Source organism: Ranitomeya variabilis, chromosome 5 (assembly GCF_051348905.1).
Source record: "Ranitomeya variabilis isolate aRanVar5 chromosome 5, aRanVar5.hap1, whole genome shotgun sequence".
NCBI classification, from domain to species: Eukaryota; Metazoa; Chordata; class Amphibia; order Anura; family Dendrobatidae; genus Ranitomeya; species Ranitomeya variabilis.
This window is the reverse complement of record NC_135236.1, coordinates 32,593,145-32,665,233: the sequence shown is the minus strand read 5'-3', so window position 1 is coordinate 32,665,233 and position 72,089 is coordinate 32,593,145. Positions and strand designations below refer to the sequence as shown.

At 46.9% G+C, this 72,089-nt stretch overlaps 1 protein-coding gene across 1 annotated transcript; it reads left to right on the top strand.

Moving 5' to 3' along the window:
* The first annotated feature begins 56,466 nt into the window (after positions 1 to 56,466).
* Positions 56,467 to 65,019, top strand: LOC143774777 (vomeronasal type-2 receptor 26-like). Its single transcript, XM_077262542.1, has 5 exons — positions 56,467 to 56,493; positions 56,543 to 56,761; positions 59,277 to 59,400; positions 59,485 to 60,390; positions 64,958 to 65,019. The coding sequence occupies exons 1-5, from the start codon at positions 56,467 to 56,469 to the stop codon at positions 65,017 to 65,019; spliced, it is 1,338 nt and encodes a 445-aa protein (XP_077118657.1).
* The last annotated feature ends 7,070 nt before the right edge of the window (positions 65,020 to 72,089 follow it).

Below are 72,089 nucleotides of genomic sequence, written 5' to 3'. Positions count from 1 at the left end.
GTCTGCCGCTCCTGGGTTTTCTACTCCACTGAACAAAGCAATGCCACCTGGTTAGTCCTGTTACCAATTTTGAACTGCATTTAGCCCACTTTATTATTTGGACCTATATCTGTGTTTCCTCCTCATCCTGCCCATTGCCCAGCCAGTGCTAGATGAGTCTTGTGGTACATTGACCCAGACCACTACATTCTCCTTGCACGCTACACAGCCACAATCTGACCCTGCTGAAAGTCAGGTTCCCCTTCCCGCATACTATACCACCTTACACAGGGACAAAGAGGAAGGTGCAGATGAAAGTGCAGGTTCCTTCATCAGGTGGGGGGGTGCATACTCGTTGGCAACGTCACTGGCACAGGGCCCCTCAGAGTATGCAAAAGTGTCGCTGCCGGTGGGAGGCACCCCCGCCGTGCAGACACACCGCCGTACTTTGAGGGGCCCTGTGCCAGTGCCAATGCGAACGAGTGGGCCCCCCCTGCTTGCTCTGGATCACAGCACTTGCAAAGTTGAAATACTTACCTCTCACTGCTCCACCGCCGTGACGTAGTCCACGTTTCCTGGGCCCACTAAAAAATTTAACCAGCCCTACCCCCTACAACTTTAGCCAAATGACCCCCAATTTCCAATGCCTAACTATTATTATAAAGTAAATTAAGATTGACAAGCTTCAGTAACAAGAATGGATGTTTTTACCATTACAATGGGCACTGTAGGTGTTTTCCTAGCTTCCACTCACTGCCGACTATGCTTCCCCATTGACTTGCATTGGGTTTCGTGTTTCGATCGATCCCTGACTTTTGGCGATAATCGGACGATTACACTCGACTCGACTTTTGACAAAGTCGGGTTTCGCGATCCTAAAAACTGAAAGTCACTCAACCCTAATGACTAGGGTTGAGCGAAACGGGTCGTTCATTTTCAAAAGTCGCCGACTTTTGACTAAGTCGGCGTCTCATGAAACCGAGCCGATCCCAGCATTGCATCGGCCATGCGGTACGCGACTTTCGCGCCAAAGTCGCGTTTCAATGACGCGAAAAGCGCCATTTCTCAGCCAATGAAGGTGAACGCAGAGTGTGGGCAGCGTGATGACATAGATCTCAGTCCCCACCATCTTAGAGAAGGGCATTGCAGTGATTGGCTTGCTTTCTGCGGCGTCACAGGGGCTATAAAGGGGCGTTCCCGCCGACCGCCATCTTACTGCTGCTGATCTGAGCGTAGGGAGAGGTTGCTGCCGCTTCTTCAGAAGCAGGGACAGTGATAGGCAGGGTACATAAAGCTGCAAACCGCTTGTGCTGTAGCGATTTCCACTGTCCAACACCACCTTTTGTTTGCAGGGACAGTGGAAGCTAAATTTTTTTTTCCTCAGCGCTGTCGCTCATTGGGCTGCCCTAGAAGGCTCCCTGACCCTGATAGCTGCGTTGCTGTGCCTGTGTGTGTACGACGCTGTGCAAACCAACTGCTTTTTTCAAAGCACAAATCCTCTTGTTCCTTCCTTTCTGCACAGCTATCTTTTTTGTTTGTCCACACTTTTTATTTAATTTGTGCATCAGTCCACTCCTTATTGCTGCCTGCCATACCTGGCTGAGATTACTGCAGGGAGATAGTAATTGTAGGACAGTCCCTGTTTTTTTTTTTTTTGTGGGAGATTAAGATTGGCATTTCTGCTAGAGTGCCATCCTTGTGTGTGCCATCTCTCACTCAGTGGGCCATAGAAAGCCTATTTATTTTTTTGCTTGATTTGGGTTCTAAAATCTACCTGAAAAAAAATCACTACATCAATCAGTGGGAGAAAAATATTGGCCTCAGGGCTTGTGTGCCACTCCTGACTCCTGTGTGTGCCATCTCTCACTCAGTGGGCCATAGAAAGCCTATTTATTTTTATTATTTGGTTTCTAAAGTCTCCCTGAAAAAAAAAAAAAAATTCAAACAGTGGGAGATTAATATTGCCCTTTCTGCTTGTGTGCCACTCCTGACTCCTGTGTGTGCCGTCTCTCACTCAGTGGGCCACAGAAAGCCTATTTATTTTTTTGCTTGATTTGGGTTCTAAAATCTACCTGACAAAAAATCACTACATCAATCAGTGGGAGAAAAATATTGGCCTCAGGGCTTGTGTGCCACTCCTGACTCCTGTGTGTGCCGTCTCTCACTCAGTGGGCCATAGAAAGCCTATTTATTTTTATTATTTGGTTTCTAAAGTCTCCCTGAAAAAAAAAAAAATTCAAACAGTGGGAGATTAATATTGCCCTTTCTGCTTGTGTGCCACTCCTGACTCCTGTGTGTGCCGTCTCTCACTCAGTGGGCCATAGAAAGCCTATTTATTTTTTTGCTTGATTTGGGTTCTAAAATCTACCTGAAAAAAAATCACTACATCAATCAGTGGGAGAAAAATATTGGCCTCAGGGCTTGTGTGCCACTCCTGACTCCTGTATGTGCCATCTCTCACTCAGTGGGCCATAGAAAGCCTATTTATTTTTTTGCTTGATTTGGGTTCTAAAATCTACCTGACAAAAAATCACTACATCAATCAGTGGGAGAAAAATATTGGCCTCAGGGCTTGTGTGCCACTCCTGACTCCTGTGTGTGCCATCTCTCACTCAGTGGGCCATAGAAAGCCTATTTATTTTTTTGCTTGATTTGGGTTCTAAAATCTACCTGACAAAAAATCACTACATCAATCAGTGGGAGAAAAATATTGGCCTCAGGGCTTGTGTGCCACTCCTGACTCCTGTGTGTGCCGTCTCTCTCTCAGTGGGCCATAGAAAGCCTATTTATTTTTATTATTTGGTTTCTAAAGTCTCCCTGAAAAAAAAAAAAAATTCAAACAGTGGGAGATTAATATTGCCCTTTCTGCTTGTGTGCCACTCCTGACTCCTGTGTGTGCCGTCTCTCACTCAGTGGGCCATAGAAAGCCTATTTATTTTTTTGCTTGATTTGGGTTCTAAAATCTACCTGACAAAAAATCACTACATCAATCAGTGGGAGAAAAATATTGGCCTCAGGGCTTGTGTGCCACTCCTGACTCCTGTGTGTGCCGTCTCTCACTCAGTGGGCCATAGAAAGCCTATTTATTTTTATTATTTGGTTTCTAAAGTCTCCCTGAAAAAAAAAAAAATTCAAACAGTGGGAGATTAATATTGCCCTTTCTGCTTGTGTGCCACTCCTGACTCCTGTGTGTGCCGTCTCTCACTCAGTGGGCCATAGAAAGCCTATTTATTTTTTTGCTTGATTTGGGTTCTAAAATCTACCTGACAAAAAATCACTACATCAATCAGTGGGAGAAAAATATTGGCCTCAGGGCTTGTGTGCCACTCCTGACTCCTGTGTGTGCCGTCTCTCACTCAGTGGGCCATAGAAAGCCTATTTATTTTTTTGCTTGATTTGGGTTCTAAAATCTACCTGACAAAAAATCACTACATCAATCAGTGGGAGAAAAATATTGGCCTCAGGGCTTGTGTGCCACTCCTGACTCCTGTGTGTGCCATCTCTCACTCAGTGGGCCATAGAAAGCCTATTTATTTTTTTGCTTGATTTGGGTTCTAAAATCTACCTGAAAAAAAATCACTACATCAATCAGTGGGAGAAAAATATTGGCCTCAGGGCTTGTGTGCCACTCCTGACTCCTGTGTGTGCCGTCTCTCACTCAGTGGGCCATAGAAAGCCTATTTATTTTTATTATTTGGTTTCTAAAGTCTCCCTGAAAAAAAAAAAAAATTCAAACAGTGGGAGATTAATATTGCCCTTTCTGCTTGTGTGCCACTCCTGACTCCTGTGTGTGCCGTCTCTCACTCAGTGGGCCATAGAAAGCCTATTTATTTTTTTGCTTGATTTGGGTTCTAAAATCTACCTGACAAAAAATCACTACATCAATCAGTGGGAGAAAAATATTGGCCTCAGGGCTTGTGTGCCACTCCTGACTCCTGTGTGTGCCGTCTCTCACTCAGTGGGCCATAGAAAGCCTATTTATTTTTATTATTTGGTTTCTAAAGTCTCCCTGAAAAAAAAAAAAAATTCAAACAGTGGGATATTAATATTGCCCTTTCTGCTTGTGTGCCACTCCTGACTCCTGTGTGTGCCGTCTCTCACTCAGTGGGCCATAGAAAGCCTATTTATTTTTTTGCTTGATTTGGGTTCTAAAATCTACCTGACAAAAAATCACTACATCAATCAGTGGGAGAAAAATATTGGCCTCAGGGCTTGTGTGCCACTCCTGACTCCTGTGTGTGCCGTCTCTCACTCAGTGGGCCATAGAAAGCCTATTTATTTTTTTGCTTGATTTGGGTTCTAAAATCTACCTGACAAAAAATCACTACATCAATCAGTGGGAGAAAAATATTGGCCTCAGGGCTTGTGTGCCACTCCTGACTCCTGTGTGTGCCATCTCTCACTCAGTGGGCCATAGAAAGCCTATTTATTTTTTTGCTTGATTTGGGTTCTAAAATCTACCTGAAAAAAAATCACTACATCAATCAGTGGGAGAAAAATATTGGCCTCAGGGCTTGTGTGCCACTCCTGACTCCTGTGTGTGCTGTCTCTCACTCAGTGGGCCATAGAAAGCCTATTTATTTTTATTATTTGGTTTCTAAAGTCTCCCTGAAAAAAAAAAAAAAATTCAAACAGTGGGAGATTAATATTGCCCTTTCTGCTTGTGTGCCACTCCTGACTCCTGTGTGTGCCATCTCTCACTCAGTGGGCCATAGAAAGCCTATTTATTTTTTTGCTTGATTTGGGTTCTAAAATCTACCTGACAAAAAATCACTACATCAATCAGTGGGAGAAAAATATTGGCCTCAGGGCTTGTGTGCCACTCCTGACTCCTGTGTGTGCCGTCTCTCACTCAGTGGGCCATAGAAAGCCTATTTATTTTTATTATTTGGTTTCTAAAGTCTCCCTGAAAAAGAAAAAAAAAAAAAAACAGTGGGAGATTAATATTGACATTTGTGCTTGAGTGACAGTCCTGAGTGTGTGGCATCTCTGTGATTTGGTGCCACAGAAAACAGAGTGTGTAACATTGTGCCTGATTTTCCTTGTGGTCTCACCAACCTGTTAAGGGATATTGAAATCATACTGAAGTTATAGCTCACCGTGTAAGTTGTTTGACAGCAACAAATAAAGTTACTTTGGTTAAGTTTTTAAAACAATGAGGAAGTCTGGTGCAAGAGGTCGTCGTGGCCGCGGGCGTTCATTGTCAGCTGGTAATGATGGTAGTGGTAGTGGAGCATCAGGTGGTCGTGGGGATAAAAATATTCCACCTAAGTCTGGAGCTGTGGAGCCAGTTTCGTCATCTGGCTACACAAGGCCTCGAACGCTCTCTTTTCTGGGAGTAGGAAAACCGCTTTTAAAGGCGGAGCAGCAACAGCAAGTTTTGGCTTACATTGCAGACTCAGCCTCTAGCTCTTTTGCCTCCTCTTCTGAAACTGGTAAATGTAAAAGCAGCGCGTCGCTTGTGGATGTTCACGGTCAGGGACAAGTCGCTTCCTTGTCCTCTTCAGCAAAAACTACAACAAGAGAGAAGGATGCAGCAGGCGACACAACGGGTTACTCCATGGAGCTCTTTACACATACCGTCCCTGGCTTAGAAAGTGAAACACTTAACAGGCCATGCCCATTACAAGTAGATTCTGACATGGAGTGCACTGATGCACAGCCACAGCCAGAGTACTATGCTGCTCCTTTGACTCAGACCACCACATTGCCCTCTCAGGGTACTGATCCACAATCAGACCCTGATGAGACTATGTTGCCCCGCCACGAACGCTATACCACCGACCGACACAGTGACACAGATGAAGTTGCACACGAGCTCGAAGAGGAGGTAATAGATGACCCAGTTGTTGACCACGATTGGCAGCCATTGGGGGAACAGGGTGCAGGCGGCAGTAGTTCAGAAGCGGAGGTGGAGGGGGGGCCGCAGCAGGCATCAACATCGCAACAGGTTCCATCTGCCGGGCCCGTATCTGGCCCAAAACGCGTGTCAAAGCCAAAACCTGTTGGAGGACAGCGTGGCCATCCGGTTAAAGCTCAGTCTGCAATCCCTGAAAAGGGATCCGATGCTAGGAAGAGTGCAGTCTGGCATTTTTTTAAACAACATCCAATTGATCAGCGCAAAGTCATCTGTCAAAAATGTTCAACTAGCTTAAGCAGAGGTCAGAATCTGAAAAGTCTCAATACTAGTTGCATGCATAGACACTTAACCACCATGCATTTTCAAGCCTGGACTAACTACCAAACGTCCCTTAAGGTTGTAGCACCCTCGGCCAATGAAGCTAGTCAGCAACGCAACATCCCTTCCGTCACTGTAAGGCCACCATTTTCCGCACCACCGGCAGTATCTGTGCAGGTTTCTTTGCCAGCCAAAAGCAGTCAGGGTCAGGGAATCACCAGTTTTGTAGGAGGAAATATTGCATCTAGATCACCGGTGGAAACAATACCGTCTCCAACCGTCTCTCAGTCTGCCATGTACACCGGCACACCCGAAAGTTCCTTGATCTCCAGCTCTCCAGTCCAGCTCACCCTACATGAGACTCTGGTTAGAAAAAGGAAGTACTTATCCTCGCATCCGCGTACACAGGGTTTTAACGCCCACATAGCTAGACTAATCTCGTTAGAGATGATGCCCTACCGGTTAGTTGAAAGCGAAGCTTTCAAAGCCCTGATGGAGTACGCTGAACCACGATACCAGCTACCCAGTCGACACTTTTTTTCCAGAAAAGCCATCCCAGCCCTGCACCAGCACGTTAAACAGCGCATCGTCCATGCACTCAGGAAATCTGTGAGTACAAAGGTGCACCTGACTACAGATGCATGGACCAGTAGGCATGGCCAGGGACGTTATGTGTCCATCACGGCACACTGGGTGAATGTGGTGGATGCAGGGTCCACAGGGGACATAAATTTCGGGACAGTTGTGCCTAGCCCACGGTCTAGGAAACAGTTGGCTGTAGGCGTTCGCACCCCCTCCTCCTCCTCCTCGTCCTCCTGCAGAAGCTACAGCTCTTCCACAGACCGCAGTCGGCCAACCACTCCATCGGCAGATGACACTGTTGCACACAAGTCCCATTATGGGCCAGCTACTGGCAAGCGTCAGCAGGCTGTATTGGCTATGAAGTGTTTGGGCGACAACAGACACACCGCGGAAGTTCTGTCCGAGTTCTTGCAACAAGAAACGCAGTCGTGGTTGGGCACAGTAGATCTTGAGGCAGGCAAGGTAGTGAGTGATAACGGAAGGAATTTCATGGCTGCCATCTCCCTTTCCCAACTGAAACACATTCCTTGCCTGGCTCACACCTTAAACCTGGTGGTGCAGTGCTTATTGAAAACTTATCCTGGTTTCTCCGACCTGCTCCTCAAAGTGCGTGGACTTTGCTCACATATCCGACGTTCGCCTGTACACTCCAGCCGTATGCAGACCTATCAGCGGTCTTTGAACCTTCCCCAGCATCGCCTAATCATAGACGTTGCAACAAGGTGGAACTCAACACTGCACATGCTTCAGAGACTGTGCCAACAGAGGCGGGCTGTTATGTTTTTGTGGGAGGATACACATACACGGGCAGGCAGTAGGATGGCAGACATGGAGTTGTCAGGTGTGCAGTGGTCGAAGATACAAGACATGTGTCAAGTCCTTCAGTGTTTTGAGGAATGCACACGGCTGGTTAGTGCAGACAACGCCATAATAAGCATGAGCATCCCCCTAATGCGTCTGCTGATGCAAAGTTTGACGCACATAAAGGATCAGGCGTCTGCACCAGAGGAAGAGGAAAGCCTTGATGACAGTCAGCCATTGTCTGGTCAGGGCAGTGTACAGGACGAGGTAGCGGGCGAAGAGGAGGTGGAGGATGAGGAGGATGATGGGGATGAGTATATTTTTAATGCGGAAGCTTTCCCGGGGGCACTGGAAATTGGTTGCGTGGCAAGGCCGGGTTATGGTTTTTTGAGGGACACAAGTGACGTAGATTTGCCTGAAACTGCCCCTCAACGAATCACAACCGGAGATTTGACAACTGGAACTTTGGCCCACATGGCGGATTATGCCTTACGTATCCTAAAAAGGGACACACGCATTACGAAAATGATGAACGATGACGATTACTGGTTGGCCTGCCTCCTTGATCCACGCTATAAAGGCAAATTGCAAAATATTATGCCACATGAGAACTTGGAACTAATATTAGCAACCAAACAATCAACTCTTGTTGACCGTTTGCTTCAGGCATTCCCAGCACACAGCGCACGTGATCGTTCTCACACGAGCTCCAGGGGGCAGCAGACTAGGAGTGTTAGGGGTGCTCACATCAGAAGTGGCGTTGGACAGAGGGGTTTTCTGACCAGGTTGTGGAGTGATTTTGCTATGACCGCAGACAGGACAGGTACTGCTGCATCAATTGAAAGTGACAGGAGACAACATTTGTCCAGTATGGTTACTGTTATGATCTCAATGGCAAGGGATCACAGAGATTAAGCAAAGTCTGCAAACATAAATACCAGCTCATAGGGAAGTGGTAACTAGGCTGACCATGTAGCTGATCCTAGCACAAACACTAACAGTAGCCGGGGAACGTGCCTACGTTGATCCTAGACGTCTCACGCCAGCCGGAGAACTAACTAACCCTATCAGGGAAAATAAGACCTCTCTTGCCTCCAGAGAAAAGACCCCAAAGAAATACAAGCCCCCAACAAATAATAATGGTGAGGCAAGAAGAAATGACAAACGTAAGAATGTACAAGCTGGACAAAAATAAGAACAATGCAAATAAACAAAAGTAAGAAAGCAGGACTTAGCTTATCTTGCAAAGAACCAGGACCTGAAGACAGGAGCAAACAGAAATGAACTGATTACAACGATGCCAGGCACAGGACTGAGAATCCAGGAAGTTTAAATAGCAACACCCCAGGCCTAACGAAGCAGGTGAGTACAAACCTGGTAAAAGACAATCCAAGTGCCAAATCACTAGTGACCACAAGAGGGAGCCAAGAAGTATAGTTCACAACAGTACCCCCCCTTTAAGGAGGGTCACCGAACCCTCACCAAGACCACCAGGGCGACCAGGATGAGCAGCGTGGAAGGCACGAACCAAATCGGCCGCATGAACATCAGAGGCGGCCACCCAGGAATTATCCTCCTGACCATAGCCCTTCCATTTGACCAAATACTGAAGCCTCCGTCTAGAGAGACGAGAATCCAAGATCTTGTCTACCACGTACTCCAACTCGCCCTCAACCAACACCGGAGCAGGAGGCTCAACAGCAGGAACCACAGGCACAACGTACCGCCGCAACAAAGACCTATGGAACACGTTGTGAATGGCAAACGACACCGGAAGATCCAAACGAAAAGAAACCGGGTTAAGAACTTCCAAAATTTTATAAGGACCAATAAAGCGAGGCTTAAACTTAGGAGAGGAAACCTTCAGAGGGACATACCGAGAAGACAACCAAACCAAATCCCCAACACGAAGTCGGGGGTCCACACCGCGGCGGCGGTTGGCAAAACGCTGAGCCTTCTCCTGTGACAACTTCAAGTTGTCCACCACATGATTCCAAATCCGCTGCAACCTATCCACCACGGAATCCACCCCAGGACAGTCAGAAGACTCAACATAACCCGAGGAGAAACGAGGATGAAAACCAGAGTTGCAGAAGAATGGCGAAACCAAAGTAGCGGAACTAGCCCGATTATTAAGGGCAAACTCTGCCAATGGCAAGAAGGTCACCCAATCATCCTGGTCCGCAGAAACAAAACATCTCAAATAAGCTTCCAGTGTCTGATTAGTTAGCTCCGTTTGACCATTAGTCTGAGGATGGAAGGCAGATGAAAACGACAAATCAATGCCCATTTTAGCACAAAAAGATCGCCAGAATCTGGACACAAACTGGGATCCTCTGTCGGACACGATATTCTCCGGAATGCCGTGTAAACGAACCACATTCTGAAAAAACAAAGGAACCAGATCGGAAGAGGAAGGCAACTTAGGCAAGGGTACCAAATGGACCATCTTGGAAAAACGATCACACACCACCCAGATGACAGACATTCCTTGAGACACCGGAAGATCAGAAATGAAATCCATGGAAATGTGTGTCCAAGGCCTCTTCGGGACGGGCAAGGGCAGAAGCAACCTGCTAGCACGAGAACAACAAGGCTTAGCCCGAGCACAAGTCCCACAGGACTGCACAAATGACCGCACATCCCGTGACAAGGAAGGCCACCAAAAGGACCTAGCCACCAAATCTCGGGTACCAAAAATTCCCGGATGCCCTGCCAACACCGAGGAATGAACCTCGGAAATGACTTTGCTGGTCCATTTATCAGGAACAAACAGTCTGTCGGGTGGACAAGAGTCAGGTCTACCAGCCTGAAATCTCTGCAACACACGTCGCAAATCAGGAGATATGGCCGACACGATTACTCCCTCTTTAAGAATACCAGCTGGCTCCGAGACTCCAGGAGAGTCAGGCACAAAGCTCCTAGAAAGAGCATCAGCCTTAACATTCTTCGAACCAGGCAGGTACGAGACCACAAAGTCAAAACGAGAGAAAAACAATGACCAACGAGCCTGTCTAGGATTCAGGCGCTTAGCAGACTCGAGATACATCAGATTTTTGTGATCAGTCAAGACCACCACACGATGCTTAGCACCCTCGAGCCAATGACGCCACTCCTCAAATGCCCACTTCATGGCCAACAACTCCCGATTACCAACATCATAGTTCCGCTCAGCAGGCGAAAACTTCCTAGAGAAAAAGGCACATGGTCTCATCACAGAGCAACCAGAGCCTTTCTGCGACAAAACAGCCCCAGCACCGATCTCAGAAGCATCCACTTCAACCTGAAAGGGAAGTGCGACATCAGGCTGGCACAAAACAGGCGCCGAAGTAAACCGGCGCTTCAGCTCCTGGAAGGCCTCCACGGCTGCAGGGGCCCAATTAGCCACATCAGAACCTTTCTTGGTCATATCCGTCAAAGGTTTAACAACGCTAGAAAAATTAGCGATAAAGCGACGGTAGAAATTAGCAAACCCCAAGAACTTCTGAAGACTCTTAACAGACGTGGGCTGAGTCCAATCATGAATAGCGCGGAACTTGACTGGGTCCATCTCCACTGTAGAAGGGGAGAAAATGAAACCCAAAAAGGAAACCTTCTGCACTCCAAAGAGACACTTTGAGCCCTTCACAAACAAAGCATTATCACGCAAAACCTGAAACACCATCCTGACCTGCTTTACATGAGAATCCCAATCATCCGAGAAAACCAGAATATCATCCAGATAAACAATCATAAATTTATCCAGATACTTCCGGAAGATATCATGCATAAAGGACTGAAACACTGAAGGAGCATTAGAGAGCCCAAAGGGCATCACCAAGTATTCAAAATGACCTTCGGGCGTATTGAATGCAGTTTTCCATTCATCTCCCTGCCTAATGCGCACAAGGTTGTACGCACCACGAAGATCTATCTTGGTGAACCACTTGGCACCCTTAATCCGAGCAAACAAGTCTGACAATAGTGGCAAAGGATACTGAAACTTAACAGTGATTTTATTCAGAAGCCGATAGTCTATACAAGGTCTCAAAGACCCGTCTTTCTTGGCCACAAAAAAAAATCCCGCACCAAGAGGGGAAGAGGATGGGCGAATATGCCCCTTCTCCAAAGACTCCTTGACATAGGAACGCATCGCGGCATGCTCGGGTACAGACAAATTAAATAATCGTCCCTTAGGAAATTTACTGCCAGGAATCAAATCTATAGCGCAGTCACAGTCCCTATGAGGAGGAAGATCACTGGACCTGGACTCACTGAATACATCCTGATAGTCACACAAATCCTCAGGAACCTCTGAAGGAGTAGAAGTAGCAATAGACACCGGCGGAGAATCGTAATGAATTCCCTGACAACCCCAACTCGACACAGACATAGCCTTCCAATCCAAAACAGGATTATGGGTCTGTAACCATGGCAGACTTAACACGACCAAATCATTCATTTTATGCAGAACAAGAAAACGAATCACCTCCCGATGTTCAGGAGTCATGCACATGGTCACTTGTGTCCAAAACTGCGGTTTATTTTCCGCCAGTGGCGTAGCATCAATTCCTCTGAGAGGAATAGGAATTTTTAAAGGCTCCAGGACAAAACCGCAGCGCTTGGCAAACGACAAGTCCATAAGACTCAGGGCAGCACCTGAATCCACAAATGCCATAACAGGGTAGGAAGACAATGAACAAATTAAAGTCACAGACAAAATAAATTTAGGCTGCAAATTACCAATGGTGACAGGACTGATAACCTTGGTTAGGCGTTTAGAGCATGCTGATATAACATGTGTAGAATCACCACAGTAAAAACACAACCCATTCTGACGTCTATGATTTTGTCGTTCGGTTCTAGTCAGGATTCTGTCGCATTGCATTGAGACAGGTGTCCGTTCAGACAACACCGCGAGAGGATTAGCGGATTTGCGCTCCCGCAAACGCCGATCAATCTGAATAGCCAGCGCCATAGAATCATTCAGACTTGTAGGAATTGGAAAACCCACCATCACATTCTTAATGGCTTCAGAAAGGCCATTTCTGAAATTTGCGGCCAGAGCACATTCATTCCATTGAGTAAGCACGGACCATTTCCGAAATTTTTGGCAGTACACCTCAGCTTCATCCTGGCCCTGAGAGATAGCCAGTAGAGCTTTTTCTGCCTGAATTTCAAGATTAGGCTCCTCATAAAGCAATCCGAGCGCCAGAAAAAACGCATCAACATCCGCCAATGCCGGATCTCCTGGCGCCAACGAGAAAGCCCAATCCTGAGGGTCGCCACGCAAAAAGGAGATAACAATTTTAACTTGCTGAGCTGAATCTCCAGACGAACAAGGTTTCAAAGATAGAAACAATTTACAATTATTCCTAAAATTCCCAAATTTAAATCGATCTCCAGAGAACAGCTCAGGAATAGGTATCTTAGGCTCAGACATAGGACTGCTAACAACAAAATCCTGAATGCTCTGCACTCGTGCAGCAAGCTGATCCACACTAGTAATCAAGGTCTGAACATTCATGTCTGCAGCAAAGCTTACAGCCACTCTGAGAAAAAGGGGAAGGAAGAAAGAGGAGAAAAAAAAAACAACTCAGAACTCCTTTTCTTTTAATCCCACTTCTGCAATGCATTAACTATTTAGGCCTGGCATACTGTTGTGATCTCAATGGCAAGGGATCACAGAGATTAAGCAAAGTCTGCAAACATAAATACCAGCTCATAGGGAAGTGGTAACTAGGCTGACCATATAGCTGATCCTAGCACAAACACTAACAGTAGCCGGGGAACGTGCCTACGTTGATCCTAGACGTCTCGCGCCACCCGGAGAACTAACTAACCCTATCAGGGAAAATAAGACCTCTCTTGCCTCCAGAGAAAAGACCCCAAAGAAATACAAGCCCCCAACAAATAATAATGGTGAGGCAAGAAGAAATGACAAACGTAAGAATGAACTAGATTTTAGCAAAGAGAGGCCCACTGACTAAATAGCAGAAGATAGTAAGAAGACTTATATGGTCAGCAAAAAACCCTGCAAAATATCCACGCTGAATATCCAAGAACCCCCAAACCGACTAACGGTGAGGGGGGAGAATATCAGCCCCCTAGAGCTTCCAGCGAAAAACAGGAATCACATTTTGTACAAGCTGGACAAAAATAAGAACAATGCAAATAAACAAAAGTAAGAAAGCAGGACTTAGCTTATCTTGCAAAGAACCAGGACCTGAAGACAGGAGCAAACAGAAATGAACTGATTACAACGATGCCAGGCACAGGACTGAGAATCCAGGAAGTTTAAATAGCAACACCCCAGGCCTAACGAAGCAGGTGAGTACAAACCTGGTAAAAGACAATCCAAGTGCCAAATCACTAGTGACCACAAGAGGGAGCCAAGAAGTATAGTTCACAACAGGTTACTAACTATTTTTCATCCCTTATCGATGTTCTCCCTCAACCGTCATTCCCATTTGATTACTGGGCATCAAAATTAGACACCTGGCCAGAATTGGCAGAATATGCATTGCAGGAGCTTGCTTGCCCGGCAGCAAGTGTCCTATCAGAAAGAGTATTCAGTGCTGCAGGTTCAATATTAACCGAAAAAAGGACTCGTCTGGCTACCCAAAATGTTGATGATCTAACATTCATTAAAATGAACCACAACTGGATTTCGAAATCTTTTGCCCCACCTTGCCCGGCCGACACCTAGCTTTCCTATGAAAAGCTCTTGTCTGTGGACTACTGTGAATTACTTTTCTAATGTCTAATTTGCTGCAGCTGATTGTCCAGCATACGACATGTTTACACCTCCCTAAATGGCCAAACTCCCCACACGGGGCCGTGGTATCGCGACTTGGCGCAAGCACCCGTGAGACTGCTGTTTGTCTGAAGAGGTGGGTGTGCTCGCTTTTGGTTGACGGCATTGCTACTGGGTCCCTCATAGTACAATGTAGTGTCTCTGGCGGTGGTGGTGCGCACCCAACGTCAGACACACCGTTGTAACATGAGGGGCCCTGGGGCGGTCCCGCCGGCCTCAAGAGAGTTCCCCCCTACCCCAGCTCAAAATGTGCTCTACCACGTGCAAAATTATGTCGCACAGCTCCACCAATCTTTAGTCTATTCGCTGACATCATTCAATGTCTGGCACTGACAATACAAATTTGTAGACATCTATGATGCAACTTAAAGTAGTCTGTGTCTGTGTCCTATATTGGCACCATTAAATAGTTACTGCCAAATTACTATGTCAGAAACTCAGTAGATGAGCCCACCCCTGTACCTAAGTATGCCACCTTTTTTTTTGTTTTGGTTGTTTTGCGAGACATTAACATCTATTTATATTTTGGGAGTACTGGGACAGACACTCCTTGCACTACTCCTCCACTCACCACCAAGCTGCCCGTGTATCCATGTAACCGCTGTAAAACTGCCATGAGCCTATTGTTTGTTATTTTAGGCCTTTGAAGCCTGTCTGCGGTCCCTACTTTAAATACTCCTCCACTGACCACCAAGCTGCCTGTGTATCCATGTAACCGATGTAAAGCTGCCATGAGCCTATTGTTTGTTATTTTAGGCCTTTGATAGCCTGTCTGCGGTCCCTACTTTAAATACTCCTCCACTGACCACCAAGCTGCCTGCCCGTGTATCCATGTAACCGCTGTAAAACTGCCATAAGCCTATTGTTTGTTATTTTAGGCCTTTGATAGCCTGTCTGCGGTCCCTACTTTAAATACTCCTCCACTGACCACCAAGCTGCCTGCCCGTGTATCCATGTAACCGCTGTAAAACTGCCATGAGCCTATTGTTTGTTATTTTAGGCCTTTGATAGCCTGTCTGCGGTCCCTACTTTAAATACTCCTCCACTCACCACCAAGCTGCCTGCCCGTGTATCCATGTAACCGCTGTAAAGCTGCCATGAGCCTATTGTTTGTTATTTTAGGCCTTTGATAGCCTGTCTGCGGTCCCTACTTTAAATACTCCTCCACTGACCACCAAGCTGCCTGCCCGTGTATCCATGTAACCGCTGTAAAACTGCCATAAGCCTATTGCGACAACAGACACACCGCGGAAGTTCTATCCGAGTTCTTGCAACAAGAAACGCAGTCGTGGCTGGGCACAGTAGATCTTGAGGCAGGCAAGGTAGTGAGTGATAACGGAAGGAATTTCATGGCTGCCATCTCCCTTTCCCAACTGAAACACATTCCTTGCCTGGCTCACACCTTAAACCTGGTGGTGCAGTGCTTATTGAAAACTTATCCTGGGTTCTCCGACCTGCTCCTCAAAGTGCGTGCACTTTGCTCACATATCCGACGTTCGCCTGTACATGCCAGCCGTATGCAGACCTATCAGCGGTCTTTGAACCTTCCCCAGCATCGCCTAATCATAGACGTTGCAACAAGGTGGAACTCAACACTGCACATGCTTCAGAGACTGTGCGAACAGAGGCGTGCTGTTATTTATTTGTGGGAGGATACACGGGCAGGCAGTAGGATGGCAGACATGGAGTTGTCAGGTGTGCAGTGGTCTAAGATACAAGACATGTGTCAAGTCCTTCAGTGTTTTGAGGAATGCACACGGCTGGTTAGTGCAGACAACGCCGTAATAAGCATGAGCATCCCCCTAATGCGTCTGCTGATGCAAAGTTTGACGCACATAAAGGAGCAGGCGTCTGCACCAGAGGAAGAGGAAAGCCTTGATGACAGTCAGCCATTGTCTGGTCAGGGCAGTGTACAGGACGAGGTAGCGGGCAAAGAGGAGGTGGAGGACGAGGAGGATGATGGGGATGAGTATATTTTTAATGCCGAACCTTTCCCGGGGGCACAGGAAATTGGTTGCGTGTCACGGCCGGGTTCTGGTTTTTTGAGGGACACAAGTGACGTAGATTTGCCTGCAACTGCCCCTCAACCAATCACAACCGGAGATTTGACAACTGGAACTTTGGCCCACATGGCGGATTATGCCTTACGTATCCTAAAAAGGGACACACGCATTACGAAAATGATGAACGATGACGATTACTGGTTGGCCTGCCTCCTTGATCCACGCTATAAAGGCAAATTGCAAAATATTATGCCACATGAGAACTTGGAACTAATATTAGCAACCAAACAATCAACTCTTGTTGACCATTTGCTTCAGGCATTCCCAGCACACAGCGCACGTGATCGTTATCACACGAGCTCCAGGGGGCAGCAGATTAGTAGTGTTAGGGGTGCACACATCAGAAGTGGCGTTGGACAAAGGGGTTTTCTGACCAGGTTGTGGAGTGATTTTGCTATGACCGCAGACAGGACAGGTACTGCTGCATCAATTGAAAGTGACAGGAGACAACATTTGTCCAGTATGGTTACTAACTATTTTTCATCCCTTATCGATGTTCTCCCTCAACCGTCATTCCCATTTGATTACTGGGCCTCAAAATTAGACACCTGGCCAGAATTGGCAGAATATGCATTGCAGGAGCTTGCTTGCCCGGCAGCAAGTGTCCTATCAGAAAGAGTATTCAGTGCTGCAGGTTCAATATTAACCGAAAAAAGGACTCGTCTGGCTACCCAAAATGTTGACGATCTAACATTCATTAAAATGAACCACAACTGGATTTCAAAATCTTTTGCCCCACCTTGCCCGGCCGACACCTAGCTTTCCTATGAAAAGCTCTTGCCTGTGGACTACTGTGAATTACTTTTCTAATGTCTAATTTTCTGCAGCTGATTGTCCGGCATATGACATGTTTACACCTCCCTAAATGGCCAAACTCCCCACACGGGGCCGTGGTATCGCGACTTGGCGCAAGCACCCGTGAGACAGCTGTTTGCCTGAAGAGGTGGGTGTGCTCGCTTTTGGTCGACGGCATTGGTACTGGGTCCCTCATAGTACAATAAAGTGTCTCTGGCGGTGGTGGTGCGCACCCAACGTCAGACACACTGTTGTAACATGAGGGGCCCTGGGCCTGTACCGCCGGCCACAAGAGAGTTCACCCACCCCCAGGTCAAACATTGCTCTACCACTTCCACAGTTATCTCTCACACTTCCACTAATGTTTAGTCTATGCGCTGACATCCTTCCATACCTGCCACTGACAATACCATTGTGTTGACATGTATGATGGTACTTAACATAGTCAGGGGCAGTGTCCTCTATTTACCACAGTAAATACTTTGCGCTAAATTAGTAGGTCTGAAACAACGCAGAGGATCCCACCCCTGAACCTAACGATTGCACCCTTTAGTGTTTTTGTTTTGTTTTAATGCGAGACATTCACATTTATTTTTTGTTTTTGACTACTAACTGGCAGACACTCAATCCACTAGGCCTCCACTGACCTGACCACTGCTGCCCGTGTACCCCTGGAACCAATTATAAAGTGCCTACAGCCAGCCCATTTTATTGTGTTAGGCCTTCGAAGCCTGTCTGCGGTCCCTCCTTCCACTATGCCTCCACTGACCAGACCACTGCTGCCCGTGTACCCCTGGAACCTATTTTACAGTGCCTACAGCCAGCCCATTTTATTGTGTTAGGCCTTCGAAGCCTGTCTGCGCTCCCTCCTTCCACTAGGCCTCCACTGACCAGACCACTGCTGCCCGTGTACCCCTGGAACCTATTTTACAGTGCCTACAGCCAGCCCATTTTATTGTGTTAGGCCTTCGAAGCCTGTCTGCGGTCCCTCCTTCCACTATGCCTCCACTGACCAGACCACTGTTGCCCGTGTACCCCTGGAACCTATTTTACAGTGCCTACAGCCAGCCCATTTTATTGTGTTAGGCCTTCGAAGCCTGTCTGCGGTCCCTCCTTCCACTATGCCTCCACTGACCAGACCACTGCTGCCCGTGTACCCCTGGAACCTATTTTACAGTGCCTACAGCCAGCCCATTTTATTGTGTTAGGCCTTCGAAGCCTGTCTGCGATCCCTCCTTCCACTAGGCCTCCACTCACCAGACCACTGCTGCCCGTGTACCCCTGGAACCAATTATAAAGTGCCTACAGCCAGCCCATTTTATTGTGTTAGGCCTTCGAAGCCTGTCTGCCGTCCCTCCTTCCACTATGCCTCCACTGACCAGACCACTGCTGCCCGTGTACCCCTGGAACCTATTTTACAGTGCCTACAGCCAGCCCATTTTATTGTGTTAGGCCTTCGAAGCCTGTCTGCGGTCCCTCCTTCCACTATGCCTCCACTGACCAGACCACTGCTGCCCGTGTACCCCTGGAACCTATTTTACAGTGCCTACAGCCAGCCCATTTTATTGTGTTAGGCCTTCGAAGCCTGTCTGCGGTCCCTCCTTCCACTAGGCCTCCACTCACCAGACCACTGCTGCCCGTGTACCCCTGGAACCAATTATAAAGTGCCTACAGCCAGCCCATTTTATTGTGTTAGGCCTTCGAAGCCTGTCTGCGGTCCCTCCTTCCACTAGGCCTCCACTGACCAGACCACTGCTGCCCGTGTACCCCTGGAACCTATTTTACAGTGCCTACAGCCTGCCCATTTTATTGTGTTAGGCCTTCGAAGCCTGTCTGCGATCCCTCCTTCCACTAGGCCTCCACTCACCAGACCACTGCTGCCCGTGTACCCCTGGAACCAATTATAAAGTGCCTACAGCCAGCCCATTTTATTGTGTTAGGCCTTCGAAGCCTGTCTGCGGTCCCTCCTTCCACTATGCCTCCACTGACCAGACCACTGCTGCCCGTGTACCCCTGGAACCTATTTTACAGTGCCTACAGCCAGCCCATTTTATTGTGTTAGGCCTTCGAAGCCTGTCTGCGGTCCCTCCTTCCACTAGGCCTCCACTGACCAGACCACTGCTGCCCGTGTACCCCTGGAACCTATTTTACAGTGCCTACAGCCAGCCCATTTTATTGTGTTAGGCCTTCGAAGCCTGTCTGCGATCCCTCCTTCCACTAGGCCTCCACTCACCAGACCACTGCTGCCCGTGTACCCCTGGAACCAATTATAAAGTGCCTACAGCCAGCCCATTTTATTGTGTTAGGCCTTCGAAGCCTGTCTGCGGTCCCTCCTTCCACTAGGCCTCCACTGACCAGACCACTGCTGCCCGTGTACCCCTGGAACCTATTTTACAGTGCCTACAGCCAGCCCATTTTATTGTGTTAGGCCTTCGAAGCCTGTCTGCGATCCCTCCTTCCACTAGGCCTCCACTCACCAGACCACTGCTGCCCGTGTACCCCTGGAACCAATTATAAAGTGCCTACAGCCAGCCCATTTTATTGTGTTAGGCCTTCGAAGCCTGTCTGCGGTCCCTCCTTCCACTAGGCCTCCACTGACCAGACCACTGCTGCCCGTGTACCCCTGGAACCTATTTTACAGTGCCTACAGCCAGCCCATTTTATTGTGTTAGGCCTTCGAAGCCTGTCTGCGGTCCCTCCTTCCACTAGACCTCCACTGACCAGACCACTGCTGCCCGTGTACCCCTGGAACCTATTTTACAGTGCCTACAGCCAGCCCATTTTATTGTGTTAGGCCTTCGAAGCCTGTCTGCGGTCCCTCCTTCCACTAGACCTCCACTGACCAGACCACTGCTGCCCGTGTACCCCTGGAACCTATTTTACAGTGCCTACAGCCAGCCCATTTTATTGTGTTAGGCCTTCGAAGCCTGTCTGCGGTCCCTCCTTCCACTATGCCTCCACTGACCAGACCACTGCTGCCCGTGTACCCCTGGAACCTATTTTACAGTGCCTACAGCCAGCCCATTTTATTGTGTTAGGCCTTCGAAGCCTGTCTGCGGTCCCTCCTTCCACTATGCCTCCACTGACCAGACCACTGCTGCCCGTGTACCCCTGGAACCTATTTTACAGTGCCTACAGCCAGCCCATTTTATTGTGTTAGGCCTTCGAAGCCTGTCTGCGATCCCTCCTTCCACTAGGCCTCCACTCACCAGACCACTGCTGCCCGTGTACCCCTGGAACCAATTATAAAGTGCCTACAGCCAGCCCATTTTATTGTGTTAGGCCTTCGAAGCCTGTCTGCGGTCCCTCCTTCCACTATGCCTCCACTGACCAGACCACTGCTGCCCGTGTACCCCTGGAACCTATTTTACAGTGCCTACAGCCAGCCCATTTTATTGTGTTAGGCCTTCGAAGCCTGTCTGCGGTCCCTCCTTCCACTATGCCTCCACTGACCAGACCACTGCTGCCCGTGTACCCCTGGAACCTATTTTACAGTGCCTACAGCCAGCCCATTTTATTGTGTTAGGCCTTCGAAGCCTGTCTGCGGTCCCTCCTTCCACTATGCCTCCACTGACCAGACCACTGCTGCCCGTGTACCCCTGGAACCTATTTTACAGTGCCTACAGCCAGCCCATTTTATTGTGTTAGGCCTTCGAAGCCTGTCTGCGGTCCCTCCTTCCACTAGGCCTCCACTGACCAGACCACTGCTGCCCGTGTACCCCTGGAACCTATTTTACAGTGCCTACAGCCAGCCCATTTTATTGTGTTAGGCCTTCGAAGCCTGTCTGCGATCCCTCCTTCCACTAGGCCTCCACTCACCAGACCACTGCTGCCCGTGTACCCCTGGAACCAATTATAAAGTGCCTACAGCCAGCCCATTTTATTGTGTTAGGCCTTCGAAGCCTGTCTGCGGTCCCTCCTTCCACTAGGCCTCCACTGACCAGACCACTGCTGCCCGTGTACCCCTGGAACCAATTATAAAGTGCCTACAGCCAGCCCATTTTATTGTGTTAGGCCTTCGAAGCCTGTCTGCGGTCCCTCCTTCCACTAGGCCTCCACTGACCAGACCACTGCTGCCCGTGTACCCCTGGAACCAATTATAAAGTGCCTACAGCCAGCCCATTTTATTGTGTTAGGCCTTCGAAGCCTGTCTGCGGTCCCTCCTTCCACTATGCCTCCACTGACCAGACCACTGCTGCCCGTGTACCCCTGGAACCTATTTTACAGTGCCTACAGCCAGCCCATTTTATTGTGTTAGGCCTTCGAAGCCTGTCTGCGGTCCCTCCTTCCACTAGGCCTCCACTGACCAGACCACTGCTGCCCGTGTACCCCTGGAACCTATTTTACAGTGCCTACAGCCAGCCCATTTTATTGTGTTAGGCCTTCGAAGCCTGTCTGCGATCCCTCCTTCCACTAGGCCTCCACTCACCAGACCACTGCTGCCCGTGTACCCCTGGAACCAATTATAAAGTGCCTACAGCCAGCCCATTTTATTGTGTTAGGCCTTCGAAGCCTGTCTGCGGTCCCTCCTTCCACTAGGCCTCCACTGACCAGACCACTGCTGCCCGTGTACCCCTGGAACCTATTTTACAGTGCCTACAGCCAGCCCATTTTATTGTGTTAGGCCTTCGAAGCCTGTCTGCGATCCCTCCTTCCACTAGGCCTCCACTCACCAGACCACTGCTGCCCGTGTACCCCTGGAACCAATTATAAAGTGCCTACAGCCAGCCCATTTTATTGTGTTAGGCCTTCGAAGCCTGTCTGCGGTCCCTCCTTCCACTAGGCCTCCACTGACCAGACCACTGCTGCCCGTGTACCCCTGGAACCTATTTTACAGTGCCTACAGCCAGCCCATTTTATTGTGTTAGGCCTTCGAAGCCTGTCTGCGGTCCCTCCTTCCACTAGACCTCCACTGACCAGACCACTGCTGCCCGTGTACCCCTGGAACCTATTTTACAGTGCCTACAGCCAGCCCATTTTATTGTGTTAGGCCTTCGAAGCCTGTCTGCGGTCCCTCCTTCCACTAGACCTCCACTGACCAGACCACTGCTGCCCGTGTACCCCTGGAACCTATTTTACAGTGCCTACAGCCAGCCCATTTTATTGTGTTAGGCCTTCGAAGCCTGTCTGCGGTCCCTCCTTCCACTATGCCTCCACTGACCAGACCACTGCTGCCCGTGTACCCCTGGAACCTATTTTACAGTGCCTACAGCCAGCCCATTTTATTGTGTTAGGCCTTCGAAGCCTGTCTGCGGTCCCTCCTTCCACTAGGCCTCCACTGACCAGACCACTGCTGCCCGTGTACCCCTGGAACCTATTTTACAGTGCCTACAGCCAGCCCATTTTATTGTGTTAGGCCTTCGAAGCCTGTCTGCGGTCCCTCCTTCCACTAGGCCTCCACTCACCAGACCACTGCTGCCCGTGTACCCCTGGAACCAATTATAAAGTGCCTACAGCCAGCCCATTTTATTGTGTTAGGCCTTCGAAGCCTGTCTGCGGTCCCTCCTTCCACTAGGCCTCCACTGACCAGACCACTGCTGCCCGTGTACCCCTGGAACCTATTTTACAGTGCCTACAGCCAGCCCATTTTATTGTGTTAGGCCTTCGAAGCCTGTCTGCGGTCCCTCCTTCCACTATGCCTCCACTGACCAGACCACTGCTGCCCGTGTACCCCTGGAACCTATTTTACAGTGCCTACAGCCAGCCCATTTTATTGTGTTAGGCCTTCGAAGCCTGTCTGCGGTCCCTCCTTCCACTAGGCCTCCACTGACCAGACCACTGCTGCCCGTGTACCCCTGGAACCTATTTTACAGTGCCTACAGCCAGCCCATTTTATTGTGTTAGGCCTTCGAAGCCTGTCTGCGGTCCCTCCTTCCACTATGCCTCCACTGACCAGACCACTGCTGCCCGTGTACCCCTGGAACCTATTTTACAGTGCCTACAGCCAGCCCATTTTATTGTGTTAGGCCTTCGAAGCCTGTCTGCGATCCCTCCTTCCACTAGGCCTCCACTCACCAGACCACTGCTGCCCGTGTACCCCTGGAACCAATTATAAAGTGCCTACAGCCAGCCCATTTTATTGTGTTAGGCCTTCGAAGCCTGTCTGCGGTCCCTCCTTCCACTAGGCCTCCACTGACCTGACCACTGCTGCCCGTGTACCCCTGGAACCTATTTTACAGTGCCTACAGCCAGCCCATTTTATTGTGTTAGGCCTTCGAAGCCTGTCTGCGATCCCTCCTTCCACTAGGCCTCCACTCACCAGACCACTGCTGCCCGTGTACCCCTGGAACCAATTATAAAGTGCCTACAGCCAGCCCATTTTATTGTGTTAGGCCTTCGAAGCCTGTCTGCGGTCCCTCCTTCCACTAGGCCTCCACTGACCAGACCACTGCTGCCCGTGTACCCCTGGAACCTATTTTACAGTGCCTACAGCCAGCCCATTTTATTGTGTTAGGCCTTCGAAGCCTGTCTGCGGTCCCTCCTTCCACTAGGCCTCCACTGACCAGACCACTGCTGCCCGTGTACCCCTGGAACCTATTTTACAGTGCCTACAGCCAGCCCATTTTATTGTGTTAGGCCTTCGAAGCCTGTCTGCGGTCCCTCCTTCCACTATGCCTCCACTGACCAGACCACTGCTGCCCGTGTACCCCTGGAACCTATTTTACAGTGCCTACAGCCAGCCCATTTTATTGTGTTAGGCCTTCGAAGCCTGTCTGCGATCCCTCCTTCCACTAGGCCTCCACTCACCAGACCACTGCTGCCCGTGTACCCCTGGAACCAATTATAAAGTGCCTACAGCCAGCCCATTTTATTGTGTTAGGCCTTCGAAGCCTGTCTGCGGTCCCTCCTTCCACTAGGCCTCCACTGACCTGACCACTGCTGCCCGTGTACCCCTGGAACCTATTTTACAGTGCCTACAGCCAGCCCATTTTATTGTGTTAGGCCTTCGAAGCCTGTCTGCGATCCCTCCTTCCACTAGGCCTCCACTCACCAGACCACTGCTGCCCGTGTACCCCTGGAACCAATTATAAAGTGCCTACAGCCAGCCCATTTTATTGTGTTAGGCCTTCGAAGCCTGTCTGCGGTCCCTCCTTCCACTAGGCCTCCACTGACCAGACCGCTGCTGCCCGTGTACCCCTGGAACCTATTTTACAGTGCCTACAGCCAGCCCATTTTATTGTGTTAGGCCTTCGAAGCCTGTCTGCGGTCCCTCCTTCCACTAGGCCTCCACTGACCAGACCACTGCTGCCCGTGTACCCCTGGAACCTATTTTACAGTGCCTACAGCCAGCCCATTTTATTGTGTTAGGCCTTCGAAGCCTGTCTGCGGTCCCTCCTTCCACTATGCCTCCACTGACCAGACCACTGCTGCCCGTGTACCCCTGGAACCTATTTTACAGTGCCTACAGCCAGCCCATTTTATTGTGTTAGGCCTTCGAAGCCTGTCTGCGGTCCCTCCTTCCACTATGCCTCCACTGACCAGACCACTGCTGCCCGTGTACCCCTGGAACCTATTTTACAGTGCCTACAGCCAGCCCATTTTATTGTATTAGGCCTTCGAAGCCTGTCTGCGATCCCTCCTTCCACTAGGCCTCCACTCACCAGACCACTGCTGCCCGTGTACCCCTGGAACCAATTATAAAGTGCCTACAGCCAGCCCATTTTATTGTGTTAGGCCTTCGAAGCCTGTCTGCGGTCCCTCCTTCCACTAGGCCTCCACTGACCTGACCACTGCTGCCCGTGTACCCCTGGAACCTATTTTACAGTGCCTACAGCCAGCCCATTTTATTGTGTTAGGCCTTCGAAGCCTGTCTGCGGTCCCTCCTTCCACTATGCCTCCACTCACCAGACCACTGCTGCCCGTGTACCCCTGGAACCAATTATAAAGTGCCTACATCCAGCCCATTTTATTGTGTTAGGCCTTCGAAGCTTGTCTGCGGTCCCTCCTTCCACTAGGCCTCCACTGACCTGACCACTGCTGCCCGTGTACCCCTGGAACCTATTTTACAGTGCATAGAGCCTATTGTTTTATTTTATTTAATATTAATAAAGCCATGATGGACTACGCTGTACCACGCTATGAGCTACCCAGTTGACAATTCTTTTGCGAGAAAAGCCATCCCACCCCTCCACCAGCATGTTAAAGACCACATTGTCCTTTCATTCTGTCAATCTGTGAGTCCAAAGGTACACCTGACAACAGACACATGGAGCGGAAGGCATGGCCACGGAAGGTTACGTGTCCTTTGTGGCGCAATGGGTTAATGTATTGCATGCATAGTCCACACAGGGGACAGCCTGGTAAGTCTGTCTGCAGTCCCTAATTCAAATTGTCCTCAACTGAATAAAGCTGAGCTTCTACCTTCTGGCTCTGATTAACTGCTGTTTTTAAAAAAATTGGTGGTTCCGGCCTACTAACGGTGTCTGCCCCTGCCTGGTGTTGTCCTCAACTGAATAAAGCTGAGCTTCTACCTTCTGGCTCTGATTAAGCTTTTTTTTTTTCTTTTTTTTTTAATTGCTGGATGGGGCCTAATACCTCTGTTTGCTGCTCCCTGGTGTTTGTCCTCAACTGAATAAAGCTGAGCTTCTACCTTCTGGCTCTGATTAACTGCTGTTTTAAAAAAAATTGGTGGTTTCCGGCCTACTAACGGTGTCTGCCCCTGCCTGGTGTTGTCCTCAACTGAATAAAGCTGAGCTTCTACCTTCTGGCTCTGATTAAGCTTTTTTTTTTTATTTTTTTTTTAATTGCTGGATGGGGCCTAATACCTCTGTTGCTGCTCCCTGGTGTTTGTCCTCAACTGAATAAAGCTGAGCGTCTACCTTCTGGCTCTGATTAACTGCTGTTTTTAAAAAAATTGGTGGTTCCGGCCTACTAACGGTGTCTGCCCCTGCCTGGTGTTGTCCTCAACTGAATAAAGCTGAGCTTCTACCTTCTGGCTCTGATTAACTGCTGTTTTTAAAAAAATTGGTGGTTCCGGGCTACTAACGGTGTCTGCCCCTGCCTGGTGTTGTCCTCAACTGAATAAAGCTGAGCTTCTACCTTCTGGCTCTGATTAACTGCTGTTTTTAAAAAAATTGGTGGTTCCCGCCTACTAACGGTGTCTGCCCCTGCCTGGTGTTGTCCTCAACTGAATAAAGCTGAGCTTCTACCTTCTGGCTCTGATTAACTGCTGTTTTTAAAAAAATTGGTGGTTCCGGCCTGCTAACGGTGTCTGCCCCTGCCTGGTGTTGTCCTCAACTGAATAAAGCTGAGCTTCTACCTTCTGGCTCTGATTAACTGCTGTTTTTAAAAAAATTGGTGGTTTCCGGCCTACTAACGGTGTCTGCCCCTGCCTGGTGTTGTCCTCAACTGAATAAAGCTGAGCTTCTACCTTCTGGCTCTGATTAACTGCTGTTTTTTAAAAAATTGGTGGTTTCCGGCCTACTAACGGTGTCTGCCCCTGCCTGGTGTTGTCCTCAACTGAATAAAGCTGAGCTTCTACCTTCTGGCTCTGATTAACTGCTGTTTTTAAAAAAAATGGTGGTTTCCGGCCTACTAACGGTGTCTGCCCCTGCCTGGTGTTGTCCTCAACTGAATAAAGCTGAGCTTCTACCTTCTGGCTCTGATTAAGCTTTTTTTTTTTTTTTTTTTTAATTGCTGGATGGGGCCTAATACCTCTGTTTGCTGCTCCCTGGTGTTTGTCCTCAACTGAATAAAGCTGAGCTTCTACCTTCTGGCTCTGATTAACTGCTGTTTTTAAAAAAATTGGTGGTTCCGGCCTACTAACGGTGTCTGCCCCTGCCTGGTGTTGTCCTCAACTGAATAAAGCTGAGCTTCTACCTTCTGGCTCTGATTAACTGCTGTTTTTAAAAAAATTGGTAGTTTCCGGCCTACTAACGGTGTCTGCCCCTGCCTGGTGTTGTCCTCAACTGAATAAAGCTGAGCTTCTACCTTCTGGCTCTGATTAACTGCTGTTTTTAAACAAATTGGTGGTTTCCGGCCTACTAACGGTGTCTGCCCCTGCCTGGTGTTGTCCTCAACTGAATAAAGCTGAGCTTCTACCTTCTGGCTCTGATTAACTGCTGTTTTAAAAAAAATTGGTGGTTTCCGGCCTACTAACGGTGTCTGCCCCTGCCTGGTGTTGTCCTCAACTGAATAAAGCTGAGCTTCTACCTTCTGGCTCTGATTAACTGCTGTTTTTAAACAAATTGGTGGTTTCCGGCCTACTAACGGTGTCTGCCCCTGCCTGGTGTTGTCCTCAACTGAATAAAGCTGAGCTTCTACCTTCTGGCTCTCATTAAGTGCTGTTTTTTAAAAGATTGGTGGTTCCGGCCTACTAACGGTGTCTGCCCCTGCCTGGTGTTGTCCTCAACTGAATAAAGCTGAGCTTCTACCTTCTGGCTTTTGGCCTACAGTAGCAAATATTAAACTTCATTTGGCCTATTAGTGTGTTTGGGCCCATAAAACAGTGTCTGCTGCTCCTGGGTTTGCTACTCCACTCAACAAAGCAATGCCGCCTGTTTAGTCCTGTTACCAATTTTGAACTGCATTTAGCCTACTTTATTCTTTGGCCCTATATCTGTTTCCTCCTCATCCTGCCCATTGCCCAGCCACTGCTAGATGAGTCTGCTGGTACATTGACCTAGACCACTACATTCCCCTTGCACTCTACACAGCCAGAATCTGACCCTGCTGAAAGTAAGGTTCCCCTTCCCGCATGTTATACCACCTTACACAGGGACAAAGAGGAAGGTGCAGATGAAAGTGCAGGTTCCTTCATCAGGTGGGGGGGGCATACTCGTTGGCGACGTCACTGGCACAGGGCCCCTCAGAGTACGCAAGGGTGTCGCTGCCGGTGGGAGGCGCCCCCGCCATGCAAACACACCGCTGTACTTTGAGGGGCCCTGTGCCAGTGCCAATGCCAACGAGTGGGGCCCCCCCTGCTTGCTTAGGATCACAGCACTTGCAAACTTGACATACTTACCTCTCACTGCTCCACCGCCGTGACGTAGTCCACATTTCCTGTGCCCACTAAAACCTTGAACCAGCCCTACCCCCCACAACTTTTGCCAAATGACCCCAATTTCCAATGCCCAACTATTATTATAAAGTTAATTAAGATTGACAAGCTTCAGAAACAAGAATGGATGTTTTTGGCATTAAAATGGGCACTGTAGGTGTTTTCCTGGCCTCCACTCACTGCCGACTATGCTTCCCCATTGACTTGCATTGGGTTTCGTGTTTCGGTCGATCCCCGACTTTTACCGATAATCGGCCGACTGCACTCGACTCGACTCTGGACAAAGTCTGGTTTCACAAAACCCGACTCGACCGTAAAAAAATGAAAGTCGCTCAACCCTACTAATGACAAAGTTTTCAAACAGACCCTCAGACATTAAAAACGCCGTTTTCCACTCGTCATCACCCTTCCGGATGCGTATCAAATTGTAAGCCCCTCTAAGATCAAGTTTAGAAAAAACCCTGGGCCCCAGAAGCTGATTAAATAGGTCGGGGATGAGTGGAACTGAGTAAGTATTTTTAACAGTGATCTTGTTCAATTCTCAGAAATCAAGGCAAGGACAAAGACCCCTATCTTCCTTTTTAACAAAGAAAAATCCAGCAGCTATAGGGGAGGACGAGGGACAGATATGACCCTTCCATAAACTTTTGTGAATATATACTTTCATGGCGGCCTGTTCAGGCCTAGACAGATTGTTAAGGCGAGCTTTTGGCAATTTGTCACTAGGAATAAGATCAATAGCACAATCATAGGGATGATGGGGAGGTAGTATCTTCGCCTCTTTTTTCGAGAACACATCTACAAAGTCCTTCAGGTACCCCGGAAGACCCTCCAGATTAGTGGAGCATAAGTGTACATTTTTTTAGACATTTTTGGTAACACTTGGGCCTCCATTTCACAATGTCCTTCTGACACCAATCAATAACAGGATTGTGAACCTGCAATCATGGAAACCCCAGTACCAATCCAGCAGGTAAATTATCCAACACAAATCAGGAGATGGTTTCATAGTGGAGTGCTCCAACTAGGAGAGTGAAATCCACCGTTACTCTCTTGATCAAATTGTGAACTAACAGTGTTTTCTCAAGGGCGATGATTTGAATAGATCTTTCTAAACTAACTGTCCCGAAGCCTAACTTCAGAACCAGTCCCGAATCAATAAAGTTAGCAGCAGACCCACAGTCAATGAATGCCAATGTTGATAACTAGTGATGAGCGAACATGCTCGCCACTACTCGGTACTCGCCCGAGTATCACTATGCTCGGTGTACTCGGCGAGCACCAAGCATAGTGATCTTGTATTGAAATTTTGCCATCCGAGCCACCCAGCGATGCTCCAGGGCCTCGAGTTTCGCATCTTCCAGGTGGGCCAAAAGGTTATTATTAGTGATGAGCGAACGTGCTCTCCACTACTCGATACTTGCCCGAGTATCACTGTGCTTGTGTACTCAGCAAGCACCGAGTAGTTCCAGGATTATTCGGTGGGAGCTCGGGTCTCCGCCCTGCAATTCTGGCGCTCTTTAGAGCACCAAAGGGATTGTCTGCCATGCACTGTAATGCCGCAGCCATCTTTGTTGTGGTATTACAGTGATTGGCTGGCTGCACAGCATTATGAGGTCTATAAGAGACCTGGCGCCGCCCTGCTCGCCGCATTCTTCTCCGGATGTAGCAAGTGTAGGGAGAGCTGCTGCTGAGATAGGGTCAGAATTGTCCTTGTAATAGTGAGTGTAGGTCTGCAACTGTTCAGTCCACAACCCCTGAGAAACCAACAGTCCTTTTTAGGGCTAATTCGGGGGTCCCGAGATTGCAGCGCTAGGTAGGCAGGGGAGTCTATGTGCACATATCCACATCAGTGCAAGGCCTGCAGGCACTCTATCTGAGTACATAGCTTTCACTGCATCCCTCCAAAAGCTCCATTACTGTCTGCTGCTGCTTATTTAATATATATCTAGCTGCAGTTTCCTGTGACTTTTTTGTTCTTCACCTTATACCTGCTCCTTTTATTCTAAAGCAATCCATAGCCCCCTTATTTTAACATTTATTTGCATGGTCACGCTGCAGACTACAGCCAGGTCATTTTAATCGAAGAATGTGCAAATCTACCTTTTTTTTTTTGTCCCAGGCACCACATGGGAGTGCGTCAAAAAATCTCGCAGGCATACGTTTCATAGTTCTGTGTGCTAGCATTGTTCTCCTTTTTCTTTTCTTTTTTTCTTTTTAAATCACCAAAAAACAAAAAATATTTTATACAGTCTGCTATGTCAGGCTAAGGCCTGGTGTATCTGTGGTGGAAAAACTGTAGCTTCGCAGGCATAAGTTGCATAGTTCTGTCTGCTAGCCTTGTTCAACTCATTTTTAATTTTTGTCAAAAAAATCAGAAAAAAACAAACATAAATTTATACAGTCTGTCACTTTGAGGCCTGGTGTATCAGTGGTGGGAAAATCGTAGCTTGTTCAACTCTTTTTTTCAAAAATTTACCAAAACCCCCCAAAAAAGTCCCCGACTTCAACCAACACTGTCCGGTTCATTTTGATGAGCATTTGCTGTGTAATCTTGAACAGGTTCTGCAGAAGAGCCTTCGCGGCAAAAATTATATAGCTCTATCACATCACATCATATACAATATGTTTCCCAAGCAAAAAAGGTGAATCACAGAGCAAAGTATAATAAAATGTATTATTTTATTAAGAATAAACACAAAAAAGTAATCATTAAAATTCATAGCAAAGAAAAAATAAATAAAGAAAAAATGATAACAGGGTTAGAGACACCAATGAACAATGCTCAGCAAAGTATATTATATGCAATACCAGTTAAGAGGAGGTATATCCAGAATATATATTCAAACAAATAAGCCAATGAGGCTCAGAAGAAACAAAGTTTGCCATATACAAAGATTAAAGGGGTGGCCTATATAAATACGCAAGTGCACAACCGCTACAGGTAGCTAGTATGTAGCATCGATAAGTATGCTCATAGTAAATAGAACCAGCACACCATACAAAGGAATTATCAATTATAAACAATCCCCTTTATCCACAATGGGTATACCTGCAAGTGTTACATAGTACTGGAGAGTAATGGAAGAAATACCAACCTAATTGCTGAGCATAGAAGAAGTCCCGACGCGCGTTTCACTGTCAATGCTTCCTTGGGGGGTTGAAGACGTCTCTCAGTCTGTCGGTCAGACCAGTTAGGTTACAGAACTCTGGCACCAGTACGATGGCTCCGTCTGTGGCTCCCAGTTTGGGCCTCTGGGGGATGTTCACGATTAGCGGCTGGATCATGTCTTTCACTTGTTCATTGTATTGGTTCTTATAGTAGTCCACAAAGCTGATCTCCCTTTCGCCTGCCTTCTTGAAGGTGAATGCTGTAGTCATGTTCCAGGCGATCTCGTCTATATGGTAGTTTTTAGTGTTGGACTTGGTGAGGACGATCTGTCTGATCAGCTCCTTGCCGCAGGCATCCTGGCACCTCTGAGGGCCACACGATGAGTAGAGGCTGCTCATGATGTTGTGCACAGTCTCATTCCTGAGGACTTTATGGCTGACATCAATGCTCGCAGGTGGGCGAGGTCAGTAGAAGCCCGTTGGTCAGGGTGATTGTTATCTGCACGTTCTCTCCATTTCGAATTTGGCTTAACACCTCGGTGACTTTATTCAGTCTTTTTGGTAAAAACAACACGGTTCCATCAAATGCCCGCGTCTTCCCTATGGTTTCTTCATGCAGGTACAGGAAGCCATACTCCAAACGCTTGGACTCCATGGCGGTGTTGAACTAAACATTATACTGGTACAGGGCCCACTGTGGTCGGGACACCAGCTTGATGTGGTTGGTCACAGGAGCAATCTTGGTTCCAGAGGTGCCAGCTTTCGATTTTTGGACGTGTTCGATAGTCTGCCGGGTGTTCATCCCGACGTCATGGAAATCACGCCAACGGCCACCCCGTGCCCCGATAGACACTTCTCCAAGTCCAGCTGACACCTTCAGAACCACGGGCGATGGTGTCCAGCGGACCTCTCTGGTGCCCTCTTCCGACGAGCAAAGGCTCAGGCGCTGGCTGCTGAGATCTGACTGATGACCGGGGTCCTTGGGGCTACTGTACCTGTCCAGGTGGTCTTTTTGGGGCCTGCTCCTGCACACGAACTCAGCCGCGGGCCCGGGATCTTGCTCGTCAGCTCATCTTTTACTTCGTACACAAACCACGCACTAGTGTGCATTGTACCTAATTTTTAATGAGGCCTTCATCAATGTTTCCTCATTCTCCACCACTAGATCATCATGGTGAATGCTGCTACAGCCATTCAATTTTTGGGAAAGGGTGTCTATGATACCCATAAATAATTTTTTAAAACTGTAACGCCCATGTGGAAATGTTTGTCAGCCCATGCACTTCTTGTATGCGCATTACAAGTCTAGGAGACCCATTCCTTTAAATTGGACCTAGTTTTTAATGAGGCCTTCCTCCACCTCTCATCATTTTCCACCACTAGATCACCAGGGTTCACGTGTTCTGTGCTGCTACAGACAGTAAATCTTTTGGCAAGGGTATCTATGATCCCCATTAAATATTTTAAAAAAATGTACCCCCCATGGGGAAATGTTTGTCAGATCATACACTTAGTGTATGTGCATTACAAGTCTAGGAGACCCGCTCCTTTAAATTGGGCCTAGTTTTTAATGAGGCCTTCCTCCACCTCTCATCATTTTCCACTACTAGATCACCAGGGTTCAGGTGTTCCGTGCTGCTACAGACAGTCAATTTTTTGGCAAGGGTGACTGTGATCCCAATTAAATATTTTTAAAAAATGTATCTCCCGTGGGAAAATGTTTGTCAGCCCATACACTTAGTGTATGGGCGTGACGAGTCTAGGAGACCTGCTCCTTTGTAATGGGACAGTTTTTTTATGAGGCCCTCCTCCATGTTTCTTCCACGGGGGATTGGGGTGCGTGCAAATTAGGGTCAAGACAATAGAGAAACTTGGCACTCAAAAATACTTTAGCGTGGATAGTTATTTATTCAATGTGCATCCATAGAGACAAAAGTTGAACGTTTTCGGTCCACATCCGGACCTTCATCAGAACAATTATACTGGTATACTGGGAAATACGTATATCCTGTCAAATCTGGTTATAATAAAGCGTGGATGTGAAGAGGAATCCTGAGTGTGTCCGGGCACATGGAGGGCGACAGAAGTCACGTGGTGAGTGAGGGGCGATCCCCACGATGTTCCTGTGTCATTTGAGCAGTGTTTCCATCATTTTCAGATGTTTCTAGATTAAACTAAAATTGAAAAATTACCAATCAATTCAGAATATCCAACTCGCAAGGTAAATTTGTAGAAATATTAAAACATAACTTTTAATTAAGATAGTAAAATCCATAAACCCCAGGCACGCTTTGTGTTGGCGTGCCGGCGCGAGATACACCGGAACTATTGGCTGTCATGGTTCTCAATGGCAAGAGAACGTAATTAAGCATACAAAAGGACTAGCTCTTGGAAGATGGGAACTCGAGCTGACCATGAGCTAAACCTACCGCACAACTAACAGTGGCCGGGTAGCGTGCCTACGTTTTATCCCTAGACGCCCAGCGCCAGCCGGAGAACTGACTGACCCTAGCAGAGGAAAATACAGACCTGGCTTACCTCTAGAGAAATTTTCCCCAAAAGGCAGACAGTAGCCCCCACATATATTGGCGGTGATTTTAGAGGAAATTGACATACAAAGTATGAAGATAGGTTTAGCAAATTGAGGTCCGCTTACTAGATAGTAGGAAGACAGAAAAGGAAACTTCACGGTCAGCTGAAAACCCTTTCAAAATACCATCCTGAAATTACTTTAAGACTCTAATATCAACTCATGACACCAGAGTGGCAATTTCAGCTCACAAGAGCTTCCAGCCTCAGAAATAACAAATCACAGAGAACTGGAACAAAAATGCAAAACAAACTAGGACAACAAGTCCAACTTAGCTGATAGTTGTCTAGGAGCAGGAACATGCAACAGAAAGGCTTCTGGTAACATTGTTGGCCGGAATAGAAATGACTGAGGAGCAAGGCTAAATAAAAAACTCCCACATCCAGATGAAAAACAGGTGAACAGAGGAGATGAAGCACACAAGTGCAGTACCACCAGAAACCACCGGGGGAGCCCAGAAACCAAAATCACAACAGTACCCCCCCCTCAAGGAGGGGGCACCGAACCCTCACCAGAACCACCAGGGCGATCAGGATGAGCCCTATGAAAGGCACGGACCAAATCGGAGGCATGAACATCAGAGGCTGTCACCCAAGAGTTATCCTCCTGACCGTAGCCCTTCCACTTGACCAGATACTGAAGTCTCCGTCTGGAAACACGGGAGTCCAAGATCTTCTCGACAACGTACTCCAACTCACCCTCAACCAACACCAGAGCAGGAGGCTCCACGGAAGGCACAACCGGTACCTCATACCTGCGCAACAATGACCGATGGAAGACATTATGAATAGAAAAAGATGCAGGGAGGTCCAAACGAAAGGACACAGGGTTAAGAATCTCCAATATCTTGTACGGGCCGATGAACCGAGGCTTAAACTTAGGAGAAGAAACCTTCATAGGGACAAAACGAGAAGATAACCACACCAAGTCCCCAACACAAAGACGAGGACCAACACGACGACGGCGGTTGGCAAAATGCTGAGTCTTCTCCTGGGACAACTTCAAATTGTCCACCACATGCCCCCAAATCTGATGCAACCTCTCCACCACAGCATCCACTCCAGGACAATCCGAAGACTCCACCTGACCGGAAGAGAAACGAGGATGAAACCCCGAATTACAGAAGAAAGGAGAAACCAAGGTGGCAGAACTAGCCCGATTATTGAGGGCAAACTCCGCCAAGGGCAAAAAGGCAACCCAATCATCCTGATCCGCAGACACAAAACACCTCAAATAAGTCTCCAAGGTCTGATTAGTTCGCTCGGTCTGGCCATTAGTCTGAGGATGGAAAGCAGACGAAAAAGACAAATCAATGCCCATCCTAGCACAGAACGCTCGCCAAAATCTAGACACGAATTGGGTTCCCCTGTCAGAAACGATATTCTCCGGAATACCATGCAAGCGCACCACATTTTGAAAAAACAGAGGAACCAGCTCGGATGAGGAAGGCAATTTGGGCAAGGGAACCAAATGGACCATCTTAGAGAAACGGTCACACACCACCCAGATGACAGACATCTTCTGAGAAACAGGGAGATCAGAAATAAAATCCATGGAGATGTGAGTCCAAGGCCTCTTCGGAATAGGCAAGGATAACAACAATCCACTAGCCCGAGAACAACAAGGCTTGGCCCGAGCACAAACATCACAAGACTGCACAAAACCTCGCACATCTCGCGACAGGGAAGGCCACCAGAAGGACCTAGCCACCAAATCCCTGGTACCAAAGATTCCAGGATGACCTGCTAACGCAGAAGAATGGACCTCCGAGATGACTCTACTGGTCCAATCATCAGGAACAAACATTCTACCAGGCGGGCAACGATCAGGTCTATTCGCCTGAAACTCCTGCAAGACCCGTCGCAAGTCTGGGGAAACAGCAGATAATATCACTCCATCCTTAAGGATACCTGTAGGTTCAGAATTACCAGGGGAATCAGGCTCAAAACTCCTAGAAAGGGCATCCGCCTTCACATTTTTAGAACCTGGTAGGTAAGAAACCACAAAATTAAACCGAGAGAAAAATAACGACCAGCGCGCCTGTCTAGGATTCAGGCGCCTGGCAGACTCAAGATAAATCAAATTCTTGTGGTCGGTCAATACCACCACCTGATGTCTAGCCCCCTCAAGCCAATGACGCCACTCCTCAAAAGCCCACTTCATAGCCAAGAGCTCCCGATTACCAATATCATAATTTCGCTCAGCGGGCGAAAATTTACGAGAAAAGAATGCACAAGGTCTCATCACGGAGCAGTCGGAACTTTTCTGCGACAAAACCGCCCCAGCTCCGATTTCTGAAGCGTCAACCTCAACCTGAAAAGGAAGAGTAACATCAGGCTGACGCAATACAGGGGTGGAAGAAAAGCGGCGCTTAAGCTCCTGAAAGGCCTCCACAGCAGCAGGGGACCAATCAGCAACATCAGCACCCTTCTTAGTCAAATCAGTCAACGGTTTAGCAACATCAGAAAAACCAGTTATAAATCGACGATAAAAATTAGCAAAGCCCAAAAACTTCTGAAGACTCTTAAGAGAAGAGGGTTGCGTCCAATCACAAATAGCCTGAACCTTGACAGGGTCCATCTCAATGGAAGAGGGGGAAAAAATGTACCCCAAAAATGAAATCTTTTGAACCCCAAAAACGCACTTAGAACCCTTTACACACAAGGAATTAGAGCGCAAAACCTGAAAAACCCTCCTGACCTGTTGGACATGAGAGTCCCAGTCATCCGAAAAAATCAAAATATCATCAAGATACACAATCAAAAATTTATCCAAATAATCACGGAAAATGTCATGCATAAAGGACTGAAAGACTGAAGGGGCATTTGAAAGACCAAAAGGCATTACCAAGTACTCAAAATGGCCCTCAGGCGTATTAAATGCGGTTTTCCACTCATCCCCCTGCCTAATTCGCACCAAATTATACGCCCCACGAAGATCAATCTTAGAGAACCACTTGGCCCCCTTTATTCGAGCAAACAAATCAGTAAGCAGTGGCAAAGGATACTGATATTTAACCGTGATTTTATTCAAAAGCCGATAATCAATACACGGCCTCAAAGAGCCATCTTTTTTAGCTACAAAGAAAAAACCGGCTCCTAAGGGAGATGACGAAGGACGAATATGTCCCTTTTCCAAGGACTCCTTAATATATTCCCGCATAGCAGCATGTTCAGGCACAGATAGATTAAATAAACGACCCTTTGGAAACTTACTGCCCGGAATCAGATTTATAGTACAATCGCAATCTCTGTGCGGAGGTAGTGAACCAAGTTTAGGCTCCTCAAAAACGTCACGATAATCAGATAAAAATTCCGGAATCTCAGAGGGAATAGATGACGAAATGGAAACCAAAGGTACGTCCCCATGAGTCCCCTGACATCCCCAGCTTAACACAGACATTGCTTTCCAGTCGAGGACTGGGTTATGAGATTGCAGCCATGGCAATCCAAGCACCAACACATCATGTAGATTATACAACACAAGGAAGCGAATAATCTCCTGGTGATCCGGATTAATACGCATAGTTACTTGTGTCCAGTATTGTGGTTTGTTACTAGCCAATGGCGTGGAGTCAATACCCTTCAGAGGTATAGGAACTTCCAGAGGCTCCAAATCAAACCCACAGCGTTTGGCAAAGGACCAATCCATAAGACTCAAAGCGGCGCCAGAGTCGACATAGGCGTCCGCGGTAATAGACAATAAAGAGCAAATCAGGGTCACAGATAGAATAAACTTAGACTGTAAAGTGCCAATTGAAACAGACTTATCAACCTTCTTAGTACGTTTAGAGCATGCTGATATAACATGAGTTGAATCACCACAATAGAAGCATAACCCATTTTTTCGCCTAAGATTCTGTCGTTCGCTTCTGGACAGAATTCTATCACATTGCATAATCTCTGGCGTCTTCTCAGTAGACACCGCCAAATGGTGCACAGGTTTGCGCTCCCGCAAACGCCGATCAATCTGAATAGCCATTGTCATGGACTCATTCAGACCTGTAGGCACAGGGAACCCCACCATAACATCTTTAATGGCATCAGAGAGACCCTCTCTGAATTTCGCCGCCAGGGCGCACTCATTCCACTGAGTAAGCACAGACCACTTACGAAATTTTTGGCAGTATATTTCAGCCTCATCTTGCCCTTGAGACAGGGCCATTAAGGCTTTTTCAGCCTGAATTTCTAAATGAGGTTCCTCATAAAGCAACCCCAAAGCCAGGAAAAACGCATCCACATTGAGCAACGCAGGATCCCCTGGTGCCAAAGCAAATGCCCAATCCTGAGGGTCGCCCCGAAGCAAGGAAATTACAATCCTGACCTGCTGTGCAGGATCTCCAGCGGAGCGAGATCTCAGAGACAAAAATAATTTACAATTATGTTTGAAATTCTGGAAGCGAGATCTATCCCCAGAGAAAAATTCAGGTAAAGGAATTCTAGGTTCAGATGTAGGAGCATGAATAACGAAATCCTGTAAGCTTTGAACCTTCATAGCGAGATTATTCAAACCTGTAGCTAAACTCTGAGGATCCATATTAATCAGGTGAAATCAGAACCATTCAAGGATTAGAAGGAGAGAGAGACGAAGGCTGCAGTAAGCAGAGATGCTAGTGAATCAACTAATGAGCAAACTCAGGAAAAAAAAAATAAAATCTCTGCAGACTTCTTTTCTCTCCTTTCTTCTGCCAATTATTTTAACTCTTGGCCGGCCAAACTGTCATGGTTCTCAATGGCAAGAGAACGTAATTAAGCATACAAAAGGACTAGCTCTTGGAAGATGGGAACTCGAGCTGACCATGAGCTAAACCTACCGCACAACTAACAGTGGCCGGGTAGTGTGCCTACGTTTTATCCCTAGACGCCCAGCGCCAGCCGGAGAACTGACTGACCCTAGCAGAGGAAAATACAGACCTGGCTTACCTCTAGAGAAATTTTCCCCAAAAGGCAGACAGTAGCCCCCACATATATTGGCGGTGATTTTAGAGGAAATTGACATACAAAGTATGAAGATAGGTTTAGCAAATTGAGGTCCGCTTACTAGATAGTAGGAAGACAGAAAAGGAAACTTCACGGTCAGCTGAAAACCCTTTCAAAATACCATCCTGAAATTACTTTAAGACTCTAATATCAACTCATGACACCAGAGTGGCAATTTCAGCTCACAAGAGCTTCCAGCCTCAGAAATAACAAATCACAGAGAACTGGAACAAAAATGCAAAACAAACTAGGACAACAAGTCCAACTTAGCTGATAGTTGTCTAGGAGCAGGAACATGCAACAGAAAGGCTTCTGGTAACATTGTTGGCCGGAATAGAAGTGACTGAGGAGCAAGGCTAAATAAAAAACTCCCACATCCAGATGAAAAACAGGTGAACAGAGGAGATGAAGCACACAAGTGCAGTACCACCAGAAACCACCGGGGGAGCCCAGAAACCAAAATCACAACAATTGGCCTTCTGTATAGATGGCATTCTATTTAAAGCCTTGGAACACGTGCAGTGAGTTCGCCTCTAAGCAATATGTTTTTCCCTATCGTATGGTGAATGGCATCTCCCCTGATGATCATGCCAAAGAGAAACGCGTTGGGAGATTTTTTTCGGGGATGAACAGGTTATAGCCTCTGAAGGGATCCGGAAGTAGGATGATGGTTGGCGCATTTGAAGCTCCCCCTGTGAAAATATGGATACCCGCTAACGGTGGCAACCTTTCAACATAAGGAACAATAGGAATGGGTGAGATTGTTCCTTTTATTTAACTACCAGGGCAAGGAGAGTTATTTATTTATATATTGGAGCACCCCAAGTATGAGGTATTTTTGGGGGTCGATATACTAAACCTTTGGTAGTGTTGGTTTTTTCTTGTGAGTTATTCTTGTGAGATTTAACCCTTGAGGCTGCTCATAGTATTGTGAAAGAGAGCCTGATTAGTAAATTGTTTCAGTTACTTGCAGCATTCTTTGAATAGATGCTTTTTTGATGTACAAACCACATGGTGTTGAATATTTGTTTGTGTTTTTTGGGGTTTATGGATTTTACTATCTGAATTAAAAGTTATGTTTTAATATTTCTACAAATTTACCTTGCGAGTTGGATATTCAGATGTTTCTAGACCTTAAAAGGACCCCCGGAGGGATCGTGGTAAAAATACTCGGGTCTCCCATAGACTTACATTGGGCTCGTTGCTCGGGTCGCAGTACCCGAGTATTCCAATTTGCTTGACCCGAGCAACGAGCACCCGAGCATTTTAGTGCTCGCTCATCACTAGTAAGTATCTCTTATGTGTCCACCAAGCAATATGACCTATCAATATGACACATAGCCAAAGTGTCAGATAAAATTGTATTTATTAATGACATATTAAAACAAAATATAAAATATCACAGGAAAAGATCGTCCCATTGCCTGCACTTTGAGGTATCATAATCATTAACATACAGTAAATTAATGTATCATGCTGTACATCTACACTCTTGCAAAAAATACTTGATATATTTGAATATATGATATTCATCCTTGATTTTTTTGCAAGTGTGTAGATGTACGTCATGAATGATACATTAATTTATTGCATGTTTATGATGATATTCCCATTGCCTGCACTTTGAGGTATCTTTTCCCTTGATATTTTAAATGTTGTTTTAATATGTAATTAATAACTACAATTTTACCCGACACTTTGGTTATGTGTCATATTTATAGATTATATTGTATATTAACCTGTAAACTCACTTCCTGTATCTAATGTGCCGTTTCATTCCATTTCCATTGTCTGTTCATCCCATTGTCTGCTGCTATTACCAGTATGCCACTGGCTTGGTGTTGTTCAAAAATGGCTGCTTCTTTCAATAAACTTGGCCATACCTGTCTATGGGATGGCCGTGATATTGCAACTCTGTCCGCTCACTTCACGGGTCCAATTTTTTTTGAACTTTTTTTTTTTCGCTCCTTATTCCAGGAGTCATACATTTATTTCTACATCTGCAAAGACATATTAGAGGTTTAGATTCTTTGTTTTTGCTTCTTTTTTATTTACAGGATGAGTTATAGTTTTAGTTGGCTCCATTTAATTTTCCATATAATTTACTCAAAAATTGGAAAAAAAAATCCAAGTGGGGTGAAATGGTGAAAAAGTGCAACTTCACTATTGTTTATTAAAAGAAAAATTGTACAAAAAATGCCGGTGGTCAAAAATGTTGGAAAAAAAAATAACAAAAAGCCACTGAATCCCCAAAGATGAGATGTTCTGATGGTCCCAGCTAAGGCTCTGATAGTGGAAGTCATAGTGGTCACAAGTACCGACAGTTCTGATGAAGATTGGTAGAGAGTGTGATATAAGAAAAGCAGATATTCACCAACATGGTGCTGCCGGAGGTTGGACCACCAGTCACGTCTCATCTGGAGGTCTCAATGCAGTCTAATCTGGTCCCGGCATGGTTGAACAGTTATAGAATTCTGATAGAATTGTAATTTAGTTTAAATAATAAAAAGATAAAAGTGAGTTTTATAAGACTAAGTGTAACTAAGATCATCTCCACCAAAATGTCTCAATGTCTTGCCTCCGAGCAGGGCATGATTTTTAACATATGTTTTATTTCAGTTGGATAATTGTATTACAAGTTGGTTGTTGACTTTATTAGTATAAGATGATTACAAGTCACTTGGGATATTTATTGTGTTGACATCACCCTTTCTATTTCCAGCAGGTTACAATAATTCACCCAGGATGAAGCAATGTTATAGGTATATAAACTCCTATTCCAAGGTTCACTGCTAGACGGACATTGTGTGTGTGTTGTGTGTGTGGGATACTTTTACAAATATGACCGATACTAAGCACTAAGGTGCCTGGGGCCGACTATGTTCTAGATACGTTACAGACTGAAATATATTTGTTTGGGGGGATTTTTTAGTAGTGGAATACATGGTTCTCTGCTAGTAGAAAAAAAACAAGGATTATTGACTTTTTCGGCACTAAAAGGATATTTTGTGAGTAAAAGGACACAGAGAATCTCATTGTTTATCTGGATCTACGTTTTCCAAAAGGGGGAAAAAGGCAAAAGGAAGGGAGGAGATATGAAGGGGGATAGAAAAGAAAGGGAAGGGAGGAGAATGTGAAGGGGGATAGGAAAGGGAAGAAAGATAAACATAAGGGGGAATAACAAAAAGAGGTAAAGGGAAGGTAGGAAAAAAAAGGGGAATAGAAAATAAAGGAGAAAAGAAGTGGAATGTGAGGAGCGTAGGATCTATGACCACTTTACGTCAATGTGCCCAGTTTCCTAAGGTAGGTCTCTTACTATCTATGTGAGACTAAGGGAAGTCCTATACTTTACTTTTCCTTGAGACATAACTGAAAAGTATGAGGACAACATTGCTCTGTTGGAAAATTTTCCACTATTTTACTAGAAGATAGAATTAGTTGTGGCTCTTTGGGTGGCTTCCTCACCTAGCTAACTTTCTAGTCCCATATCTCTATGTGAAACCCAATCATGACATATTATCTGACTGTTCATCTGCTAGATCTGATTGTAACCTTACGACATATGCAGTGTCTATATAAGATCACTTACCTGTTGTTTTGTGAGGTTTGGCTTTTATATACCTGCGCTGTGCAAGGGTGTGAAGGTGTGACGTCCAGTGCAGGCTGCCATATATCTGGTGGCAATATCAGCGGGTATCTAGGTCAGTTTGGAGACCTGGTCATAGGAGGCACGTTCCCCATTCATCTGAAAAGAATCTATTCAGAAACTCATTTTACAAGCAAACCAGAAGATCTTATATGTCAACAGTAAGTCTATCAAAATCCACAAGGGTTATATTTGTTTTGATTGGGCAGTAGAAGATACCAAGTCCAGCACTGGTGGCAATGACTCATCAGTATCAAATATTCAATACATGACTGTTGTAAGTAGATCTATAAAGCTGGAGAAGGATTTTAAGTACCAACATGCCTCATTAATGAGTTCACCTTGAAAAGGAAAGGACCTAGTTACAATACATTTCAGAGATGAGTACAACACGTTCTATTACATGCATACATAGATTCTGTATATTCAAAAAACCTTTATCTATCTACGTTTTTACTCCTTTAGATTTGACGTTCAATCCTACCAGATCATGCAGGCTCTTATATTTGCCTTGGAGGAGATCAATAAAAATCCAGATCTTCTTCCCAATATCACTCTGGGATTCCAGATTTATGAGACTTGTAGTGCTGTGAGAAGAGCAGCAGAAGGCACCTTGTGGATGTTATCTGGAAGGGAACCAAGTGTCCCAAATTATCGTTGTGGTGAAGGAGGAACACTGGCAGGGATTGTTGGTGATTCTGGGTCTACACGCTCAATCCTCATGGCTCAAATGTTGGGTCTACACAGATATCCGCAGGTAAGGTGAACATTGCCCTCCTTGTTTGAGGAGAAGTTTATGCCACGAAGTTGTTCTTCTTTCTCTAAATAATTCCTTTCCATGTATCCCCCTTGTTCACCACATGTTGTGTCTATACAACTACAATATTTACATAAATGTAGTTTTATCTGACCCTGCTTGAATTGGTTGACTCATACGGCAAGGGCTATGTGAGAGCTTTCATGTAACAAAAATCAAGATTTGTCAGGTAACATCTTTCCAGCGCTTCACTGTCTAACTGGATCAGTTTGTTGATCAATTTTCACTGTTTACATGCTGTCACTATATTGAGCCAAACAGTACAAAAAATCCTGATGATCCTTAAAAAGGAGAAGGCTACATTGTATTTGTTAATAAAGTTCTTTTTCTATCATTTGTCTACAGATAAGTTATTTTTCCACCAGTCCGTTCCTCAGCAATAGGAACTTGTTCCCCTCGTTTTTCCGCACAGTTCCAAGTGATGCATTTCAATATCGAGATCTAGCTGAAATAATCTTGTACTTTGGATGGACATGGGTCGGGTTATTGGCTACCGATAATGATTATGGTCAACCAGGCATTCAGTTAGTAAAGCAAAAAATAGTCCAAGCTGGAGCTTGTGTGGCCTTCATTGAAAATATCATGACTGGACAACCCAACAGTGGTGCTCCACATATTGTTAATGTTATCAAAGACTCATCAGCCAATGTGGTGCTAGTCTTGTCTTCATTTATTGATTTCATGCCTGTGGTGGAAGAGTTGGCCAAACAAAATGTAACTGGGAAAATCTGGATAGCCAGTGAATCATGGTCAACGTCTATATTTCTTAATAAAGAAAAGTTCCACCCAGTTTTGATGGGTACCATAGGTTTTGCTATTCATGAAGGGCAGATGGCTGGGTTTGTAGAACATCTAAATAACTTACACCCATTAAAGTCTCCTCATGATCACTTTTTAATTAAGCTTTGGGAGGAGAAATTTTCTTGCAAGTGGACCGACCTCCATACTAGAGCTGATGGCATGCTTAACCAAACCGTCAATGAATGTATCGGGGATGAAAAATTAGAGTTTATCATGGCTAATGTAGACCATAGAATAACATTTAATGTCTACACAGCAGTTTATGCCTTTGCATGGGCCGTACATAACTTGCTGCAATGTGAACCAGGAAAAGGACCTTTCCTTAATGGTACTTGTGCCAACATCTCATCCTTACAACCTTGGCAGGTAAAGAAGTTGCACACTTATATTTGTGACTACTAAAGTCTTCTGGGCTCCAACATATAAGCATAGATGAGTAGTTTTTGCAAGGGCATACTGTAATTACAGGAGGTAAAGGGGTATCAGTAACACCCAGGCCACGTGCCTGAGAAGAACTATAGGGCTTTGAATAAACTAAGAGGACACCAGTATTTATGGTAGGTAGGGGCCCACTACACCTTAGATAGCTGCCTGCTGAACAACTGTTTGGCTGATTGTTTATCCAGCAGCTATTTTTCTCAGCTCTCTCATACACGGGAGCGGTAACTCTGCCGAGTGCTCCTGTGTTCTCTAGGAAATGTCTCTGTAAGCAGCTCATCACGGAAACCAAAAGAATCAGCAGTCCTAAATCAGATATACCAACATTAGGCTAATGTGTACAGCAGCTTTAAAACATTTTTTTTAACCAATAAATTTTTATTGAAAGATTGCATATTAACAACATATCAAAAAAAAAAACCACATCAGGAGGGGGAGAGGGAGGAAGGAAGGGAGGGAGGACAGGGAAAGGAGGACAACAAGGAACCCAGTACATAATACAAGAGGACCACAATGTGGTCAAAGCAAAACACATAAATTCCACAATCACAGGGTCAGTCATGGCGAGAAAGGCAGTAACAGAAGCAAAGGCTTAAAAAAACTTTAAAAAAAAAACTTTAAATGAGGGCGAGTGCAGACTGAGATATGTGTGCGGAGGAAACCCATGGATCCCACCACGAGAGGACCCTAGATTTCCTTGACAAATCCTGCGCCATAATAACCTCGTAGCAAAAATGTAAGTCAATTTTCGCAATCAGCTCGGCTCTGGAGGGGAGGGCCGGGGACTTCCAATATTTTGCAATACATTGTCTGGCGGCAACAAGGACATTAGAGATCACGGGCCGGAGAGGAGAGGGGAGGTCAATGAGGGAAATACCCAGAATAGCGAGCTGACCACTCAGCAGCAGGGGGAGACGGGTCAGATCAGTAATCAGTGCCTCCACCTCACGCCAAAAAGCCCGGATCTGCGGGCATAACCACCAGACATGAGAAGCAGATCCCACAGAGCCACAACCCTTCCAACAGAGGGGGGAGGAAGATGGAGAGAACCTCGCCAGACGGGACGGAGTAATATACCAATGTAATTGTATATTTTTAACCTGTTCCAAGTGACCGATACATGAAGAAAATTTAGAGGGATGAATCATTGCGAACTGCCAATCCTCCAAGGAAGCCTCAAAACCCAATGAGGACTCCCAGGAAGACATAAATTGAAATTTGCCAGAGACGCCACAGGATAGGAGGGCTTTGTAAATAATGGAGATGCCATGGGGCAATACAGTGGAAGGTCTGAAGAACCTATGGACCGGGTCCTCTGTCAAAGGCGGGGGGGCCCCGAATGAGCGACGAGACCTGAGAAAACTACGGAGTTGGAAATATTGGAAAAAGTCAGAGGCGGTCAGGGAGAACCTCCCAGAGAGCTCCTCAAATGACAGAAGGCCATCTGAGCCGAATAGATCCGCCACCCGGAGCACCCCGTGCCCCCTCCAAGAGGAGAGAGAGATGTGCCCGATGGCATACTCCAAGGCCCGTACCGAGACATAATCATGCATGAACCCCAGAATAGAGGGAATAAGCAACGCCCAAAGTTTCGTAGCAGTCCTAACAGAGCGGAGACACTTGCCCACAAGGGGAACCCGGAGAAACTGAAGTTCTAAGAGCAATTTTAGCGAGTTTTGGGGAGCAAAGTGAGATTCGATAAGGAACCAGGGTAGACACGAGTCCCCTTCCCACCAAATTTTAAGAGGCTCAAGGATCGCCGCTCTATAATAAGATTGGACCGCCGGGACGCCCAGACCCCCCATTAAGTATGGTAGGCACATAATCCGACGCCTGACCCTATGAGGTTTCTTGTTCCAGATGAACCGATCTATAAGTGATTGGAAAGCAGAGATAAACTTCGAGGGGATAAAGAGGGGAAGACAACGGAAGAGGTACATAATTTTAGGCAGGAATAACATTTTAGCAGTTTGTATACGTGCCATCCATGATAGAGTTGTATTCGATAAATGATCCATACCTCTTCTGACCTCTGCAAGAGTTCCCTCACAGTTTGCACGGACTATGTTGTCTAACCTAGTTATCTTGATGCCTAGGTACGTGAATCCCAGGGGAGCCCAGATGAACGCATATTTCGATTGGATTTGGACCTGAAGGGAAGTGTTATGACCCCAATGGCGAGGGTCTCAGAGGAACGTGGAAGTCTGCAGAATACAAAAATCCAGCTCATAGGGCAGTGGTAACTGGGTTGACCATATATCTACTCCTAACGCCAACACTAGAAGTAGCCGGGGATCATTCCTACGTTGATTCTAGATGACACGCGCCAGCCGGAGAATCTAGCTACCCCTAGTAGAGGAAAACAAAGACCTTTCTTGCCTCCAGAGAAGGGGACCCCAAAGCTGGATAGAAGCCCCCCACAAATAATGACGGTGAGGTAAGAGGAAATGACAAACACAGAAATGAACCAGGTTTAGCACAGAGAGGCCCGCTTACTGATAGCAGAATAAAGAAAGGTAACTTATATGGTCAACAAAAACCCTATCAAAATCCACACTGGAAATTCAAGAACCCCCGAACCGTCTAACGGTCCGGGGGGAGAACACCAGCCCCCTAGAGCTTCCAGCAAAGGTCAGGATATAGATTTGGAACAAGCTGGACAAAAATACAAAACCAAAACAAATAGCAAAAAGCAAAAGGCAGACTTAGCTGATATAACTGGAACCAGGATCAGTAGACAAGAGCACAGCAGACTAGCTCTGATAACTACGTTGCCAGGCATTGAACTGAAGGTCCAGGGAGCTTATATAGCAACACCCCTAACTAACGACCCAGGTGCGGATAAAAGGAATGACAGAAAAACCAGAGTCAAAAAACTAGTAACCACTAGAGGGAGCAAAAAGCAAATTCACAACAGTACCCCCCCCTTAGTGAGGGGTCACCGAACCCTCACCACGACCACCAGGGCGATCAGGATGAGCGGCATGAAAGGCACGAACTAAATCGGCCGCATGAACATCAGAGGCGACCACCCAGGAATTATCCTCCTGACCATAGCCCTTCCACTTGACCAGGTACTGAAGCCTCCGCCTGGAGAGACGAGAATCCAAGATCTTCTCCACCACGTACTCCAACTCGCCCTCAACCAACACCGGAGCAGGAGGCTCAGCAGAAGGAACTACAGGCACAATGTACCGCCGCAACAAGGACCTATGAAATACATTGTGAATAGCAAACGACACAGGAAGATCCAGACGAAAAGATACAGGATTAAGGATTTCCAATATCTTGTAAGGCCCAATAAAACGAGGTTTAAATTTGGGAGAGGAGACCTTCATAGGAACAAAGCGGGAAGAAAGCCATACCAAATCCCCAACGCGTAGTCGGGGACCCACACCGCGGCGGCGGTTGGCAAAGCGCTGAGCCTTCTCCTGTGACAACTTCAAGTTGTCCATCACATGATTCCAGATCTGCTGCAACCTATCCACCACAGAATCCACCCCAGGACAGTCAGAAGGCTCCACATGACCCGAAGAAAAGCGAGGATGGAAACCAGAGTTGCAGAAAAAAGGCGAAACCAAGGTGGCGGAACTAGCCCGATTATTAAGGGCAAACTCAGCCAACGGCAAGAATGTCACCCAATCGTCCTGATCAGCAGAGACAAAACACCTCAAATAAGCCTCCAAAGTCTGATTGGTTCGCTCCGTCTGTCCATTAGTCTGAGGATGGAAAGCAGACGAAAACGACAAATCAATGCCCATCCTACTACAAAAGGATCGCCAGAACCTGGAAACGAACTGGGATCCTCTGTCTGACACAATATTCTCAGGGATGCCGTGCAAACGAACCACGTTCTGGAAAAACACAGGAACCAGATCGGAAGAGGAAGGCAGCTTAGGCAAAGGAACCAAATGGACCATCTTGGAGAAGCGATCACATATCACCCAGATAACGGACATGCCCTGAGATAGCGGAAGATCAGAAATGAAATCCATGGAGATATGTGTCCAAGGTCTCTTCGGGACAGGCAAGGGCAAGAGCAAACCGCTGGCACGAGAACAGCAAGGCTTAGCTCGAGCACAAGTCCCACAGGACTGCACAAATGACCGCACATCCCTTGACAAGGAAGGCCACCAAAAGGACCTGGCCACCAGATCTCTGGTGCCAAAAATTCCCGGGTGACCTGCCAACACCGAGGAATGAACCTCGGAAATGACTCTGCTGGTCCACTTATCCGGGACAAACAGTCTGTCAGGTGGACAAGACTCAGGCCTATCAGCCTGAAATCTCTGCAACACACGTCGCAGATCCGGAGAAATAGCTGACAAGATAACTCCATCTTTAAGAATACCAACAGGATCAGCGACTCCAGGAGCATCAGGCACAAAGCTCCTAGAAAGAGCATCGGCCTTCACATTCTTTGAACCTGGTAAATACGAGACAACAAAATCAAAACGGGAGAAAAACAATGACCAGCGGGCCTGTCTCGGATTAAGGCGTTTAGCAGACTCGAGATACATCAGATTTTTGTGATCAGTCAAGACCACCACACGATGCTTAGCACCCTCGAGCCAATGACGCCACTCCTCAAATGCCCATTTCATGGCTAACAACTCCCGATTGCCCACATCATAATTTCGCTCGGCAGGCGAAAACTTCCTAGAGAAAAAGGCACAAGGTTTCATAACAGAGCAACCAGGGCCTCTCTGCGACAAAACGGCCCCTGCCCCAATCTCCGAAGCATCCACCTCAACCTGAAAGGGAAGTGAGACGTCAGGCTGGCACAAAACAGGCGCCGAAGTAAACCGGCGTTTCAACTCCTGGAAAGCCTCCACGGCAGCAGGAGCCCAGTTAGCTACATCGGAGCCCTTCTTGGTCATATCTGTCAAAGGTTTCACAATGCTAGAAAAATTAGCGATAAAACGACGGTAGAAGTTAGCGAAGCCCAAGAACTTCTGAAGACTCTTAACTGACGAGGGCTGAGTCCAATCAAGAATAGCTCGGACCTTGACTGGGTCCATCTCCACAGCAGAAGGGGAAAAAATGAACCCCAAAAAGGGAACCTTCTGTACACCAAAGAGACACTTTGAGCCCTTGACAAACAAAGAATTTTCACGCAAAATTTTAAAGACCAACCTGACCTGCTCCACATGCGAATCCCAATTATCAGAAAAAACCAAAATATCATCCAGATAAACAATCAAAAATTTATCCAGATACTTCCGGAAAATGTCATGCATAAAGGACTGAAAAACTGAAGGCGCATTGGAGAGCCCAAAAGGCATCACCAAGTACTCAAAATGACCTTCGGGCGTATTGAATGCGGTTTTCCATTCATCACCTTGCTTAATGCGCACAAGGTTGTACGCACCACGAAGGTCTATCTTGGTGAACCACTTGGCACCCTTAATCCGGGCAAACAAGTCAGACAACAGCGGTAAAGGATACTGAAATTTGACAGTGATCTTATTTAAAAGCCGATAATCAATACAAGGTCTCAAAGATCCGTCCTTTTTTGCCACAAAAAAGAATCCCGCACCAAGAGGGGAAGAAGACGGACGAATATGTCCTTTTTCCAGAGACTCCTTGATATATGAACGCATAGCGGTATGTTCAGGTACCGACAGATTAAACAGTCTTCCCTTAGGAAATTTACTGCCTGGGATCAAATCTATAGCACAGTCACAGTCCCTATGAGGAGGCAGTGCACTGGACTCAGACTCACTGAACACATCCTGATAATCAGACAAATACTCCGGAACTTCCGAAGGCGTAGAAGAAGCAATAGACACAGGCAGGGAATCCTCATGAATACCACGACAGCCCCAACTTGAGACTGACATAGCCTTCCAGTCCAGGACGGGATTATGGGTCTGTAACCATGGCAGCCCTAAAACGACCAAATCATGCATTTTATGTAAAACCAGGAAACGTATCACCTCGCGGTGTTCAGGAGTCATGCACATGGTAACCTGAGTCCAATACTGCGGTTTATTTGCTGCCAATGGTGTAGCATCAATACCCCTAAGAGGAATAGGATTTTCTAATGGTTCAAGAGTAAATCCACAGCGCTTAGCAAATGAGAGATCCATGAGACTCAGGGCAGCACCTGAATCTACAAACGCCATGACAGGATAAGATGACAGTGAGCAAATCAAAGTTACAGACAGAATAAATTTAGGTTGCAAATTACCAACGGTGACAGGACTAACAACCTTAGCTATACGTTTAGAGCATGCTGAGATAACATGTGTAGAATCACCACAGTAGTAGCACAAGCCATTCCGGCGTCTATGAATTTTCCGCTCATTTCTAGTCAGGATTCTATCACATTGCATTAAATCAGGTGTCTGTTCAGACAACACCATGAGGGAATTTGCGGTTTTTCTATCACATTGCACCGAATTAGGTGTCTGTTCAGACAACACCATGAGGGAATTTGCGGTTTTGCGCTCCCGCAACCGCCGGTCAATTTGAATAGCCAGTGCCATAGTATCATTCAGACCTGTGGGAATGGGAAAACCCACCATAACATTCTTAATGGCTTCAGAAAGGCCATTTCTAAAATTAGCGGCCAGTGCACACTCGTTCCAATGTGTCAGCACGGACCATTTCCGAAATTTTGGCAATACACTTCAGCCTCGTCCTGCCCCTGAGACATAGCCAGCAAGGCCTTTTCTGCCTGAATCTCAAGATTGGGTTCCTCATAAAGTAAACCGAGCGCCAGAAAAAACGCATCAAGATCAGCCAATGCCGGATCTCCTGGCGCCAGCGAAAAAGCCCAATCCTGAGGGTCGCCCCGTAAGAACGAAATAACAATTTTTACTTGCTGAGCAGAATCTCCTGATGAACAGGGTCTCAGGGACAAAAACAATTTACAATTATTCACGAAATTCCTAAACTTAAACCTGTCTCCGGAAAACAGTTCAGGAATCGGTATTTTAGGTTCTGACCTAGGATTTCTGATAACATAGTCTTGTATGCCCTGCACACGAGTAGCCAGCTGGTCCACACTTGTAATCAAGGTCTGGACATTCATGTCTGCAGCAAGCATAACCACTCTGAGGTAAAGGGGAAGGAGAAAAAAAAAACTCAGAATCTTCTTTCTTATAATCCCTCTTCTGCAATGCATTAAACATTTAATACTGGCCTGGCAAACTGTTATGACCCCAATGGCGAGGGTCTCAGAGGAACGTGGAAGTCTGCAGAATACAAAAATCCAGCTCATAGGGCAGTGGTAACTGGGTTGACCATATATCTACTCCTAACGCCAACACTAGAAGTAGCCGGGGATCATTCCTACGTTGATTCTAGATGACACGCGCCAGCCGGAGAATCTAGCTACCCCTAGTAGAGGAAAACAAAGACCTTTCTTGCCTCCAGAGAAGGGGACCCCAAAGCTGGATAGAAGCCCCCCACAAATAATGACGGTGAGGTAAGAGGAAATGACAAACACAGAAATGAACCAGGTTTAGCACAGAGAGGCCCGCTTACTGATAGCAGAATAAAGAAAGGTAACTTATATGGTCAACAAAAACCCTATCAAAATCCACACTGGAAATTCAAGAACCCCCGAACCGTCTAACGGTCCGGGGGGAGAACACCAGCCCCCTAGAGCTTCCAGCAAAGGTCAGGATATAGATTTGGAACAAGCTGGACAAAAATACAAAACCAAAACAAATAGCAAAAAGCAAAAGGCAGACTTAGCTGATATAACTGGAACCAGGATCAGTAGACAAGAGCACAGCAGACTAGCTCTGATAACTACGTTGCCAGGCATTGAACTGAAGGTCCAGGGAGCTTATATAGCAACACCCCTAACTAACGACCCAGGTGCGGATAAAAGGAATGACAGAAAAACCAGAGTCAAAAAACTAGTAACCACTAGAGGGAGCAAAAAGCAAATTCACAACAGGGAAGCCGGGAGAAACAGGGGAAAAATTGTGGATTTAGTCAAATTAAGCTTATAATACGAAACCGCTGAAAATTCAGTTAGAATGGAGGTGATGGCATTCAACGAGGTTAAGGGCGAAGTGCAAGTTAATACTACGTCGTCGGCATAGAGACCGATTTTATGTTCCGATCCCCCCACCACAATTCCCTTTATATCCGTCGACTGTCTAACTCTTGCAGCCAGGGGCTCCATGACCAGAGCGAAGATAATCGGAGAGAGGGGGCAGCCCTGACGCGTACCATTACGAATAGGGAATGTCCGAGAATTAAAACCCGCCGAACGAACCGACGCACAGGGGTTGGAGTACAATGCCATAACTGCTCTACCAATTTGGCCAGTAATCCCGAATCTCCCCAGAGTGAGTTCAATATAGTCCCAGTGTACCCTGTCGAACGCTTTTTCGGCGTCGAGCGACAGAAATACACTGGGGAGGCCCCTCCCTTACACCACATCCAAAAGGTCTATCAGGCGCCTGGTGCCATCTCTGGTCTGCCTACCCGGGACGAACCCAACTTGATCAGGGTGAATAAGACTAGGGAGAACTGCGAATAGTCTGTTGGCCCAGACCTTTGCATAGATCTTCACATCGCAGTTTAGCAGTGCTATCGGGCGGAAATTCCCCGGGGATGTTGGGGGTTTCCCTTGTTTGGGGAGAGTCGCAATGGAAGCCTCCAATCCCTCAGCCCTAATACTACCTGCCGACAACCAACTATTAAAAAGCCGCAGGAGGTAAGGGGAGAGAACAGAAAAGAACTGCGCGTAGTAGAGAAAAGAAAAACCATCCGGCCCAGGGGAGGAACCTTTATTGGCATCTCTGACAATTTGTGAGAGTTCAGACTCAACAATGGGGGAGTTTAAGAAGGCGAGCTGTTCCTGGGTAACCGAGGGGAGATTAGCCCCATCCAAGAATGCCAAAATTGACTCCCGCGAAGGCTGGGGAATCCCTAGGTCAGACCCGAGATCATAGAGCGAGGAGTAATAGGAAGCAAACTCCTCAGCAATCTGAATCGGGTTGCACACCCGGGAGCCGTCAGGCCTGAGCAAGAATGGGATCTTGGACTGAGCCTCTCTCTTCCTAACACGTCTGGCCAGGACAGCACCTGCTCGGTCCCCCATTGTGTAGAACTTTGCTCTAGATTTCCTCAGGTTCTTCTCAGCTCTATGGAGGAGAAGGTTGCGAACATGCATACGGGCCTTAGAAAGGTCAGAAAGAAGGGCTGGAGTAGGAGATAATTTGTGGGCAGACTCCAGTCGAGATAAGTCCTCCAGAGCCGAGCAAAGGACCGCGTTATACTGCCTTTTGGCCTTAGCTGCCAGTTTGATGAAGTGGCCCCTAACTACCGCCTTGTGAGCAAACCAAAGAGTGTCATCCGCTGTGTCAGGAGTATCATTGTAGGCGAAAAAATCACCCAAAGCCGCCTCTATACATTGGGAGTTGGTTTGGTCAGCAAGGAGATGGGCGTTGAGACGCCAGTGCCCGGGGGGTCTAATGGCCAAGGGGTCCTCCAGGGTGAGGGACACCGGAGCATGGTCCGACCAGGTAATGCCGCCAATATCTGCTGAGGTACAGTGAGGGAGAGCCACGTCATTCACCAGTACAAAGTCAATCCTGCTATAGGAACCATGTCTGGGAGACAAAAACGTGTAGTCTCTCTCGCCGCAATGCAGATATCTCCAAATATCATGAAGGTTGAAAGAATTAATTAGGGGACCCGCTTCACATCTTGACAGTGAGGAGGTAGAACAATCTAAATCTTTAGACATTGGGACATTGAAGTCGCCAGCAATCAATTGATGACCATGCTGAATGTCGTGAAGAGTTAGAAAAACCCCCTCCAGAAACCTGAGCTGCCCCACATTAGGGGCATAGATCGAGGCAATGGTATAGGGTGCGTTGTTAATGAGGCATAGCACCACAAGAAACCTACCCAGCGGGTCTGCAATGGAACGAACCAACTGAAAGGAGTTGGACCTGCTAAAGAAAATAGCTACTCCCGCCTTTTTAGACGGGCCGTTAGCAAAAAACTGGTGCGGGTATAAACCTGAATGCATTCTCTGATTATCACATTCCAGCAAATGCGTTTCCTGAAGGCACAAAATGTCATGTCGGGATTTACCTAATTGGCGCCACACAACAGACCTCTTGCCCGGGGAGTTAAGGCCATTAACATTAATTGAATATAGCGAGATACTCATAATGAGAACATAAAAACAGTTTGGTAATCATCAAACACCGACAACCTGTGAATAAGAAAAGATGCCATGTAATCAATGGACTAGAGCATACATGTGTGCAGACCGGGGGGAGGGGAGAAGGAGATGGGAGGACACAAACAGGACATACGACAAGTAACAAGTAAACTAGCGGACCGGAGTCCATTCAGGAATACCCTGAGTCCAAAAGGTGAGAGTCAGAAAAACAGTTCACCTATGGGGCAAAAGAAGGTTGCAGAGAACCTCAAAAGAGGGCTCAGCACAGCAACAAAAACCAAGAAAAAATAAAAGAAAAAAAAACCAGAGTATAACCGTGCGGGAAAATAGCCAGGAACCGCAAGACCGTGGAGTCAGACCTCCTCCCAATCAGGAACAATGCGGGCCCTGGGGCCTCTGTTACCTCCAGTCTTAGAAAGGGATGCCGAAGCCGGAGATTCAGGAGTCGCGAGTCCCCATTTGGAGAGAGCGGAGGCAGCGTGAGCCGGAATTAGGCAGGTGGTGATCGAGCCATCTTTGCGAATGAGAAGCTTGGTAGGAAATCCCCAGCGGTACTGGATACCCATCTCTCTAAGGATCGTGGTGTAGGGGCCAAAGGCCCTCCGAAGCGCCAAAGTACCTGGGGAGAGATCCGGAAAAACAGCTATGCGTGTGAACCTATCAGGGAGCGCTGGATCTTTCCGTAGAGCCTGGAGAAAATCTTCCTTCATCTCGTAGAAATGTATGCGAGCCAGCACATCTCTTGGAACGGAGGGACCCAAGCCAGACGGTTTAGGGATCCTGTGTATACGGTCGATTATGACCTCCCTTGGAGCAAGATGAGGGAGAGCTGCAGCCACAAAGTCTTGCAGGAATAACTTCAAATCTCCTGAAAGTATAGATTCCTCAATGCCCCTAAGTTTGACGTTGTTTCTCCTGGACCTATCTTCAAGGTCCACAGGGCTTTAGAGTGGGTTTTAGTAGCCATGGATTGCAGGGCCTCATGAGCATCCCAGAGTTCATTATGCGAAGAAACCAGCTCCGCCATCTTACGCTCCAGGCGGTCTGTACGATTACCCAGTTCCACCACTTCCCCTTTAAGTTCAGCCAGCATAGAACGCATATCCTCTTGGATGGAAGCTCTAAGGTCACCAAGAAGGCCTTTGAGGAGAGCAGCAGTCACCGGGCCATCGACCGAATCCGACGCTGCAGCGCCTGAACGCGACGCCTCACCGCCAGAATGGAACGCTGCTGCGTTGGACTTCAGCGCCGCACCTCCGGACTGCGACGCCTGAGCGTTACGATGCGCAGAGCGCGAAGACCTGGGGGAGGACGGCGCCATCTTGGCTTTCGGCGAGGGCGGCGGCGAAGAAGTCGGGAATTCTCCTCGAGGGGTCACGGGCGCCTGCTTTCGCTTTCCCCATGCACTCACCACCGCAGCGGGGACCAGCGCCAATATCTTGGAGGTGAAGATTATCGCAGAGGAGGTAGATAAGAGCCGCTTTAGGGTTCCTGGCTGAGGAGCTCCCGCTCTGTGTGACCTACTCCATCAGCAGATAGGCCACGCCCCCGCTTTAAAACATTTTGTATTGGAGCCCAGTAGCTTCAAGTTATGACATGAGCTTCAGAGACTTCTGACTCAATGGGTTAGAGAATAGGTTGGTGGTTCCTCTCCTTCTGGAGAAACATTGCAGTAGTCAATATGTGAGTAAGCCCTTCTTCGTGGAACTTGAGTGAATAGTAGATGATGTCAGGCTTTGAAAATGCTACATTTGTGACGTCATTGATTATAAAATAAAAATTAATCTTTTGTATTTCTTCAGCTGCTTCATTATATTAAAACTGTAGATTTTGAGACTAAAGACAATACTCACATATTTTTTGATGATAAAGGGGATCCTCCAGCCCTCTACGACATAGTAAACTGGCAACTAAGCTCCACTGGTTCCATGGAGCAGAAGATAGTGGGAAGTTATGATTCCAGTTCCCTGGAAGGGAATCAAATGAAAATGAACAATGCAGCCATTATATGGAGTACCAAGGTAAGTCATTATGTTCTGCGCAGGTTTAAAGGGAACCTGTCACCTCTTTTCTTTGCTACCAGCTAAAAATATTTTATTCAGTGTCAGCTATGCATTCCCTAAATACTTATGTAACCCCCTGACTCCCCATGTATCATTCATTAAAACCTTTTATATTTCTCCCATGATGTATGATAATAGTGCCCGTCCGGTCCGATAGGCGTGGCTTCGGTTCACTCACTCCACCCCTCTCCTTGGCTGCTTCACGCAGTCCTTGACATGGAAGACGCAGATCGCTGTGAGATATCATGCCCGCACAGGCAAATTGTTTCTCGCGCATGCGCACTTCTGCTTTTCGGCTTTGCCCACAGTTGGGCAAAGCATAGTGCGTATGTGCAGCGCCCCAGAGTCCTGGTCATTGCAGTAATGTCGCTCTTCCATCAGGGGGAGTGATGTTACGTCTGATGGCACTAAAGGAGTTCATCTGACCAGGTATCACAGTCACACACTACACTTCACACTCCAGCCCACTAGGGGGAGCAAAGATTCTATGTACTAGGCCACTCCTCACACACGGGTAAAACCGGTGGGTTGGAAGGGAAGTCAGGGAGAAGCTGCCTGGGTGAGACCCAGAGAAGACCTGTCAGGCAGACAGGGAGAGAAGGAGGAACATCTGAGCTGCAGACAGAGGTCCCTGTCAGGGGTGGGATCCTGGCAGAGACAGAGCAAGAGATAGAACGTTACGGAGCTCCACCTGCACTACATTGTGGCAGCATCCTAAGAAAGGACACGAAGCGAAGTATATTGTGGAGAGTGAGAAACGAGATCACAGCACAAGGAGATAACACCAGTAGGAGGGTCTGCCCCGAGATCGGCGGACTCCTTCTGAGGCGCATAGCCGGTGGCCAGAACACTGAGGGAGTAATTGGCTCTACGCATTACTTTGAACTACGGCAGGACAATTAATTCCAATTTGGCTGCCCAACCTTAATACCTAATGAAGACAACGGAGGCAAATTGTGGGAGAGGGGCGACACTAGGGTCCCTATAAAATAGCTCCAGGCCTACCCCGTCATACGGGTCGTCCTATCCATACCATCTGGGGGACGGAGAGAGAATATCAGAAACATACACAACAGTTGTGAGGACTATCCCGTGGTGCTCAGCAGGGAAGTACTACAACACACAGGCGCTAGTAGGAAGGCTACTGATTTCCACCTGCAAAGGGAACTCTGGATGTGTCTTCGGACCGGCCGGATTCAGCCAGCCCTGTTAGCAGTGCTCTGGATGGTGGACGCTGAAGTCTACAGTAAAAGGTAAAGAGACTGCAACCTTGTGTCCTCATGATTTACTGCGACCTACACCATCACCATCTACCTTACTGGGAAGCCCTGGGGACTTACTTCACCTGTGAGAAGGTATTCCATCTAGCTGCCATAACATCACCCCAGCGGACCCCTAAGCAGCGTCGTCACCCTGACCAAACACCACAGGTGGCGTCACGAACACTTGACAAACTACACCTTTAATTGGGCGCCCCTTAGCAGGGCCACGGACCGGGTCGGGCCACCGTGACATCCCCAGAACCGAGACCGAGGGACCCGGTACCGAGTACCCCACTGCCCTGCGCCTGGGAGTGATCCAACTGCACGAGAAACCATTTGACTGAGCGGGCGCGATATCTCACAAAGATATGTATCATGTTGTGATTCGGTTCGTGGGCTCCCCCGGTGGTCTCTTGTGGTACTGGTGTCCTGCAAGCTTTGCCTTCTCAGTTCACCTGTTCCTATCAGGATGTGGGAGTATCCTATTTAACCTTGCTCCTCAGTCATTCTAATGCTGGCCATCAATGTATCCAGAGTGATTCTGTTGCATGTTCCTGCTCCCAGTTTTCTGCTCAGCTAAGTTGGACACTTTAGTCCTTAAGTCTATTTTTGTATGTTTTGTCCAGTTTGCACTTATGTGAATCTCTGCAGCTGGAAGCTCTTGTTGGGCTGAAATTACCACTCCAGTGGCATGAGTTGTCACATGAGTTAAGGTAATTTCAGGATGGTGTTTTGAAGGGTTTTGCAGCTGACCGCGAAGTCCTCTGTTGTATCTTTCTGCTATTTAGTTAGCGGGCCTCTCTGTGCTAAATCTGCTTTCATACTACGTGTGTCTTTTCATCTGCTCTCACCGTTATTATATGTGGGGGGCTGCTATCTCCTGTGGGGACATTCTCTGGAGGCAAGCCAGGACTGTGTTTTCTTCTACCACGGGTAGTTAGTTCTCCGGCTGGCGCGCGGCATCTAGAGACAACGCAGGAATGCCCCCTGGCTACTTCTAGTGTGGTGTGTAGGTTTAGCATCGCGGTCAGCTCTAGTTTCCATCACCCGAGAGCTTGTCCGTTTATTCTATGCTTCTGATGTTTCCTTGCCATTGGAAACCATAACAGTATCATCAGTGTGAAATGTCAAGCTCTGTCTTGGTAGTCTGTAATACTTTGTACTCTCGCTTTCAACATGTAATTTTCCATATGATAAATTCCTATGTTTAGAATCCTCAATCAAAATGTAGTCCGAGTTGTCCTTTGGGATCTCGAAAGGCAACAATTCCAGGAAAGCCAACTTGCTGCTTCGACTGTGTCCAATGCCCAACAGGAGAGATTGCAAATGAGACAGGTACCAAAATAACAGTGTAAAGGTATGATGTATTTTATCATTTATACTTATAGTTTAGATTTTACAAACAATATTCTTCTCTAGATGCGGTGGAGTGCCAAAAATGCCCTTGGGATACTTGGCCCAATACCCAGCAGGACATGTGCTTACGAAGAACCATTGAATTTCTTTCCTATGATGAAGCCATGGGTATCAGCTTGGCAGCCCTGTCTATTGTTTCATCACTCATCCCTCTTGGAGCTCTAGGCATCTTTATTCGTTACAACACAACACCAGTAGTTCGAGCCAATAACTGGTCCCTTAGCTGTCTTCTCCTCGTAGCCTTATTTTTCTGCTTCCTTAGTTCATTAGCTTTCATTGGATATCCACATCCTGAGAAGTGCCTGTTGCGACAAGTAGCATTTGGCTTGGCTTTTACTCTAACCATCTCTTGCGTCTTGGCAAAAACCATAACAGTTGTTATTGCTTTCAAGGCCACCAAGCCTGGGACTAGTTTACAACGATGGACTGGGGGAAAACTGTCCTTCTCTGTTATTGTAATTTGTGTTCTCATCCAGATATCTGTCTGTGTGACTTGGCTTTCTTACTCTCCTCCATTTCCTGAGTATGACACCCAGACTCTTTCTATGGTTCTCATTCTTAACTGTAATGAGGGTTCCCCTTTTGCATTTTGGGTTATGTTGGGGTATTTAGGTCTTCTGGCCACTGTTAGCTTCATCGTGGCATTCTTGGTTAGGAGACTTCCTGACAGTTTCAATGAGGCCAAGTATATTACATTTAGCATGTTGGCCTTCCTTTGTGTCTGGATATCCTTCATCCCAGCAACTCTCAGCTCCCACGGGAAGTACACAGTGGCCATGGAGATCTTCGCTATCCTTTCTTCTAGTTGGGCCGTTGTTGTTTGTATATTCTTACCCAAATGTTTCATTATATTGTTTCGACCTCACTTGAATGTCAGGCAAAATCTAATGAGAAAAGAGTTTGGTCAAGGTAGGACATCCTAGTTTGATCTGTGACCTTGACCATATGTAGTCACTTTAATTCTACCAGGAAACCCTACTAGAGATTGATTAAAAACAGTAAAAACATTATGTAAAATGAAGCCATTCAACTATAAATATATATCTGAAAGTGTTGTTATCTCATGTATTCTATATTGCAAGAACAAAGCCGTATTTGCAAATATGCTGCCCTAGTCACTTTAAATGGACACGACCCTACTCAATTTTCACATCATTAGAGGTTCCCTTCCGAGCTCTGCCATGTGCCCAAACAGTTGTTTACCCCCACATATGGGGTACCGGCGTACTCAGGACAAATTGCACAACAACTTTTGTGGTCCAATTTCTTCTCTTACCCTTGGGAAAATAAAAAATTGGGGGCAAAAAGATAATTTTTGTGAAAAAATATGATTTTTTATTTTTACGGCTCTGCATTATAAACTTCTGTGAAGCACTTGGTGGGTCAAAGTGCTCACCACACATCTAGATAAGTTCCTTAAGGGGTCTACTTTCCAAAATGGTGTCACTTGTGGGGGTTTCAATGTTTAGGCACATCAGGGGCTCTCCAAACGCAACATGGCGTTCCATCTCAATTTCAGTCAATTTTGCATTGAAAAGTCAAATGGCGCTCCTTCCCTTCCGAGCTCTGCGGTGCGCCCAAACAGTGGTTTACCCCCACATATGGGGTATCAGCGTAGTCAGCACAAATTGTACAACAACTTTTGTGGTCCATTTTCTCCTGTTACCCTTGGTAAAATAAAACAAATTGGAGCTGAAATAAATTTTGTGTAAAAAAAATTTAAATGTTAATTTATATTTAAACATTCCAAAAATTCCTGTGAAACACCTGAAGGGTTAATAAATTTCTTGAATGTGGTTTTGAGCACCTTGAGGGGTGCAGTTTTTAGAATGGTGTCACACTTTGGTATTTTCTATCATATAGACCCCTCAAAATGACTTCAAATGAGATGTGGTCCCTAAAAAAAATGATGTTGCAAAAATGAGAAATTGCTGGCAACTTTTAACCCTTATAACTCCCTAACAAAAAAAAATGTTGGTTCCTAAATTTTGCTGATGTAAAGTAGACATGTGGGAAATGTTACTTATTAAGTATTTTGTGTGACATATCTCTGTGATTTAAGGGCATAAAAATTCAAAGTCACTATCATGAAGTACAATATGTCACGAGAAAACAGATCCGTTGAAGCATTCCAGAGTTATAACCTCATAAAGGGACAGTGGTCAGAATTGTAAAAATTGGCCCGGTCATTAACGTGCAAACCACCCTTGGGGGTAAAGGGGTTAAGAGGCTCCTCTGTCCTCCACTCATTACCTGTAGTAATGGCACCTGTTTGAACTTGTTATCAGTATAAAAGACACCTGTTCACAACCTCAAACAGTCACACTCCAAACTCCACTATGGTGACGACCAAAGAGCTGTCGAAGAACACCAGAAACAAAATTGTAGCCCTGCACCCAGCTGGGAAGACTGAATCTGCTATAGGCAAGCATCTTGGTGTGATGAATTCAACTGTGGGAGCAATAATAAGAAAATGGAAGACATAGGAGACCACTGATAATCTCCCTCGATCTGGGGCTCCACGCAAGATCTCACCCCGTGGGGTCAAAATGATCACAAGAACGGTGAGCAAAAATCCCAGAACAGAACCTAGTGAATGACCTGCATAGTGCTGGGACCACTGTAACAAAGGCTACCATCAGTAACACACTACACCACCAGGGACTCAGATCCTGCAGTGCCAGACGTGTCCCCCTGCTTAAGCCAGTACATGTCCGGGCCCGTCTGAAGTTTGCTAGAGAGCATTTGGACTATCCAGAAGAGTATTGGGAGAAAGTCATATGGTCTGATGAAACAAAAGTAGAACTGTTTGGTAGAGACAAAACTCATCGTGTTTGGAGGAGACAGAATGCTCAGCTGCATCCAAAGAACACTATACCTACTGTGAAGCATGGGGGTAGCAACATCATGCTTTGGGGCTGTTTCTCTGCCAAGGGGCCAGGACGACTGATCCGTGTACATGAAAGAGTGAATGGGGCCATGTATCATGAGATTTTGAGTGTAAACCTCCTTCCATCAGCAAGGGCATTAAAGATGAAACGTGGATGGGTCTTTCAGCATGATGATGATCCCAAGCACACCGCCAGGGCAACAAAGGAGTGGCTTCGTAAGAAGCATATGAAGGTCCTGGAGTGGCCTAACCAATCTCAAGATCAGTCCGTGTTGCCCAGGGACAGGCCCAAAACATCATTGCTCTAGAGATCTGCATGGAGGAATGGGCCAACATACCACCAACAGTGTGTGCCAATCTTGTGAAGACTTACAGAAAACATTTGACCTCTGTCACTGCCAACAAAAGATATATAACAAAATATTGAGATTAACTTTTGTTAATGACCAAATACTTATTTTCCACCATAATTTGCAAAATAAGTCTTGCAAAACCAGACAAGGTGATTTTCAGGATTTGTTTTTTTCATTTTGACTCTCATAGTTGTGGTCTACCTATGATGTCAATTACAGGCCTCTCTCATCTTTTAAAGTGGAAGAACTTGCACAATTGGTGGCTGACTAAATGCTTTTTTCCCCACTGTATTCTTTAAGGTGCATTTATACTGCGGCTGATAATCAGAAACCAAATATCGTCCACTCTAAGCAGGCTGTCAACCACTCGATGCACAAGGAAAATGTTTGAATGTGGGGTGAAATTATTTTCATACTTTCCTAAATATCATCATTCTCTGCATCACATGATCCTGTGTACACATGTGCTGCAGAGAACAATGCTATTCTTCTTATGCGCACAGGACGATCATATTACCAATCGTTCTGCGGACATGAAAGTGATGTCAGAGACTATATAAGCAGGCTATTAAAACACAATTCCAGCATTTTTTTTCAGCACTGGAATGGTGCTTTTACTGTAAGTTCCTCATGCATCTTCACCTTTTTTTCAGTGCCCCTCCTGTCCCGTGGCACCATCTTGTGACAGCAACTTCTGACTGTCAGGAAGTCAGAAGCTACATCACATACTTTCATTGCAAATCTATGAGGGCCAGAATGAGGCTTTCATAATCTTGTACTGAGTTGTGACCTCAGGCTCGCCCCATGAAACCCTGGAGCATTCTGGCAGGTCACAAACTGTCGGAGACCAACGGGAGCGGCGGCAATAGGAGGGGAAGATGGCGGAGGGTAAGTATAAGAGTAGGGTCACGGATCTTAGATTTAAAGCACCACTCCAGCAGTAAAATTTAAAAAAATACTGCAGTGGTGTTTTAATCAACTTGTGGTCGGCATCATATAATAGATCAGCAGTTGTTTAAAGGTAGAAAATGGCCAATGAAATGTTCATTTATATCCAGGCACCTTATAGGTAACATCTTCTCTGATTGGAGTTATTCTCACTCTTTCTTCATATGGTCCTGAGGCCACGATGACTTTTCACAGCCAGAGCTCACTTGTGTAGACTTCCCTTTTGTCTGGACTTCTGCAGCACATCCTGACAGGGCAGCCTTAAACATAAAAGTGTCATTATTATGCTCTTGAATAAATATGACCACCCCATGCAGGGCTGCCACTAAGAGTTTCAGGGCCCCATAGTGGCAACATTTTCAGGCTCCCTTGAAACTCCACCTAGGCTCAACCTCAGTTCCACCTCCACCCCTCGAACCTTCCACAGTCCCACCACCCACTGTTGGAAAAACTCCTCTTCTGCACCACATCCTCACCAATCACCCATTAACAGTTCCCATCGATCACCACATATTAACATCACATAGTAACCGAATAATACCAGATGCAACAAACAAATACCCCCACACCATGAGCAGACCACATATTGCCACCACATAGTAACCGAATAATACCACATGCAAGCAACAAATACCATCACACCGTGACCAGACCACATATTACCACCATATAGTGACCGAATACAATACTGATCATTAATTAAAAAAAAAATAATACTAAGTGCCATAATACACAGGAGCTCTGTATATAGTGTCAGTGTACAGGTAATATAGTGATCACCAGTGACATTATACACAGTAGCTCTATATAGATAGTGTATAGTGTACAGGTAATACAGTGATCACCAGTGACATTATACACAGGAGCTCTTTATATAGTGTCAGTGTACAGGTAATACAGTGATCACCAGTGACATTATACACAGGAGCTCTGTATATAGTGTCAGTGTACAGGTAATACATCGATCGCAGGTGACATTATACACAGGAGCTCTGTATATAGTGTATAGTGTACAGGTAATACAGTGATCACCAGTGACATATCACACAGGAGCTCTGTATATGTAAATGGGGAAATGCAGGAACCGGGATGTCATCACGGACACGAGGCAGATCAAGAGGTAACAAATTTATTAACAGAGGTAAACTCCATGCAGGGAGAGAGGGAGTATGGGAGGTAAGGTATAGAGCAATGTGGGAACGGAATAGATGAATAGGGAAAATAAGAGTAACGAAAATGTTCACAAGAGAGTAAACTTATCAGTCTGTCGGTTTCTTGATTGCAGTGTCTCGGTCTCCAACGGTGGCGCTGACACCAGCGGCACTTGACGTACCAGAGTTGTCCTGAGTAGATGGAGATCCGGTTCTCGATGCAAGCGGGGAGTCTTTACTGTCCTAGGTGGGCTCTTGTTCCCACCGTTTCCTCACATAAGGCTCAGCTCAATGGGTGATCATGCTGGAGCGCAGCTCTGCTCCGCATGCAGGTGAGGAGTCAGTTAGTTGCGGCCTAGTCACCTGTACTCGGCGGGACCGCGTGCACGCAGCAGTCACTGGTCTAGAGTGTGTCACCTCCAGGAATGGGAGACAATGGAGGCTTTGCAATATGCAGTACGCGAACAGTGGACACAGTCACGGAATCTGCAAGGCCTGCACTTTTCCCTGCTGCACTCTCAGTCTTCCCTCCAGGTCTCCTCTCTTTTCCCACCTCCCTACACTGTCACATCACCTTAATAAGCTGCCCTATACTGCCTCATGTCCACACAGAATTCCAATATACTGCCCCATCTCCATATAGAGCCCCTTATACTTACCCTTTCCCGGCTGCCTCTCCCTCATCATCAAGTCCTCTGCGGCGCTCTGAAGATGTCTCAGTGAAGCCTGAAGAGATTAGCTCATCGCGCTACACGTTAGGCAGTGTGAAGATGCCGGAAGTGCTGGGCTCGTATCTCCTTTTCTACTCATGCCTATAAAGACACGAAAAAAATACTAAACTGACTGCTGGCAGAGCATGCGCTGCCTCCCCCTCACCCTCGACACAAAAGCTGATCTGGTGGAGGAGGGTGGGAACAGGCCAGTGTCGCCCCCTGCAATCCGCCGCCTTAGTTACTGGACCTCGGGTGCCTAGTGTAAAATATGGCCCTGGTTACTACATACGGTGACATTCAGGTTGGTGGTTTGACTTTTCTGGGTTAGCATGGTTTCATCGCTTTCATCCACACAGCATGGAGCAAGAACATCTAAGTCATAAGAGGAAGTGCTGAGCAGAGCCTGATGATTTCCCAAGTACATTCGGTGGTAGAACCTTCCTCAGAAGTCCATTAATAACCTCACTGATAGCTGCCGAGGCTGGAAGTGCCGGGATTTCTCCACGGGGCTCATATACCAGACTGAATAAATCCTGATGTTTTGAAAATTTTGTTTCCATTATTTCATTATTAGCGATGAAATACTGTGATTTTCATCATTCCACAACTTTTCCTTCTCAATGTTGCAATTTCTAAGTTGAATGGTGTAGAATCAATCAATTTTGAACCAAATTGGGTGTAGTATAATAGCACTCAAAAACAGTCATGGTGAAATAGGCTTGAAAAAAAAGGGAGAAAACATGGCACCTCCTGGCGCAACAACGTCAAGATGTGACCCTAGAATAGTAGAAACCCACCACTGAACTGCTCACCTTAGAATGTTGTACAGGGCGCAGGCACAGCACTGGGTTGGGGGCATCTCAGCAAATGGTGTAGATCCAGAGCATGAGAAACCAGCTGCAGCTGCCATTCAGGTACTTGTGATATCTCGGCATCCTCTCAAATACCGAAAATGAAGTTTGGAGGAAAATACTAAGCCATGGGCACTATTGGTTGACGAAGGTCAGATGGAATGAGAAGTTGATCCAGCGGGACGTAGACTGAGGTTTTTTTGTTAAATAGTTACTCAAAAGTAATAAAAAACTGCAAACAGGAACGAAATGGAAGGTAAAGAGTTCATGCAATAAGTTTCAACGTCGAATCTGCGTCTTAACAAGGCATAATGGATCCTAGTCACCGGATGTAATTTATAAACTGGGATGATAGGAAGTTTAAGTGCAGTGACCCCCGACCTCATATAAAAAATAATACAATGCAAAAGTGCAAAGTGAAAACCAGAATGTACAATAAAAGCAGAGATAAAGCGTGAGGCTAAATGACAATAATCAAATTAATGAAGGGCGGAAAAAAGTAAATTACCTGTTCACACATGAAAAACTAGACACAGCATGTTAAGAAAGAATGGACAGATAAGGTCATAAGACCAGAACAGCACTGCCGGTCACAGAGGGTGTGCCTGACCGGAGGCCCTACTAATATGGAGCAGAACCGAGGCCCAGAGTGATTACAATGGAGTTTGATGGTGGAGAAACCTGAGAGAGAGTCACAAAGAGGGGAGCTCCAGGAAATGGGTTAACGGGTCTGCTGGGACGCCTATGGTACAACAGTCGTAAAAGAGGTAGCGCAGAGGAGGTGTAATCTGTCCAGAGGTCCAGACCTACTCAAGCCTTTCCACCCAATCCTTTGTAGAGATGTTAGATATTCCTGATTTTGTACCATATTCAGTCATTTATACATGCTAAAAGCAAATATAGAAATGATACCTGATTGTTCCCCCAAAGATATTGTCTGTCGTAAAGTACCTGATAAATGATTGGAGATGAGCAAATCATTTGATGCAAATCAGAATCGTGTTAAATGTTCAGGCATTAGCTGATCCTAGTGAAGTCAAACAATATGAAATTTGCTAATCACAGAGAAGAGAAGGACCACACATGACCAGGTGGGCTTCTCCATAATGCACTGCAGCTGTCTGTTAACCACCTGTCCTGAGTATCTTGGCCTCTGCTTCCTTAACCCCGGCTTCTGCCCCCTGTTGTGCTCCACATTGGGTCATGCAGGTTGCTTGGCATGGTTCAATGTCATCATCTCCCTAACCCTACTTATGGCCCATTGGCACACACACACTTGTGCCTTAGTATTAAGACTTTAGTGTCCTGCGTTTGGTGTGCTCCACCATTTTTGTTTCAACACAGATTCTGCAAACATCCTTTTCTTTCGTTCCACTGCACCTGTACTACTGGTCTTGAATTTTCTGCACATGCCACTTCCTCACTCCCCACATGCCATCCTGCCAGTTTCACCAACGCCTGAGGTTCGTATACCCACCATCACCTGGGCTTAGTGGGTCCACGTCACAAGGTGATCCTCACACTATCATATCACATAGTATACTATAGCCATTCATAGCCTGTATGAAAACAGGAGCAGGGAATGCAACAGCCATTTTGTGGTGAAGCTGGATAGTGATAGGACGTCACAACGCACAGCATGAAAATAAAGATAGGGAAAGAAAGCAATAAAGCACTTTAGAAACTGTAAGAGTGTGTGACAGCATAGGAGTGAAACAGATCAGTGTGTGTAGAACAGGCTGTTTGTTACCACCAATTACCATCTGTGTACCTATAGTTATATTTGTATGATGTCTCCTTGACATTACTAAGGTCATGTTTGGGTTAAAGTGTTTCATGGGGTTGGCTACAGTCCTCTGAAACCACAATTTTCAGGGCAATAATGCCATCCCAATAGTACCTTTATGACCTATGCTCATGGAGCGCCCCCACACCGCCGCAGGGCCGAGGGGTACCCGGAGCCGGGCCTCTGGGTCTCAGTCCTGGGGTTGTCACGGTGGCTAGACCCGGTCCGTGGCCCTGTCCGTCAGTGGGGGGACGTCCGGTGAAGTAGGTGCTGTTAACGGTGGTGTAGCGGTGCAGTTGTGGGGTGCAGGTCGCGGTAAATAACGAGGACACCAGGTTGCAGTCTCTTTACCTCTTTACTGGAGATCTCTCGGTCCTCAGTCCGGAATCCGGCCCACCAGGCTGCGCAAGTCCGGCCGGTCCAATGGCACCTCCAGAGTTCTCCTCACAGGTGGAAATCAGTGCCTTCCTTCTTAGCGCTTTGTGTTGTAGTCCTTCCCTGCTGTGCTTACGGAAAGTACCCCACAACTGTTGTGTCTGTTTCTTAAGTTCCCTCACAACTCGATTAACTGATCTTCTGCTAATCTTCCGTCCCTTCCTGATGTTACAGTAAGAACGGCACCCGTTTGTCAGGTAGGCCTGGAGTTCTTCCGGGACCCTAGAGACGCCCCTCTCCCGCAATTGCCCCCCAAGACTTCATAGGTGATATGTGGTAGACAGCCCGCCTGAGACTGACTGTCCTGCCGCTGTTTGGAGTATGGCTTAAAGCTGTATATTATTCCACTCCCTCGGCGTTCCGGCCACCGGTAATGCGCCTCAGCAAGGTGCTGCCTCTTTCAACAAAACCCCTGCTGGTATTCTCCGTCTGCTTGATCTCGTTTCTCACTCAGCACAATCTATCTCGCTTCTAGTCCTTTCTTGGGCACCGCCGCTATGCTTAGCAGGCACGGTCCCGTTACGTTCTTTCCAATGCCAAGCCTCTGCCAGGATCCCACCCCTGGCAGACACCCTACTGTCTCTTCCTCCACAACACCCTCTCTCACTAGGTGTTGCTTCGTTCGATCCAGTCAGCGTTCTCTACTAACTTCCTGCCTGACCCCCAGTTTACCCACTATGGTGGGGAGTGGCCTAATGAATAGCACCCTTAGCTCCCCCCGGAGGCCCAGCTGTGAAACATATTGGTGTCTGTGATACCTGATTGGAGGAACTCCTTCAGTGCCATCGAACGCACCATGGCTCCCCCTTAGTGGCGGAGCCACAGTACTGCAACGACCAGGACTCTGGGGCGCTGCACTCCCCCCTGGTTAAACACAGTACTCCGGGACTGGGAAGAAAACAACAATACAGGTTAGCAAAAAGACATACAAATTTGTTGAGTGCAAAACAATAAGTATACTTGAACAGGCTTCCCTTTATGGGAGGTGAGGACACTTTAACGTTACAAACATAGTCAACATTGTAAATTTCAGGCTATACATAACTCCTGCTACCCAACCGGGTATTCTACTCAGTGCAAATGCTGGAACAATAAATTAACTTTGCCTTTAAGAAACATACACTCTTAGTTTACCAAAGGCCTTCCTATAATCACATTACAGGGCAAGGTAACTCTTCATTCTCCTACTTTTGAACCTGCAGGACCGCCTGTCCCTATGGCACCAGACCTACTGCCTCTCCTTTCTTTTACAGGACCGCCCCGTTCAGCCAGGGCCTACTGCCTTTCTCTACTATACATAGTATAGACATAACATTCCTTTCAGTTTGAGAACATGGAGCCCACTCTGCCTGGCTCCTATAAGGACTCACTCACTAACCCCTACGGGTCTACTTTCTGTCCTTAGTAACGAACTAACTTTCTATGGGGACGCAGGGTTTACCTTCTATCCTCACCTTCATTATTACTTTCTTACGTTTCTATCCATGCAGAACTCTAGTCTACCTCAACAGGCTTTCTGCATCTTTCCCTTTGAAGAACATTATTCAAGCTTCACATTTCAAACATATTAAACACATATAACTTTTCATGTAAAACGGTTACATTTCTTGCAAAGCATCATCATGACATTACTGTTCCAAGACAGTATCACTTTCAGGTTCAATTCCCACCTCCCCTTTAAGAGGAGATCAAGTCTTTCTGAGGTAGCTCTTCTTCTCAGCCTACCAGTCCATACCAGAGCTCCGGAATGGCATCTTCGCAAAGTGTCTTTAACTAAAACCAGTAGGAAGCACCTTTAAGAAGGTGCAAACTATTTACAGGAAAGTTTGAATCATGCACAGTCCATGATTACTGCAGTTTGTGTAACTTTGTGCAAAACTTCAAGAAAACAACAATAGTGACCCCGGGTCAACAAAGGGGTCACCTTTTTTTTTTTTTTAAAGTTTACCCTGGACGGGTTTAGCAGCAACAGGAACAAAAGAACAAACAGTAACTATTTACATTTTCAGGTTTCCGAGGTTTACTCTTTCTCAGGTGGCTCGGGCTCCTGCCCCCCAGCCACTGTGGTGCCAGTGCCCGTGGTTCGAACGTGAAGATGAACTCGACTGGCCAACTCGGTGGCCGCAACCAGGCGCACCGTTGCGATGGTGACAAGATCGGGTGCTCCTGGGACCAGGTCCGAGGCGGTAAGGGTCGCGGCTCCAGACATACACCGCCGAACATTCCGTGCATACCACCCGAGCGGGTTCTGGTGGCGGCTGTAGGTCACCGAATCCCCCTTTTGCAATGGTTCTCCACTTCGGCCACAGCAGGGAGCCCTCACGTTACAGTGCGCAACAAAAACGTCAGTATCCAATCCCGGCTCGTGTATGAGGCCCCACCCCCTTCTTGCATGGTAGGCCAGCACAGTGCCCCGCCTTGTCACGTCTCTGTCATCCCATGCCGGAGGGGATTGTTGTATTCTCGATGGACCCATCGGCTCGGCCTCTTTCCGGCCTTTCCACTGTAGAATCAAGCACTGTCTATATTGTTCCCACGTAAGCACCGCAAGAGTGGACCCGTTCTCCTGGGATCCATCTGTCCCAACCCAGGGGCTGTCCCACCGAAGAACTACTCCATCTAGACTCACATCCACGGGCTCTCCCACTCTAGTCGACAGCGGTGGCACCATCCTCCCCAGGTCACCAGGGAATAACACCATTAACCCTGCCGAGAAGGGTCGCCCTTTACTGAGATGGAGGTGGGTCGTGGAAGCGGACTCGTGAGGGGGAGCAGGGGCGTCTTCCGTACCTACGCCTGATGTGGTTCCACCGATGTCGATCCGGTCCGCTGACAAGGACGCTGGAGTCGGCTGCTGCTCGGACCGCGGCTCTTCCGATGCGGCCCCCGAACGCTGCTCCGCTCGCTGTGGTTCCTCCTCCTCTAACTCCGAGGTCGGGATTGGTGGACGTAGCCCCGCTGTCAGGTCCGCAGGCTCCTGGTCCGTCTCTGGTGAAGGAGGGCAGGCCGGGATCGCTCCTTCCTTGCTCAGGCACTCGCTGCTCATCATCGCTGCCTGATAGTCGGTGGCAGTGCATGCACCTGGCTCCGCCATTTCTCCGAGGTCGGGCTTCTCCATCACCCGCTTCCCGCTGTTGCAAATCAGGAGGTTGTCTTCTGCTTTGGGGCAGGTCATCTCCTGGCAGCCCGAAGCGCAGAGGGCGGTATCCATTTCTCGCGCCATTCTGGTAGTCTCCTCCCATAGCACGCCCTCCTTCTTCTCCAAAGTAGCAATGGCGGCGGCTTTTGGCGGGAACTTCTATTGGTCAATGGTAGCACACAGTCTCTCAATAAAGCTACAGTTCATGCACAACAAATCACAGTCTCTAGGCACACATGACCTGATTCTTCAGGCTTAAGTAGATCCTGTTCGTGACGCCAAGTTGGAGCGCCCCCACACCGCCGCAGGGCCGAGGGGTACCCGGAGCCGGGCCTCTGGGTC

What these genes read in the sequence shown, in the direction of transcription:
- LOC143774777 (XM_077262542.1), top strand. Translation starts at nt 56,467, where the DNA reads ATGTCAGGCTTTGAAAATGCTACATTT. An exon ending in AGAGATTGCAAATGAGACAG is followed by an intron (nt 59,401 to 59,484) that starts GTACCAAAATAA and finishes ATTCTTCTCTAG; the next exon opens with ATGCGGTGGAGTGCCAAAAA. An exon ending in GAGAAAAGAGTTTGGTCAAG is followed by an intron (nt 60,391 to 64,957) that starts GTAGGACATCCT and finishes TCTTGATTGCAG; the next exon opens with TGTCTCGGTCTCCAACGGTG.